Source organism: Pogonomyrmex barbatus, unplaced genomic scaffold, assembly GCF_055798465.1.
Source record: "Pogonomyrmex barbatus isolate J1 unplaced genomic scaffold, ASM5579846v1 scaffold4, whole genome shotgun sequence".
NCBI lineage: Eukaryota > Metazoa > Arthropoda > Insecta > Hymenoptera > Formicidae > Pogonomyrmex > Pogonomyrmex barbatus.
Window position 1 is genome coordinate 4,492,091 of NW_028297138.1, and position 72,089 is coordinate 4,564,179.

At 37.4% G+C, this 72,089-nt stretch overlaps 1 protein-coding gene, 1 long non-coding RNA gene and 2 pseudogenes across 3 annotated transcripts in view; 3 read left to right on the plus strand and 1 right to left on the minus strand.

Moving 5' to 3' along the window:
* Positions 1-1,148: 1,148 nt before the first annotated feature.
* On the minus strand, positions 1,149-4,868 carry LOC148935713 (uncharacterized; annotated as a pseudogene).
* Positions 4,869-5,855: 987 nt separating this feature from the next.
* LOC112552537 (uncharacterized) lies at positions 5,856-36,653 on the plus strand. 2 transcript variants are annotated; one of them, XR_016140126.1, is made up of 5 exons: positions 5,856-14,455; positions 18,546-18,743; positions 32,206-32,263; positions 33,184-33,512; positions 33,727-36,653. It is a non-coding gene; the product is annotated as an uncharacterized LOC112552537 (long non-coding RNA). The 2 variants fall into 2 exon arrangements; XR_003096665.2 differs by lacking the exon at positions 32,206-32,263 and having other exon boundaries at positions 5,871-14,455; positions 33,187-33,512.
* On the plus strand, positions 33,841-36,653 carry LOC148935714 (uncharacterized; annotated as a pseudogene).
* Positions 36,654-70,204: 33,551 nt separating this feature from the next.
* Positions 70,205-72,089, plus strand: part of LOC148935715 (uncharacterized) — a 2,088-nt gene continuing 203 nt past the window's right edge. Inside the window, exons 1-5 of the mRNA XM_089081151.1 lie at positions 70,205-70,554; positions 70,744-71,145; positions 71,500-71,789; positions 71,853-72,005; positions 72,066-72,089. The exon at positions 72,066-72,089 is cut by the window's right edge and continues 203 nt beyond it. Of these exons, the coding sequence (XP_088937277.1) occupies positions 70,205-70,554; positions 70,744-71,145; positions 71,500-71,789; positions 71,853-72,005; positions 72,066-72,089 (1,219 nt within the window). The remainder of the gene's footprint in view (positions 70,555-70,743; positions 71,146-71,499; positions 71,790-71,852; positions 72,006-72,065) is intronic.

Consider the following 72,089-nt stretch of genomic DNA (forward strand, 5'->3'; position numbering starts at 1 on the left):
GGAGTTGTCTCGGATCCGCGTCCTCCGATGGGGAAGGAGATCGAACAATTATTATTTGGCCAGCGGGCCCGTTGCTGCGGTCGCGCGCGGCCTTAATTATTTTCGGGCGAGCGGAGTTGACGGCTATTTCCTCCTTGTTTGAAACACTTACCGACTGATAGGAGACCAAGGAACAGAGGAGCGGGGGCGAGGAAGAACGGCTAGGAGAGGAACGACGCAGATTCGGCGGAATGTGCTAGTCATATTACCCCTTTCGCATCTGCAAGGGATGGAAATGTTAAATAGATCTTACAGTTCAAAAAATTGCCATTGCCGATCGGGAGACGAACGGAGCTATGACGGGGAAAACGCCACCCCACGGAATAGAACATAGGGACACAGAACGTCCCGGCGAAGCTCTGGAATGGTATGGAAACCTGCAAGAATGTCGATCAGGAAGAGAGAAATATGAGAATCTCGACGTTTAAGGAGCAGAGAAGCTGGGGGATGTTGCCGCATTTGCCGTCGAGCCATTCAAGTTTCCCACGACGATCTTCCCGAGGTGCGGCCGATTAGGGCTGCGCGATTAACTGATTTTCGGCCAATAACAAAACGGCCCAAAAAAAGGGTAGCGATCATCTGCATGTATCCCACAAGGACGCAGAAAAATCGCTTCTTGTGGTGCGCTTAGCGAAAGAGGATGTGGATCCGAGAACCGTCAATCTGCTGCGAAGAAGCCGACTGTGTTGGTGAGCTGAGTACGTTCGTCTTGTAAAGCCGTCACTTTCATCGTATCGCGAGCGACGAATAAATTGTGCGAGCATTGCGGTATACCGATATCGCGAATTACGTGAGTGAGACTTAGAGTGTAACGACATAGGTGCCAATGCCTACGACGGTCGTGGCAATTATCCGTCTCAGAAGGAAGACCGGATAGAGTCTCGTCCTCCCTCATCCAGCGGCCACGATAAGTCACCTTTGTTAAAAGTCCTTTTGCCGTTTCGAATATTATTGTGTGGTGTATCTTTCCTTGTCGCTTTCGCGAGCATTAATTTGCTATGCGAAGCAATGCGTCGCCGCGGTTGAAAGCCAATTAGTGATTGTTCATTATAATCACACGTATAGCGTGGTGCTTAGTCTTAACGTATTACCGGAATATTTTGCTCTTGTAATGTTATGATTGTTTGCTGTCTTGTCGCGCTTTTGCTTCTGACCGCGGACCTAAATTACTATGTATTTGCAGTCGCGTGTCGCTGTTGCGCGGTTTGGATTGCTGAGCGTTTATTGCCGCTTTACTTCCGCTGCATAGAATTACTTGCATGTTTAGTATTTTATACCGTCAACCCCGCTAAAAATAAAACCATTCCAGAGTTCGGTATAATAAATTTCTGGCGAGAAAATCGTAGTCAGGTTGCCGCAAACGTTGCTGGAAATTTCTCAATACTGCCGATCATCTTTGTATACTTCGCGCGACCTTCGGGTCAGCCGTGTATCGCGTGATTGACGGGATAAAATTTGTGTTGCGAACTCGCCGAAACCTGTATTGGAAATAACGCGAATAAAATTGTTATTCGATAATCAACCTGGTGTTAATTATTTATTGGTTTCTTTCTTCCTAAATAAGCGCTTTGACCGTCGAATCACATCCTCACCTAATTATCACTGAGCAACCGTGCGTTCTATCGCCGCGTAACGCTCTGATTCGTGTACGATTACAATATTGTGACATGTATCGCGTGTTTGGCATCCAACGGCTTTGAGTATTAAGGAGTTATACCTGCAAGCCTTAAAAAAAACGCTTTTTGGGAATTTTTTCGTAAATATAAACTGTAAAATAAGTATAAACTATAAAATATCTGTTTATTTTTGCTTTTTCTTTATTTAATAGTATACACTTTAAGCTATATTTGTGCATAAAAAGATACTAAAAATATTATTCGCGCTGATTTTATCAATCATCCGGAAACCTGTTTGGTATGTAGTGTTTTGCGGTAACCAACTTGACGTCGACATTTTCCATCTAAAATAAAAAATTTAAACATTCTGTTATAGTGTATTGTATAATTCAGTCCTTGATCGTTTGATTTTTTAAACAAATTAACCAGAAAAAAATGGCTGCTCTTGGAAAATGAAGTATCAAATTTTTGCTGAAATAGCCGTAGTTTTTTAATTATAAAAAAAAGTATACATTGGAGAAAAAAAAGCCACGATCAAGAACTAAATTTTATTATAGATTATAATTGTGTCAAATTTGAACTAAATCGATTGAACGGTTCTCGAGATATCTTGGCCGATTTGAAAAACCTAATTTCGAAAAAGACGCTTAAAGTTTAAATTATGTTTATATGTAAAGTTTTAAGTTTCATGTTATGCTTTAAAGTTTCAAGTTACATATAAATAAAAGTTTACATGTAAATAAAATGAAAATCTTTTAACTTACATGGAGTCGTCGATTCAGAGTCATATGATATCTCTTCTTTATCAATAGCAGCTTCTAAAATATGAATTTGTTGTTGTCTTTGAAGTATTCTGGGCCCCCAAGTGCTCATCCGCGCGCGTTTCTCCGAGATAGCGATGCAGACATCGTCTTCCCGTGTAACATATTGATATGCATTTGGACCGCATGTATAATAACTCCCATTGCATGAAGCATCTTTAATAGTACAATATTACCCTCATTAAACATCGCAGAAGAGAAGCAGCTATTTGCACCATAACACTACCATTTGGAATTACTTTTGAATTGATTTTCCAAATTAATTGATTCAAGCTCTCATTATTATTTTGCGTAAATCCGCCTGCTTGCGTAAATCCTTTTTCTAATAACTCAGGTTTGCTGAAATCTTCATATATCGGTTTTATAGTTGTAGCTTTAAAACATCATCGGTTAATGGCTTGTAATTGTGTTTGAAGGAGTCAAGCGTGCCGTCCGCGTTAGCGCGTTGCTATGCACACCACGACGTAAATCTGATCGGGCATTTGTCGTGATATTGCTGTTCGTCACTTGATCGGTAGTGATACGTTGCCCATATATCTCTCTGCATATTCTCGACAGAGTCACAATTTTGTCGAATTGCCAAGCCATAATAAACTATTAATTTATCTATTATTTTGCCTGTCAATTTCCTCTTGCCACCAAGTTCTTTGTTTTTCTTTATACACTCTCGAAGTCGACTTTCCATGCGCTTCTGCATATAACCAATGCATTCTTTCTTATTAATAGATTTATTTTCGTAAGGATTTGATTTTACAATTGCAGAATAAGTTTTTGAATCGCCGTGTTTTTGATCTCCGATGTAATTTATGTACCTTACGCCATATTTTTGTTCTGATCGTTGAAACATTTCTACGATGGCATCTACTTCCATTTTGCCAGGTGACGCTACATGATTTGTTGTACATTCAGATTCGTAAGTTTTACTCCACTCTTCATACTCCACATATTTCTTTTTATATTCCAAACACATCGCACATTTTGCAATATGAACTCTTCACAACAATATTTAATACTTTGTCACTATAGAATCCAATAATAGAAGAAACGCCATATAATGAACTGAAGCCTCGTTTTTTCCATGTTCCGTCTCCAGAAACAGATAAGTTTGTCATATGTTCCACATCTCTTTTCTGACATATCTTTTCTATTTCTTCTTTTGCGGCATTTCAAAAGTTTTTCACAAAGTTCTTTTATGCATTAGTATATGTTTCTTACAATTATGTCGAATGTATTTTGACAAAGAAACGCTGGCATGTCCATGAAACCACAGAACTTCTGAGCACTTCTCAAATCTAAGCTCAATACTCTCATTACAAAAATGAAACGTCTGTTGATTTCATATGTATTATCGATGAGCACGAAGGAATGTATTAAGGCATACAAGAATCACATGTTAAAACAATTTTGAATCCAAGCCCTCGCGAATTGACAGTTTCAAACTTAATGTTGTCTTGACACACTTTACACTTGACAAATGTTGAAATCGTCGTAAAAACAGTTACAAAATTCACAAATCTATATTCAATTGAACGATCGTCGGTGACAGTTACATCATTTAATTTTTTTCGCGGATGCACTGAAAGTAGTAGAATTACTCTCAATTAACTTCGGATTCACAGCTTTTCTTTTATTTAGTCTTAATTTTCGAAAATTGTGTAACTGTCTCAAATTTCTAAAACCTTTGCTATGACTATTCATGATTGTACGAAACGTAATTACAATACGAAAATAAATGCTCCGATAGTGCTTCGATATTTACTTGGACATGTAAGTTAGACTATATGAGAAAGCAAACATCTTCTGTATGCTGAGCATGCACAGACACTGTATTTTGATTCTTTATAACCAAAAGTAAATTTAAAATTCACTTGCATAAAACGTTTGAATAAAAAATCGTAAAAAGGGACTGCTTTTGTGCCTGAAACATCTACCGCGCAATACCTGCTTCATACAGTATAGTCTTTAAACTCATCTTTAAACGTATAACTTCGTCAATTTTAATCGGATCAACATAAAATTTGAATTCGTTATTCTTGAGACTCTATAATTTAAGAATATGCAAAAATCCAAAAATCGATTTTTTTGAAAGTTTGCAAGTAGATAAAACCCCTTAACTAGCGGACCGAAAAGAGTGCCGCTGTATCGTGCCGATTTTTCGGCGAGCCGAGAAATGCAGACGCGTGCTTGGTCGCCGATCGTGAGACCGACATTCAGGGTAGCGGTCACATGACATAGGAAAATACCTCATTAATGTTTAAAAAATCGCCTGAGCGCTAATCAGTTTGAATGCTAACTATGCGTATTTTATTATGGATAAAAGTATCCAAGCACTTAACTGACTCATATATATATAGGGTGTCTCAAAACTGATGCATTTCCTTTTAAGAGCAAATTCTTTGGAGCATTTTAAGACAAAAATTCTAATACGAAATGTCGAAAGTATAATAGTTTTTAAATTATTGGCGATTAGAGTTCATTAATCACAGAGTTGATATTTCGCGCGCTCAGACATGGTGATATGACAAGTGGTAAAGATTTCACCACGAGGGTCCTCTTACAACAGAGAATATCACAGAAATATATACAATGACATTCTTATTAAGAAATTATTTCTGTTTCGAAACTTATTTGTATATTACACAATTAATATCGCAACATGACATCGTGAAATATTTGGTCAATAACGACATATTGTAACGACATGTGATAACTGTCAAAAAAAATTCACAACTATATTTATTTACCTCATATGTCAAAATTAAATTAAAAACTGTGTAAACTTTTTGTGATAATATTATTAATATGTCAAATATTTGACTTTAATGTTATATCAAATTATCGACTTATATTTTTATTAATAATTATTTTAATAAATATACATAAGTTTATAAGCAATAAACTGTAATAATTTTTTATATCTGAACTAGTTGCACCATTTTAACATTACTACTATATAAAATAAATAAATAAATATTGTAATGAATTTTTTTTGACAGCTATCACATGGTATGTATTATACAATATGTCGTTATTGAACAAATATTTCACGATATTATGTTGCGATTAATTGTGTAATATACAAATAAATTCCGAAACAGAAATAATTTCTTAATAAGAATGTCATTGTACATTTCTGTAATATCTCGATGTTGTAAGAGGACTCTCGTGATGGAATCTTTACCACTTGTCATATCACCATGTCTGAGTGCGCGAAATATCAGCGTGATTAGTGAATTTTAATCGCCAATAATTTAAAAACTATAGCCTCGATATTTTCGTATTAGAATTTTCGTCTTAGAACGTTCCAAAGAATCTGTTCTTAAAAGGAAATGCGTCAGTTTTGGAATACCTGTATATATATATATATATATATATATATATATATATGGATATATATATATATATATATATATATATATATATATATCCATATGTAACGACATCCGACTCATCCCCATTATTTAAACAATATTCTTAGCCCCCGACCGATCAACCGTCGGGGTACCGATACGGCGATCCTCCTGCGATCCCACCGTCGGGTAAAGTCACGTCGAATATCAGACGTAGCCAAACTAAAATCGCACGGCTTCACGTACACAGCGCGTGAACAAACAATAGATGCGCCAGTTAGGCCACTGCCGCCGGCCCCGCTACTGACCGCGCTACCGAGTATCTTCGCGGAATCACCAAGTGCATTCGATGAATTATCTCGAACCTTCGGTGAGATCATCCCCGGAATCGCCCCCGACCCAAGCTCGGCCGACCTGTACCCAACTACTCCCGACTGACGGCCGACTCGGGTAAGCGACTCCAATGGATGATCAGGACCTATCACCGGCGAGACAGTAAAGCATCCAGTACTGCTTTCGACATTTCCATTCCAATCCAACACAAGCGATCTAGGATGCTTCCTATCGCGTCTAGGAGCTTCTGACCGGTCGCTCTTCTCATCCAAAGCGCACAAGTTCTTTCACAGATTGAGGAGCTTCTCAACCTGGATTCTAAAAGCAAGCTCTTGTGCACACCATTATCCGCTGACGGTCAAGAAGCTTCCTGCATCTCAAACCACAGCACAAATCGAGCATCCTAATCTCAGCCTGACGAAAATAGAAAAATAGACGTACAAACAGCTGATCAACCATAACACGCGCTCCGAGACCCCGTCGCGCCCGCGCCGCGTTTATCACCGTGAACGCGCCGCATTCGCGGAACAAATCGCGAAGCGAAATCTATTGTAACGATTCCCGGAATCCGCTACGCTTTTCGCAAAACATAAGACTAGATACCGAGAAAGATACATTGTCAATATTGTACATACAAAAAAAACCCAGTCAATAAAACTATACATACATCAGAATAGCTTTAAATATAAATACTTGTATATAACGAAATAGTTTTTCGATATTTTATTTCTCTCCGAATAATCCTGATCACACTCGATCGATCCCGCGAAACACGCTGATCCAGGAGCCGCGAGGAGCCGAGAACGTTTTATATATACACGTATATAGAGGGTGTCCCAAAACTCCCGCATTTGAAGTACATTACGTAATTCTCTATGCTAAAGAAAACAACTTTTTCTTTTAGCAAAATTGCGTACAATGAGTAGTTTTTACAGTAGATCAGATTAAAAGTGACGAATGAGCGCATGTATGTACGTAGCGATCAGGGCCAGCGCGCGTTCCTCAGGTCGGTGCGGCCTAGTACTTGATCTTTGACGATTTCACGTACTATATTGTTTGAAATATAATAAAAGTTAACAAAATAAATATTATTTTCATTCTTTACGTAACAATTTAATAAAAAAATTATTTTATTTATTTACTTAAAACGGTCTCGCTTTCCCGCGCGGAGAACGGTCAGTCGGTTACCAGGAGGGGAAGCGAGGACGTTGGAGACAGAAAGTTGGTTATCAAGTTGTTAAGCGATAATGTTAAGAAATAATAATGATTTAACAATGATTCCAATAACAGTAGTGCGATGGAATCTTCGCACCGAATCTTCGCGTCAATGGTTGTGGCCGTGGACGGGCGAGACGGCGATCGGCGCGCGGATAGTGTTTGGATACAAATGAAGTATCGCTCTGGCGGTCGGCGCGATACTGGTCGCGGCGCGAAGTTCGGTGACGCGGGGCGCGCGCAGCGGCGGCGGTGTCGCACGTGTTCGTCGCGGACCTTTAAATCAGCAGTGATTTAAAACGTGCACGCGTGTTGCGGGCGTTGTCGCGAGGGTGAGGATATTTGCGAGGTCGTTGGATCGTTTAGATCGGAGAACGGGTGGACCTGCCGAGAGGGCTTTATGGTTCTCTGGTAAATCGCTACATCTTTCTTTCTTTCTTTCCTTCTCACTCTTCGTTTAACCTCTCTTTAATTGATTTCTTTACTCATTCTTTTTCTTATTCCTTTGTAGTGAATCGATCAAAAGTATCGGGTTCTAAGCCAACTAAGCGCGCCATTAAACACATTCGCCATCGCCGGAGCCGAAGACTGGCCAAGAATACTCACAGACAGATAAATCAAATTTTAAATAGGCAATCTAACCGAATTTCAACAGAACAAACCGAATTACTTTTATTACTCAACCTGATAATCATCATTGCTCTTCCAAAATCTCCCTCTGATCTTTTCGCACAATTCTTCCTCGAACTTACTTTCCGACCTGCTGGAAAGGTTAATTTTAGAGCCGAGCAACTCCCTCGTACTTCGCTCTCCATCACACTCTCCTATCAATTTCAAAGTCCTGTCTCTAGGTCCTTGGCTTCACGAAGACCACCCCTTTCCTCCCGAATTGAAAGAAAAATTCTGCCAATCACGCGATTTAGAAATCTCTCTCCCGGAGGAAAACTAGGCCTTCTTCTCTCCTTAATTCAGCGATGCTAATTTCCATCTATATTTGTACTTATTATTAATCTTAGGATGAAACATTATTATCATTAGGTTAAAGAATTAAAGAATTGATTAAAGAATTATTATTGTATGACTGAGTAGGATCACCGTTTAAAAATTTCAATTCTAACATTCACACGCCCCTTGTCATAATTCTATTCGATGCCCTCCGAACCATTATAAACACCGCGATATCACATACACACGCCATTACACACATACCATCTCTCTTTAGATCTTCTGATTCTTATGTATATTTTTAGATTCATTAAAAAATTAATATAAACTCTAAATTTGCTCTTTTCTTTTAAACCCTCGTTGACTTTCCCCATCTCATCGATAGCATGAAGTCTGTTAAAAGAATTAAATTTCTTGACCTAAAAACGACCGACGAATACACATCTGGGCCACGGTGTCATAGTGTTTCCTTATCGCTAACTCAGTGCCGAGACAGTGCGTTTTGCCAGTACTCGAGGATTCACGTTTAATACTTGACCTTCAAGAGAGCAGCTGTTCCGTCCTTCCTAGCCCACGTACTAATTTCTTAATTTCTTAATTTCCTTGGGCTGGACGTAACAAATGCAAATATAAATATAATTGAATATGTGAATATACAAATTGAATTGTAATTCTATCCCTATATAACTGATAAAGGCCAATAGCGTTTTCAATTTGTTGATTCGACTCGATTCGATCCTAGTTCTGTTTCTTTTTATTTCATGCTATTTCTCTCTCACTATTTCTTTTATATTCGATTCGACTCGTCAGCAAATTGAAAACGTAACAACGTAACAAATTTAATTAAAACGTATTTATCATATGTAATATTATTATTGCATGACTATATTTAAAATCCTCAATTACTTTTACTCATTTTTAACTCATTGCTCATGTTTTAACTCATGCTGTCGAAATAATAAGTAAATATCAGTGATAAATATCAGTAAATATCTGTGATTTCGAGCCTAAACACACAAACAGTTTTCTCTCTCTACATTTTATGCACACAGAAACGCTATGTCTATCCGTGTGACTATCTCATCGACAGAGACAGAGTGTGCGTAAGTGGAGGAGGAAAAGCGTTTGTGTTCTCGGCTCGGCCTTTCGCGTACGACTCGCTGGCAATAATAAATTAGCAATAATAAAAACAATCAACAGTCAAGTGATGTGAATTCAAGTCAGAGCACACTAACACACTTCCCTCCTTCACTTACGCACATAGACGCTCCGTCTATTCGTGGCTACGCGCGCCAAGCGCGATCCGCGCATTTTGTTTCTGATCGTGTAGAGAAGCGAAAATAGAGTATAAGCAGAGAGAAACCTGTATAAACATGTAAGTAGAAATATATTTACTTTTCTTTTTGAACAATAAGTTTTTATATAATTTGATTGATGAATTATTAATTAATATTTCTCTGATCGTATCATACAAGGGTAGTCTGAAAAGTTTTGAGCCTAACATAGAAACAAGTATTTTTTCGATCAAATATAATTTTATTTTTCAACATAATCTTCTTTTAAGTCGATACACTTTTCCCATCGATACTCTAACCTCTTTAACCCCTCCAAATAGTAGTTGGCGTCTTGCTCCGCAAAATAGACGTTTATGTATGCGATGATCTCCTCGTTCGATGAAAATCTCTGTCCTCCAAGCGAAACTTTAAGCTTAGGAAACAGGAAAAAGTCTGGGGGCCAGATCTGGTGAATACGGTGGGTGGTCAACCAATTCGAAGTGCAGTTGGTGAATTTTGGCCATGGCGACCGTCGAAGTGTGAGCAGGTGCGTTGTATTGATGGAATAGCACTTTCTTCTTCTTCAAATGCGGCCGTTTTTTTGCAATTTCTGCCTTCAGCTTAAGTAATGATGCGTAATACGCTCCCGTTATTGTTTTACCTTTTTCAAGATAGTCGATACACACAATTCCGTGACTATCCCAAAAAACAGTCGCCATTACCTTCCCACCTGATGGAACCGTCTTTATCTTTTTCGGAGCAGGTTCACCCTTTGTAGTCCACTGTTTTGACTGTTCTTTTGTCTCTGGAGTGGTGGATCCAAGTTTCATCTACAGTTATGAATCGACGCAAAAAATCTGACTCGTTTCGCTTGAATCGCTCCAACAGGGCCTTGGAAATGTTCATTCGAATTCGTTTTTGGTCCAAAGTGAGCAAGCGCGGCACCCAATGCGCGGATAGCTTGCGCATATCCAATTCTTCAGTCAATATATGACAAACACGTTCTTTCGATATGCCCGTAGCCTCTGCTATCTCTCTAACCTTGATTCGACGGTCGTCCAGTACCATTTGGTGAACATTTTCGATGTTATCAGCGGTGGTCGCAGTTTTTGGCCGTCCCGAACGCTCATCATCAGCCAAGCTGGTACGACCACGTTTAAATTCAGCTGCCCATCTTTTTACGGTGGCAAATGATGGGGCAGAGTCCCCAAATAAGAAGGGAGAGTGTGCGTCACGGCGGGGCTCGACTACGAACCAGTCGTGAAAACTCGTAATTATTTTGCGAAAAAATACACCTCAGCCAGGAATCGAACCTGGATCTCCTGCTTACCGGGCAGGCATCTTATTCCTTCGACTACCAAGGCATGTGATGATATTTATCGCAAATAACGGATTTAGAATAACACGTCAACAATACAATGATACACACACACACACACACACACACACACACACACACACACACACACACACACACACACACACACACACACACACACACACATATATATATATATATATATATATATATATATACACATATGTTACAATATACAAAATATACATGTATTCTTTCGAATCCCCGGAATACGACCGGTACTCCAGAGAGATGATAGTCCTATTCTCTTGATGGATGCAGCTCGGACTGCAACGGCGACACCCTCCAACGCCATTAGCAAATATACAAATAATCTTCCTGGAGCACGACAGGAGAGATTGCATTAAGCATGGCTCGAGCCACCGAAACAGCGTCCAACTCGATTTTAATTTGCGCAGGCGTATTGCCTTTTAAATGTAAGAATTTAATCACGGTACGATATTCAATTTTTTCCATTTTTATAAAAACACTGACATCGACTGACACAAATTGTCAGACAACAACTGAGCGTCCAAAATGGCTGAAATTTTCACAAAAATCTTTCAAAGCATATACTATTGTAGTACTAGAATGGTTTTGACGAGTAACATCATATTAAGGCTCAAAACTTTTCAGACTATTCTCGTATTAATATATGATATATTCAGAAAATAAAATTGTCAATGTTTATTTATTTATAAAAATATCTACTTTAACCGCATCATTTTAATACACGAGCAAGATCGTAAACTTTGCGATTGATTGCCAATCTTTTTTCATTAAAACTTTTTTCCGATTTTATATATCTTACGAGTAATATGGCTATGTGATTATAATAATATTCTACATTTATTGTAACATAAATTAAAATTACACACATATATTAATTAAATTTATAATATAGGTCAGAATGCAAAAAAGAAGATTTGGAAGGAGAAAGAAGAAAAAAGAGAATAGAAGAGAAAGAAGAGAGTGAATAGTAGAAGAAAGAGATGGAGAAATCAAAACAGAAAAAGATGGAAAGGATGAAGAAAGGATAAAGAGGAAGAAAGAGAAGAGAAAAGGAAAAAAGACTAGAAAAGAAAGGTGTTAGAAATGTTCAGTGGACTCCACAATTCTTTTCTTTTACAGAGCGAATGCGCGAGCTCCGATGCATTGTAAAAGTCACTTTAAATAATAAACTTAAAATGATCTCGCTTTCCCGCGCGGAGAGCAGTCAGTCGTTACCAGAAGGAGGAAGCGAAGACGTTGGAGACAGAAATTTGGTTATCAAGTTGTTAGGCGATAATTATAAGAAATGACAATGATTTATTCAAATAAAGGAATAACAGTGGGGGGTGCGATGGAATGCACCGATCTTCGCGAATGGTCGTGGCCGTGGACGGGCGAGACGGCGATCGGCGTGCGTATATTGTTTTGATACAAATGAGGTATCGCTCGGGCGGTCGGCGTGATACTGGTCGCTGTGCGGTGGCGCGCGCGGCGGCAGCGGTGTCGCACGTGTTCGTCGCGGATCTTTAAATCAGCGGTGATTTAAAACGTGCACGCGTGTTGCGGGCGTTGTCGCGAGGGTGAGATATTTGCGAGGTCGTTGGATCGTTTAGATCGGAGAACGGGTGGGCCTGTTCCCTGCCGAGAGGGCTCGGCTGACGGGGGGTGTACCCTTCGTCTGTCTCAGTGAGTGCCGAGTGAACTCGGCCAGCCGGGGAGGGCCCCAGTTGTGTGCGGAGAAAGAGGCGTCGGTGCCGAATGTACTCGGCCGACCAGGGCGTACCCCGGTGCTCGGAGAGGAAACGGCGGAGTCGGATCGAGCGAACTCGACACGCTGGGGACACCCCAGCAGCTCTCGACTTGCCATGAGAGATTCGGAGATACGGCTTTCGGCCAGGCCAAGCGAACTTGGCGCGTTGGGGAGGGCCCCAACAAAACTCATGCTTTCTACCGATTTCGGATGCTCGCTTCCTTGAGACGTGCTCTCGGAAAACGAGCGAGGAACAGGAGTCAACGAGGAGTGCTTTCCTGTGGAGAGCGATGCCTTTTTATACCCGAGATCGATCTCGGTATTTTCGGTCGGATCGGTCGGATTGGTCGATCTCGGGGTTAGCATCCTTCTCCCCAGGAGCGGAAAAAAGGATCGGGTATAATTGGTTTTTTGGGGATTATAAGGAATAGGAGCGGGGGATGTTTAAGAGTAGGGAAGGAATTCGGTGGGAAGGTAACGGCGCGGGGGTGGTCACGCGCTTGTAAACGCGGTCGTGGCACGGTGCGGGATGCTCGCTCGCTTGCGTGGCGCGGCGTCGGTGCGGCGCGGGACGCATTTACGCTCGGTGGTACGGTGCGTGGTGCGGCGCGGGGTGCGCTAGCGCTTGGTGGCGCGACGCGTGGCGCGGTGCGAGGAAATATCACGAAAACAGACATATTTTCGTGGTATTCTGCGACGCTTCGGAGTTCGCATATTGTAATGATTAAAAAAGGAGTCATAAATGCCTCTTGCGACCACCGTACTCTGCCTATTGTTCGGCGGTCCCTGATGGTCGGTGACGGATGGTCGGTCGGGGGAAAATCGGAGGAGGAACGAAGCGGAGGGATGCGCTCCGTTACAAACTTACGTTACTAAGATAATTTCTTAAGAGCTCAAGCTCCGCCAGTCTGCCGAATACGTGAACCTCAGGCTGTTGAGGCTTCACTTTTCAAACTAATAAACTATAAAATCCGACCGAACTGTAACCGAACTAAAATAACAATTGGCAGCCATATGCAAACTATGCCTAAACGTAAAGAAACACTTAGTGCACTAGCGACGACGGAAAGCCCCATAAACTGCCAAAGTAGACATTTGTTTTTTTTTCCACGCTACGCATCCGAATAGCCATCTTCGTGACGACAGTTTGTTTATACCTTCCGACCACTTGTTTAGTTAGAAATGTTAAGATACTATACAGACACTTGCACTACCTTATTATCATTCCTGAAATCCTCTCCTTTAGACTCATTTTTTTCAAAATTCAGATCTATGATAGGCTAAGTCCCCACATCCCTAATGAATCGCTAATCTCTATTCGTCAGAGACCAGTGAGACTTTTTTAATTTCAGGACCGAAGGCCCACCCCCGCGATAACTATTTATTACGATCTTCCCCAAAGGAAGTGCACATTCTTGTACATTCGCGCACATTTTCGTCCGCATTCTCGTGCGCACTCTTGCTTTGATTCTTGCTTTCATTAAATAAGCGTGGAAAGATTTAATTTCTTTACTCTTAATATTAAATTAGAACGGGCCGGTTAAATTAGAACAAATTCAAAACTTCTTCCAAAATATTACTTTTAATTTATGTCAAATCTTTATTATAACCGGGAGTGTTCAATTTTTTATTCCGCGTTGTGCCTGACTCCTCATCATCGGCCGTAGAAACCCAGGAGCACCCTGCCGAGCACTGACCGCTGCCTACATCTCGACCCTGACACCTTTTTTGGAGTGGTCACCTGCAATGATATTCTTCGCAGTAGTAAGTCGCATGGATTATTATCTATTATTTACCCATCACAATTTAAATATCAACCCTTTCCCATTTCCGCCATATCTCTTCACTTACCTTTCTGAACCTACCGTGCTTAAAGTTTAAACATTTTTACACTTACATAAATGTTTTATTAAATTATTCCATTATTTTCATTTGTTACGTCGTGACGACTGCACGATTCTTCTCTTTCGGGTATCTGTTATTAGAATTTAATTAAGTAGATAAATGAATGACACATGTTGTGTTACGGTCGCGACGGCTACGCCGCTAATCCCTTCCGAGAGTCGATTACTAAGAATTTGGCTAGACGGATAATCCCTATTATCCTAATCGCTGAAGTATACCGACGTTACATCTTGATGACTGCGCGACTCTCCTCTTTCGGATATCAGTTATTAGAATTTAGTTAAACAGATAAATGAATGACACATGTTGTGTTACGGTCGCGACGGTTACGCCGCTAATCCCTTCCGAGAGTCGATTACTAAGAATTTGGCTAGACGGATAATCCCTATTATCCTAATCACGGAAAAACAATACGTGTTTTCCTCAACGAAATCATATATATATAATGCCCTTAAAGGCACGGAACGCACTCACTCTGCAACGTCCCATTTCGTTACACGGTCGGAACATTTCGTTTTACTAGTTTGTCGATAATTCAAGTTATCAATAATTTAGTCAGTGTCAGTTGAACAACCAACAAGAATAAGCGATCAAGTTTTCTGACGACACTATTACCGCTTCATCTCGCAGATCTCAACTCTACAGAATAAAAGTAAGTTTAATTATACATAAAAAATTCTCTTAGTAATAATTTTCGGGTCTCTTCTCCTTATACTTCCTCATTCATCCTTTCTATCCTCTGCCGTTCTCCTTACACGTCTACTCCCTTTTTCTTTTTCTTTTCTCTTTCTTTCCTTGCTTCAGCCGTCGAACCTCTCGGGCTCCCTATGCGTTGCGGAGCACTCAGCAGGTTCATGGCTGCCGAATAGTTTGGCAAAAACCTGCTTCTTCCCTGTTGGCTTCAGCCGTCGAACCTCTCGGGCTCCCTATGCGTTGCGGAGCACTCAGCAGGTTCATGGCTGCCGAATAGTTTGGCAAAAACCTGCTTCTTCCCTGTTGGCTTCAGCCGTCGAACCTCTCGGGCTCCCTATGCGTTGCGGAGCACTCAGCAGGTTCATGGCTGTCGATTAGCTCGGGAAATCTATTCTTTTGGCTTTTCTCTCCTCTCTTACGATTTTCTTTTTCCCTTTTTTCATTTCTCTCCTCTCGGATCTCTCGGTTTCCTGAAATATTTCAGAGATAGCCTTAAGGTTCGCGACTAATGACATTTCCTTCATATTCCAAATCCATTCCTTTTTAGTGAAAGCTGGATCATCCACACTCTCCGACGCTCAAAGACGGAGGCGAGCCCTGAAGAGGCTCCGTTACCGTCGGAACAAGCGAGCTCGCCAGACGGGAAGCTATCCTTTGCCTGGGACATCCGAGGTTTTACATCAAGAAACCACGAGTTGTTCCAGCAGGAGACCCAATTATTATTCACCCATTTCTCCTCCATCCTATTCCCCGATCAGACCTGAAGACCAAACTGAATCTGAACCACCCCCAGATTTCAGTGTACTCTTCCCAGAGCGCCACCTCCAGGCATACTCAGATTCCCTGAAATCCTTGGGCGATTTCTGCGAACTACGGACTCCTTCCCCTCCTCTCATAGATCCCACTAGCGAAAACCCGACCTCCTCTCAAAACACACACAGTCAACAACATACATTTTAAAATAAACTAATAGATTAATAGAATTATACACAGATAAACCAAACAATACACCCGTCGATTTCTAGACCACACGAATTTCTGTACGTAACATCCTTCCTGTTTTATATTTTTATATATCGTCAATAAATATATTCCAACAAAAAAAAACATATGATACGATGGTAACTAATGTGCGATCTTGTATACGATCTCGATACGTAATTAACTTTGTATCGTCTTAAAATTGTTAATTATATGTAAAATTTAAACTATTTATCGATTGGTTATTCACTCCCTCTTTCATTCCTCGTCATCCCAAGATTCGCGCATGGTCCTATCCCTGGCAAAAGAGATTAAATTCTCTTGCCTAAATTACGGACCGACGGACGCACGTCACGCAGTCGAAGTCATAGCGTCTTTTTCAAGACGTTGATTCGCACTCGTGGCTCTGCACGGTGTGTCCGACTCGTAGGGACGCCTCAGCGCGGCCATCTGCGAGAGGGTATTTGGAGCGTCCTTCCAAGCCCCATCCATTAAGAAAAAATATACATAAAAATATATTTACCTCGGGTTGGACGTAACACATTTATTTATCTTAAAATCGGGCATGACCCTAAATATTTTAACGTAGAGTTTTATCCCAAATTGCTATGCCCGATTGTTATGACCTCCGCACTTATAACATCCGCGAATTATACTTACATACATTTTTTCTTCCACACACATGCAATCATTCGATGGAATTAGGATTGTTTACCATTATGTACCGTTTTGATCATTCTGCGTATCATTTCCTCTTTTATTCTTAAATATTTTTGTATTGTAATCTCGTATTGTTTGTTATTTTTACATTAATTGATTAAATGTTTAGTTTAACATTAAATTGATTTATTCACTCTTAATTTAATCCTTTCGTCACGCTCGTTCTCGCCCACAATTGGGGATTGCATATGATCCTATTTCTGGCAAAAGAGATTAAATTCTCTTGCCTAAATTAACGGACCGACGGACATACGTCACACAATTGGAGCCACAGCATCTTCTTCAAGACGTTGATCCGTACCAGCTGATCTGTACGGTGCGTCCGACTCGCAGGCACGCTCCAGAGCGGCCATCTGCGAGAAGATGCGGTGCATCCTCCCTTTAATCCTTAAATAATTATTTCGGGGTCTGAACGTAACAAAAGGCAAAGAGATAAAAAAAAATAAAACGTAAATTGAACGCTTTTAAATTTTTTATAATACATGTTATTTTCATCACAAATGTGAATAAAATCTTTATAAGCATTAAATTTGCAATATTTGTAGAAAATATATAACTCGAGAGATGTCTCAATGAACAGAATATCTAAAATCGACGCATGAGATAATTTCAAGATATCTTTCAGAGTTCTTTATGAGATATCTTAAAGATGTTTCTTAAAGAATTCTTAAAGATATTTTAAAGTTGTCTTATGCATCGATTATTAGACATTCTACTCATTGGGGCTGTAACGGAACGTCCCTGCGCGCTCGGATTTTTGTCGCTAGGCACGGACGCGGGGACGTGCGCTCGGATTTTCGCTCGTCGGATGCCGGGTTCGTATCGGTATGCGCGTTGCCAGGCAACCGGGCCCGTGTACGTTGCTAGGCAACCGCTGACGCTCGCCGTGACACGTGGGGCGGACGTCGCGGGAAAGTTCGAGAACGCTCCGACTTTCGATATTTGATGGAGTGACAATACTGAGAACTCTCGGTATTGTCGGGAGGAGGAAAATCTGAGAACACTCTGATTTTCCTCAGACGGGAGATGCAAGAATATCGAGAACGCTCGGTATTCGTTGCGAGAGCGAGAAAGCTGAGAACACTCCGAATTCTCGAGAAAGGATAGAACAGGAATACGGAGAACGCTCGGTATTCGCTGAGAGAATCTTCTCTCGCTGTTCTGGTCGGAACGTTCTTGTCGGTGTTGGTCAGGTCGGAGGAGCGGATAGGACTGGTGTCTTGTCTAAAAATTCGTCGGGTATTTATACCCCTATCCGCGCCACGTGTCACCGTTTAGTTTGTTAATATAACAATAGCTGTCACGTTGTCGCTACGTGACAGCTCGTCGGCGCGCGTGTGTCGGTCGGTCGCGGTCGGGAGTGCTCGGACGGCCTCGGATGGCGCGGGCCGCATTAGCGCGCGCTAGTAACAGAGCATCCGAAAGATGCTTTGTTACAGGGCTATGGCTATCATTGTCTCAATTTATTGTAATATATTAAGATTAGATATTAGTAGTATTAGATATTGTAGTATATTAAGATTACACATATATATTAATTAAATATATCATACAGATGTCAATGCAAAGATAAATCTGAGGGAGGAAGAAAAAGAAAGGAAGAGAAAAACGAAACAGAAAATGAAGAAGAGATGGAGAAAAAAGAAGAGGAACAAGAAGAAAAAGAAGATGAGGATGAGAATAAAGAAAATGAAAAGAATAAGAAGAAAAGAAAGAAGAGAGGAGGATGTCAATTGAAAGAAAGAAATAAAACGTAAGTTCATAATTATAATTTTTATAATTTTTAAAATTCATGTTGTTTTTACTCAAAATAATAATTCATAAATCATATACAATTAGTAATTAATCAAAATTAATCACTTATTATTACCGAACATTAAAAGTAAGCTTTAATAAGTTTTTTAATATTTTAAATTTTAGGAATTTTTGTCCTTAAATTTGTTTCTCCTATTTGTCTGTATGAATTTATAATTGATTTGTGATAAATAAAATAAAACAATTTATTTTAATCATTCCCTTAAATAGATTTTATTTTAACAATTTTTCCATTTTACTTATGTTACGTCGTGACGACTGCACGATTCTTCTCTTTCGGGTATCAGTTATTAGAATTTAATTAAGCGGATAAACGGATGACACATGTTCTTACGATCGCGACGGCTACGCAACTGATCTCTTCCGGGAGTCGGTTACTAAAAATTTGGCTAAGCGGATAATCCCTATTATCCTAATCGGAAAAACAACACGTGTACAGATGTTTTCCTCAACGAAATATATATATATATAGTGCCCTTAAAGGCACGGAACACACACTCTCTGCTACGTCCTTTTTTTCACACGGTCGGAACATTTTCAGTTTATCAGTTTGTCAATAATTCAGTCGGTGTCAGTCGAAAATAATCAACAAGTACAAGTGATCAAGTTTCCTGACGACACCATTACTGCCTTCATCTCGCAGGTCTCAAGTCTCCAGAGTAAAAGTAAGTTTAATTACACGTAAAAAATTCTCTAATAATAATTTTCTCTTCTCCTTATACTTTCTCATTCCTCCCTTACATCCTTTCTATCCTCTGCCATTCTCCTTACACTTCTACTCCCTTTTTCTTTTTCTTTTCTCTTTCTTTCTTTGCTTGGGCCGTCGAACCTCTCGGGCTCCCTATGCGTTGCGGAGCACTCAGCAGGTTCATGGCCGCCGAATAGTTCGGCAAAATCTGCTTCTTCTCTGTTGGCTTCAGCTGTCGAACCTCTCGGGCTCCCTATGCGTTGCGGAGCACTCAGCAGGTTCCTGGCTGCCGAGTAATTCGGGAAATCTATTCTTTTCCTTTTTCTCTCCTCTCTTACAATTTTCTCTTTCCCTTTTTAATTTCTCTCCTCTATCGGATCTCTCGGTTTCCTGAAATATTTTTCCTGATATATTTCAGAGATAGCCTTAAGATTCGCGACTAATGACATTTCCTTCATATTCCAAATCCATTTCTTTTAGTGAAAGCTGCATCATCCACTCTCTCCGACGCTCAAAGGCGGAGGCGAGCCCTGAAGAGGCTCCGTTACCGTCGGAACAAGCGAGCTCGTCAATCGGGAACTATCTTTCGCCTAGAACATCCGAGGTTTTGACACATCAAGAAACCACGAGTTGTTCCAGCAGGAGACCCCATTATTTACACATATCTCCTCCATCCTATTCCCCGATCAAACCAGCTGAATCTGGATCACCCCCAGATTTCAGTGTACCCTTCCCAGAGCGCCATGACCTCCAGATATATCCAGATTTCCGCACCCAAAAATCCTTGGACGAGTTCTGCGAACTACGGACTCTTTCCCCTCCTCTCCTAGACCTCACTAGCGACCTCTTCTCAGAAACAACCACACACAGACAACAACATACAAATTTAAAATAGATTAATAACAGATTAAAAATACTAAACTAATAGATTAATAGAATTTATACATAGAAAACCAAATAATACATCCGTCAATTTTTAGAACACACGAATTTCTGTACGTAACACCCTTCTTGTTTTATATTTTTGTAAATATATCGTCAGTAAATATATTTCAACGCAAAAAATAATGATACGATCTTATAGCTACCTAACCCTGTAATCGTTTTAAAATTATTAATTACATTGTAAAATTTAAATTATTTATCGTTTAATTATTTGCTCCCTCTTTCATTTCTCGTTATCCTAAGATTCGCGCATGGTCCTGTCCCTGGCAAAAGAGATTAAATTCTCTTGCCTAAATTACGGACCGACGGACGCACGTCACGCAGTCGAAGTCATAGCGTCTTTTTCAAGACGTTGACTCGCACTCGTGGCTCTGCACAGTGTGTCCGTAGGGACGCCTCAGCGCGGCCACCTGCGAGAGGGTATTTGGAGCGTCCTTCCAAGCCCCATCCATTTAAAAAAAAAATATATATAAAAATATATTTACCTCGGGTTGGACGTAACACTTAAAAGAAAATAAATTATTAAATAAAACTTTTGACATATTTAATATTAAATATCAGAAAGTTATATACAATGGCTTATCATCGGATTTTCATTACCAAGGGCTCTTAAAATTTGTTCAAACAAGCTATAGACGTAATTAATGTTTATAAAATTAATATTGTTAACGAAAAGTGAATTGAAATTATGGTACGAAGAAAACATACCATAGAAAATTTTCTTCCCTCGGAAGCTGAAGAAACTGAAATGAAATAAGATGGTGGGTAGCTTCCTGGATTTCTGAGAGAGCTTTTTAGAGATTTCTCTACATTATTTTAATTGGCCGACTAACCCTCCGTCGACCTTTCAAAGCCTCTTGACTGCGCATTTCTTTTATGGATTTCGCTCTTTTCGGCCACGACATCCGCTTTCGTTTCACGTTCTATTCTTTTTCAAGATTTCCGTTCGTCTTGTTCATCTCGAGATCCCTTCTTCTTTCGAGAATCTTCTTGGAAACACAAACGAGAAACCTGAATGATATGAGATTGAAACAACGGAGAACTTGATTGTAAATTTATCAAGATTCTCTTCAACATAAATATATCACTTTTTAGAAAATCTCGATTCAACGTGATTTCTCTTTTTTTCAGTAACTTCTAATTACCTTTTTAGAAAAAGATAAAAAAAAGGGGATCAAGAGACTCGGGCGCGCCAAGTTTTTATATGTCGTTTTTTTTTCTTACACATCAGATTTTCTTTTATATTTTATATTTTATTTTTATATAAACACAAGTATAATAATTCAATAAAATTTTTTGGCAACTACAAATTGACATTATTTTGGATTGATAACATTTTTTTTCACCTTTGCAAAATTTCTTTTCTACTTTATAGAATTAAAAGTTTGGGTCATTTTTTTATATCATGTTTTTTAGAAATAATTATATAATTTTATAATATATTAGATGTACAAAAAAGTTCTGAGCTTTAGATTTCATACAACCGAAATAACAATTTAAATTTTATATATCTTCCCGCCCTTTTGCGGTTTTAAAGCGTTGACATTTAACTTTCTAAAATGCCATACGGTTTGGCGTTTGATGCACATAACCTCAAAAATCAGTAGTGTTCACGATGGCAATAACAAAAGAGCATATTCGATTTTCCATCCATTTCGCGTTTCATCTGAAGAAAAATGCTGTTGAAGCCACTGCAATGATTTGTGCTGCATATGGAGAGAACGCTGTAAGTCATACTACATGTAAAAGATGGTATTAAAAATTTCGCCAAGGAGATTTCAGTCTTGAAGATGAACTGCGTGCTGGACGCCCTCAAAAGAAACGGACGAATTGCAAGCATTGCTGGATATAAACTCTGCGCAAACTGAAAAGGAGCTTGCAGAACAGCTTGGCGTTACGCAGCAAATCATTTCCGTATGTTTACATAAGATGGGAAAGGTTCAGAACGAAGGCAGATGGGTTCCGCATGAATTGTCCGAAGACAACAAAAATCGTCGGCGTGACACTGCACTTTGCTTTCAAAGTTCCGGAAAAAAAATTTTCTGTACAAAATCATTATAGGCGATGAAAAGTGGATTCTTTATAATCCTAAACGTAAAAAATCATGGATTGACCCTGGTCAACCTTCGACATCGACGCCAAAGCCCAATATCCACGCCAAGAAGATTTTGCTCTGTATCTGGTGGGATTGGAAAGGTGTGTTGTATTACGTATTATTGTTACAACCGGATGAAACAATCGCGGCAGACTGCTACCAACAACAATTGACCAATTTGAGCGATGCATTAGAAGAAAAGAGCCATTTTGGCCATTTACTGGCCAAAGACGTCGTAAAATGATCTTGCTTCATGACAATGCTCGACCACATGTTGCGAAAGCGACTCAGGATCAGCGACTCAGGCGACAGGACCATATCTTTGCGTTAGGCTGGGAATTTCTCTCGCACGCGGCGTATAGCCTAGACATGGCGCCTTCCGATTACTACCTATTCCGGTCGCTGCAGCATCATTTGGCTGATACACATTTCGTGAGATTTGAAGAGATACGAAAATGCATTGATGACTTTATCGCTTCGAAGCCGGTGAGCTTCTATCATCAAGGAATTCGCAAGCTACCCGAAAGATGGCAAAAGGTCGTTGATGCAAACGGAGAATATTTTGTTGATTAATATTTTTTTGTTTGTTTTTGAATAAAGATTGAATTTTATAAAAAAAAGCTCAGAACTTTTTTGTACATCTAATATAAGAAAGAGATGATCAGTACCCTCACCTCTATAACATATGTCAAGATCAAGGTCATCGGAGCTATGTCCCCTAATGTAAAGATTTATGGAAATATATATATTATTTATAAATTATTTATAAAATACTTAACACAAAATAAATGATATTACAACAAATTTACTTTTATAAAAAGTAAAAAAGTCGCAAAGTGTACGCGCAGCGTGTGAAAGATTATTATATAAAAGTGTTATTTTTTAATGGAAAAAAGTTTTTCAGTTATTGACGGAAATTATATCTTTTTAAAAAAATAAAACTCAAGATTCATATTCATTCTTTGCAGCCGAGAACTTTTTGTTTTTACAGTTATGTACAAGATATATCATCATATTATAATTAGGTAGCAAAAAATGTAAGTATATGTTATTTATAAAATTAAATATTATTTATTAAAATATTTAACACAACAAAATACTTTTTAATACAAACAAATACTTTTTATAAAAAAGTAAAAAAAGTCGCCACGTGTACGCGCAGCGTGTATGTGAAAACTCAAGTACATATCTTTGCACCAAAGATCCAAATATTATATTACAAAATTACGTCATCTTATTGATGTTCAAATAATATATAATATTCACCTGTAATAATATATATTATTTGTATAAAAGATTTGATATCAAAAAGTGGCGCCAAGTTACATTATCTGGAAAGTTCAATCTTTTTTAAAAAAATAAAAATAAAATTCGACACATATCTTTGCATCCAAGAATTTTTCTATTTTAATTCAAATATTATTATAACTTAACTGGCGGTCTCGTATAGTTTTTGAGATATATTTATATAAATGTTAGTAAATTTTTACATTAGGGGACATAGCTCCGAATCTTGACGCGGACATATATTATCAAGAATACTCTTCTGAATAACAATCAAAAAGTTTAACCAATAGTTAATGTTTATTAAAAAGTTACATACGAAAAAGTTTAAAAAATACGTTAATTTTTATCAGTGTATCAATATATAGATTTGAATTGAACTTCGTGCAGAAAGTTGTAAACCCATATGGAACCTCGCTTTGTATTGAAGTATATGCTTGAAAACAATTTGTTCCACCCTCTCCCTACTATAATTTGCGTCAGTAATTGAAAACTTTTTTTTCATGAAAAAGTAATACTTTTATGTAATAATCTTTCACGTATACTTGGCGACTTTTTTATTTTTTTATAAAAAGTAAGTTTGTTGTGATATTATTATCTTTCCTTTTATTTACAGTTTTTTATCCATTTCGATTAGTTACACATATACTTTATATATTTAAAATATTAAAATTTAAGAAAGATCAAATGATAAACTTTTCCATAATAATTTTAATAATTTGAAGAATTAGAGTGGATGCTCTTAAATTGAATACTTTTTTTTAATATTAATATAATATGTAATATCCTTAATTTTTGAAATTAAAATAATAACAATTTTACCAAATTTTAAAAAAATAAGTAATTTTTATTAATTATAAAATTTTTTTAATGTCTACAAGTTATTTAAATTTAGTTCACTTATGAATCTATCAATCAATTAATCAAATGGAGTTAAATATTTATAATTCAGGAAAAAGTGGTTAAAATTTTTAATTAAAATGGCGTAAAAAGAACTATAGAAATTTATTACTTTAAAATTTATATGTTTTTAGTTGTTTATAATTTTATAATTACTTTAAAATTACTTTATCAACTTAAATATAAATTTAAAATATAATATTGAAGATGTAACGGAGCATCCGAAAGATGCTCCGTTATTAGCGCACGCTAAAACGGCCCGCACCATCCGAGGCCACCCGAACACTCCCGACCGCGACCAACCGACACACGCGCGCCGGCGAGCTATCACGCATCGACGACGTGATCAGCTATTTTTCTTAACAAACGCTAATCAACTAAACGGTGACACGTGGCGCGGACACGGGTATAAATACCCGACAAATTTTGGAAAAAAAAACCAGTCCTATCCGCTCCTCCGACCTGTCCGTCACAAAAAATCGTTCCGACCAGAACAGCGAGAGACGATTCTCTCAACGAATACCGAGCGTTCTCCGTATTCTATCCTTTCTATCCTGTTCTATCCTTTCTCGAGAAATCGGAATGTTCTCAGCTTTCTCGCTCCGCAACGAATACCGAGTGTTCTCGATATTCTTGTTCCTCCTTTCTGGGGAAAAATCGGAGTGTTCTCAGATTTTCCTCCTCACGACAATACCGAGCGTTCTCAGTATTGTCGCTCCATCTCATCTCGAAAGTCGGAGCGTTCTCGGACTTTCTCGCGACATCCGCCCCACGTGTCACGGCCAGCGTCAACGGTTGCCTAGCAACGCACACGCGCGGACCCGGTTGCCTGGCAACGCGCTACCGATACGATTCCCGGCGTCCGGCATACCCGCAATCGAATCGCGTTACGGGCATCGTAAAGTGACCGGCGGAGAAAACGACAACGAACGACCGCGCAGCGAGAGGCGTCACGAATTACTGTAAATTAATTAAAGCCCGGCGGCCGCAACGCATCTCCCGAACCCGGCATCCGAGCGATAACCGAGCGATAACCGAGCGCACGTTTCCGCGTCCGTGCCCAGGAATAAAATCCGAGCGCGTAGGGACGTACCGTTACAAAGATATTAAAAAAATTATGTAAGCTTTAAATAAAATATGAACAAATACATAAATGTATTAATAATATTATTAATAGATTAATTTTATATATTTCTAGAAATTTTATATATCTTAGTTGAATTATCAACAATAATTTATCTCTAATTAGATTTTAGTTAAGCTAAATTAATCTAATTCCTAAATATTTGTAAGTTAAGAATTTAAATCAAAGTTAAATAGTAATTTTTTATATTAAGTGTAATTAATAATAAGTATTAAATAATTTAATTGCTCTATAAAAATATGTACTGAGTTTCAATAAAATCGGCAAATTACTCATATAACTCCAAATTGTTTAGTTAATTGTTAATTTGGTTTTGGACAAAATCTTGTTCATATTTATAAAATATTTCAATTTTTATGTGATAACAAATAATTTTCTATTTGAATAATAAAATCTTTTTTATATTTTTATATTCATAAACTTTAATGTCACTTTTATAGGTCCATAGATCACGAATAAAAATAAAAATTTTCAAAATGACGGACGAAAAATTTAAAATTATATACAAAATTGCGTTATTTATAATTCTTTACATATAAACTGTTAAAATAAGATTTGAAAATATTTTTGGAATTTCAGTCACACTTGTGCCAAAATGTTCACCTTAAATAAACATATATAAATATCGAATATGAAAGTCCATATGATTAAAAATAAAAATTTTCAAAATGGTGACAGAAAAATTTTAAAATTAAAGTTGCATTATTTACAATCCTCTAGATCTATAGATCAAGAAAATGAAAAATGAGTTTGAAAATATTTTTGGAATTTCAAGGTCATCCCCTATGCCAAAAGCTGCTTAGATCAAACGAAAATGCAAAACTAATGATGAGATTATTTGAATGTTACAAATAAAGGCAAAATTTATTATTTAATATGATTAAATTATAATTACACACACACACACACACACACACACACACACACACACACACACACACACACACACACACATCTTATTCATATTCTTTTTAGAGGTATGAGCAGCGTCAAGTGTTTTTACATACAAATTTTTTTTATTTAAATAAAATTTTATCATTTATTTTATATTGTTACTTTATAATTCTTTGTGATAAAAACGTAAATTGAGTAAAGCAATTTTGTGATATAAAAATATTTTAAAGCTAAATAATTACTACCACTTGGGTTAGAAAAAGAAGTTTTTAATGGATAGAAAGATATACATATAATTTAGTTTTTATTATTTTTAAATTAAAAAAACTACTACTTGAGTTTTATTTTTTTAAAACAGTGGTTTATCAAATCTTTTATACGATTAAAATATATAATTTGACTAAAATGGACTTATAGCTCCATGTTTGTAAGATTATAACGGCGCCAATTATTGATATCAAATCTTTTATATAAATTTTACACAATCATGTGAGTTGGCAATATCCATTATACTTGACACCCTTTTTTATCTTTTTTTAAAAAAAAGGTAATTTTATAGTGATATCAGACATTTTGAAATATTCCACTATACTTGACACCCTTTTTTACTTTTTTTTAAAAAAAAGGTAATTTTATAGTAATATCAGACATTTTGAAGTATTATATAATATTATCGGCGACAATCGATAAAATAGACAGCAACTTATTTTTTCAATTATTATTTTTTTTTCTTATAATCTCCTATCTTAATATGTTATCCTAATAACTTTTACGATTATAATTTGGACTAAAATGGACTTGTAGCTCCATGTTTGTAGGACTATAACTTGGCGCCAATTATTGATATCAAATCTTTAATATAAATTTTACACAATTTTACACAAATTTTACACAATCATTTGAGTTGGCAATATTCACTATACTTGACACCCTTTTTTTACCTTTTTTAAAAAAAAGGTAATTTTATAGTGATATCAGACATTTTGAAGTATTATATTATATTATCGGCGGCAATCGATAAAATAGATAGCAATTTTTTTATTCAATTATTTTTTTTTTCTTATAATCTCCTATCTTATTATGTTATCCTAATAACTTTTACGATTTTCGAAGGTATCGAGAGATACGTGAGGATAACATGATGAGGTAGGAGGTTACAAGAAGTGATACAACTTAAATTTGGCGCCATGCAGACAATAAAATATTATTATATTACCGGCAGCAATCGATAAAATAGATAGCAATTTTTTTTCAATTTTTTTTTTCTTATAATTTCCTATCTTATTATGTTATCCTAATAACTTTTACGATTTTCGAAGGTATCGAGAGACACGTATCCCAACTCTCTTCCGCTGGGTCGATTTTTATATTTGTTAGAACATTTGTTTATATTTATTCTTATAAGAATATTTTTATAATATATGTAAAATTTATATATCTCGGTTTTATATATATATCTGAAAAAGAAAAAAAGAGCAATAAGATAAAAAAAATAACATATATTTCTAAAAAATTGCACGTGCAAATGTTAACAAAATCTCGATATACATCTTAATGTGAGAAGCCTCTTTTCTGCGTTATTAATTGGTTCTCTCTAGCTGCACTAACTTCGTGAACAAATGTTATTACAAAGTGACAATTTGTATCAAATGTCGCGGAGTTAGCAAATGATAATTTATATAGAAGAGCTGAAGAATCTCATTAAAAAAAAAATTAATCAAAAACCAATAAAAATCAATTAACATCATGGAAAAAAGGCAACAATGATTTCGATTCAATTTAACATGGCTTTTTTTATATAGGATTATTATTACTTTGAATTGGAATGGTATGTTGAAGTTTTTCTTTTTTATATCTTTTTCTCTTTTATATATCCAATGGTCTTTATGAATTCAAAGAAACAGTTGAAGTTGAAGATGTAGTTGATGTAGTTGAAGATGTAGTTGAAGCTACTACTGTTCTCTCCTTTTCTATTCTAAAATAAAATACAAAAAATTATATCAATCATATCAATGATATCAATTATATCAAATATATCGCAGGCACGCATTGCATACTTCAGCCGATTTTTGGTTTGGTTTCGCTTGGTAGTATTTCCCTTACTAATCCGCAGACAGTCTGAATGTCAATCAACATTTGAACTGCGCTCGGGACGATGAGATAAGAGGAACAGCGCTAGGCAGAGTCAAGCTGAAAATTAGCCAAAATGTATAATATAATACATACCGAATTACATTAATTATCATAAAAATTAATAATTATATACTTTCTGGTAATGTAATTATGAAATATTTCTTTTAGTTTTAGTAAAAGCTGAAATTAGAAAACTGACCTCTGCGATGACTATTTTTATATTTTTAAAAGCTGTTACGTCCAGCTCGAGATAATTATTTTTAAAGAGAAAATGAATGGATTAGGAAGGACTCCAAATACCCTCTCGCAGGTGAGCGCGCTGAGGCGCTCCTACGTCGAACGCACCGTGCAGATCCACGAGTGCGAGTCAATGTCTTGAGAAAGACGCTATGATTTCGACTGCGTGACGTGCGTCCATCGGTTCGTAATTTAGGCAAGAGAATTTAATCTCTTTTGCCAGGGACAGGACCATGTGCGAATCTTGGGATAGCGGGGAACGAAAGAGGGAGGAAATAACTAAACGTCAAATAATTTAAATTCTACATATAATTGATAATTTTAAATGAATACAAATTTAACAAAACTACAAGATCTACGTCATTATTTCTTGTTTTCAAATACATTTGCTTAAGGTATATTTACATTTGATAAAAAAAAATGTTATATATGATTGAATATTCTAGAAAATTTACGAATACATTATTCGGTTTTTGTATAATTCAATTATATTTGTATGTTTATCCACATTTTATAATTCTTTCTTATTCTACGTTGGATTATTTTATATATTTAAATTTATATTTTGGTATCCGTGTATGTGTGTGATTGTTTCGAGGAGGAGGTTGGATTTCTGGTGGTGAGGTCTAGAGGGGGAGGGGAAGGAGTTCGGAGTTCGCAGAACTCATCCAAGGATTCCTTAGTGAGGAAATTTGAATGTTGGATTTGGAAATCCGGGTCATGACGCTCCGGGAAAAGTGCGCTGAAATCTGGAGGTGACCCAGCCTCAGATGGTCTAATCGGGGAATAGGACGGAGGGGAAATACTCGGTGAATAAAGTGTTGTGCCAGAGCAACTCGTAGTTTCGTCAGTCCGTGTAGAAACCTCGGATATTGCCGAGGGGTAATTGGCTGATCGAGCTCGCTTATTGCGACGATAACGGAGCCTTTTCAGGGCTCGCCTCCGTCTCTGAGTCGGAAAGAGAGGATGATGTAGATTTCATTGGAAGAAATGGATTAATGAGAGTAATTGTTGGAGTGTGAGAGAAATATCATTGGCCGTAAACCTTAAGGCTATCTCTGAAATATGTTGGGAAGCCGAGAGGTTCGACGAAGGAGAAAAATGAAGAAGGGAAAGAGAAAATTGTAAAAGAGTAGATTTCCCGAATTATTCGGTGGCCATGAACCTGCTGAGTGCTCCACAACGCATAGGGAGCCAGAGAGATTCGACAGCCACAGCAAAGAGAAAAAGAGAAAGAAAAAGGGGAGTAGAATGTAAGGAGAAACGGCAGAGGATAGAAAGGACGTAAGGGAGAAATGAGAAAATATAAAGAGAAGAGACCCAAGAGTTATTATTAGAAAACTATGTGTAGTTAAACTTACTGTTATTCTAGCTGGAATGCCGGAGACTTGGGACCTGCGAGGTGATGAAGGTGGAAGCGATATCACCAAGAAACTTGGTCACTTGTACTTGGTGAAAAAAAAATATTTCGACTGACACCGACTGATTGAATTACTGACAAATTGACTGAAAACTATTCTGGCCGAGTAAAAAAAAAGAAATAGCAGTAGTGCCTTTAAGGGCGCTATATATATATATATATATATATATATATATATATATATATATATATATATATATGTGTATGTGTGTGTGTGATTTCGTTGAGGAAAACATCTGTACACATATTGTTCTTCCGCGATTAGGATAATAGGGATTATCTGCTTAGCCGAATTCTAGTAACCGATCCCCGGAAGAGATCAGTTGCGTAACCGTTGCGATCTAACAGCGTAACAAAACATGTGTCACCCGTTTACTCGCTTAATTAAATTCTAATAATTGATACCCGAAAGAGAAGAATCGCAGTTGTCACGACGTAACAAAGCGTTTTATGGGAAGATATATTTCTTCCTCCTCCAAGGTCCAATGCTCGATCTGAGAGATAAGCTAATAGTGATTTGACCATTTCATCAATATCATCTTCATAATTACTATCTTTCAATTACTGTCTGTATAAATCTAAAACGTAAAGATGAATAATTAATTAATATAAAAAGAAAACGTAGCAGTTTATAACAATTGAATATTTATGTTGAGCTAGCATTAAGAATCCAAGCGGAAACTTTTTTAATCTTGGCTTTCGAGGATAAATCCTCATTAATTTAGCATTTTCGCCAAAAACTCCAATAAGAAGAGCCACAGAGTCTAATTGCAATCATTTTTTGCTCTTTCCATTGCATAAAGCTAGTTTGAGTACAATAAAAATTACTCCCAAAATGTACCTAACAAAAAGAATTTATTATAAAATGTTATAAATCTGCTATTTATATTATTTATGTTATAAAAAGATTATGATAAAAAAGAAAAATACACTAAAATACACCTTATTTTCTGTTTCTGAGGATATGCCGCTAGTGTTATATTTGCCTACTAAGTTATTATTTATTATTATTTATTAAGTTATTATTTATTTTACTAAGTTATTATTTATTTTTTCTACAAAAATTTTATATTTTTGTTATAATAGTTACTGTAAAAGCAATACCTATGTATTATATATGATTAAAGTAGAAACAATTTGAAATTATCTTACTTAAAATAACAAATTATTTATCACATGTTGTGATATTAATCTATTAATTGAAAGAAAGAAAAAGGTATAAATCTATCAAAGAAGGAAAAGAGTTGCTTGTTTTATAAACTTTGTAATAGTAAATAAAAAATAGTAAATAAAAAAATAGATAGAATTTCCTATTTTCAAAATGCTATTATATTTGTAATTGCTTTTAATTAAGTGTACACATAACTCATAGATAACAATTAATAACTGTGTTATATTGAAAAATAAATATTACAAAAATATTATTAAAAAATAAGGACAAAGTTAATTTTTTTAAAATTATTATAGTAAGTGTAAAAAGATAAGTTTATTGATTACATGCATAAACATATTAAGTTATTTTACAAATACGATTTTTTTATAAAATTTGAAGAAAATATTTTATGCAAACGTTATAATAAAAACAAATTTCAAAAATAATTAAGTCTTGTCATATTGATTATGGAAACTGAACCTTAATTTTTGTTTGTCACGAAAATAGCGGCAGCGGTTTTATTAGGATTCGAAATCTTACGGAACCAATGGTAAACAGTCAATAACAGGAAAGTGTTAACTATCATTGATTTATTCTAGATTAAAATAAAAACTTTTATAAGATATACATACGAAATCACATGAGATGATTAGTATAATACCGATAGTATATACCATGTGAGTAAGATGTCGTTTTATGACGGACTGGAGGAACTTGTTTCTGTGATACAGAGTATCGTAATTAATTTGATAATGATATTAAGTACTTACAAAGCCAAAAACGAGATCTGTCTTATACTTTCATAAAATGAAAGAAGGAAACATGAAATGAAGGAAACATTAATTTCTCGTCTCTACTTTCATGAAAGTATGAGACGAGAAATTAATGTTTCTTTTAACTTCAACTGCTTCTTTTGCATGTACAGTATATGGATTCCGTGCAGACGGTGACACCAGACAAAAAACAATGAAAGACTAGAAGACGGAGTTTTTTTTAAAAAAGAAGCACATTAACAATCTGACTTACCGACCCAATACATGTAATTATCGATAAATTATATTAGGCTGATAAGTCAGATTGCCATTGATCTAAAGAATTAATATTATTTTTCTTACGCTTATTGTTAGTATTATGTGCTGCGTATATGAGCATATAATAATGTGTTTATTCTCCGAGAAAGCTGTGTCTTTCACATTCTTCCATTGTTTTTCGTCCGATATTACTGTCTGCACTGTACATACAAAACAAACAGTAAAAGTTAAAGCATTAAGCTCTATAAGACAGATCTCGTTATTGGCTTCATAAGTATTTAATATCATTATTGGATTAATCTCGGTGCATTCTGCGAGCAAGATACTGTTTTATAGCAAACTGGACGAAAGCACAGAAGCACATGCAGTCGATAAAATATCTTACTCGCATTAATATTACATGAATCCTACCATACGACTTCGTATGCATTTGATTTCAAAAAAGTTATTATTTCAGGAATATCAGAGGAATTTTTGTGAAAATTATAATTTTGGAAAATCAATTTGAAGTTCTGGAAGACAACGCACAAATTTCTCCACATTTACATGCATCTGAGCCATCTTCTTGTCAACAGTCTTCAAGCATCATTATCAATGAAGAATAAAATTTTTAGGAAGAAAGATAAAATCAGAAATATACTCTATGTCCGTGTACCAAAGTAACCGTGGAAGATGTAATACTTATGTGTTTAACTTTAGGATTAAGACATAATTTAATATAGCAAGCGCAAGTTGATATACTGAAAATGATAAATGCCATGTATAGAGAAGAAAGAATTCCAAGTAATAAATATATGTATTTTAATTATATAGATCAATTATATAGATTTAGAATCTCAATTTAGAAAACATTTTTTAAAAATACAGCATACTATATTGATTCTCTTATGACTTATAGATTTAATCGTTCAAAAATTAATGATGTTGCTTTAGAAGACATATATGATGGAGCAGAATATAAAAAATATTTTGACAATGATAATGTTCTTTCACATAGGTATAATTTTTCGTATTCATTTAACGACGACGATATTCCTATGGGTACATCTTGTGGTAAAATGATATGGCCCATTTACAATTAATGAATTGTCACCAAAAGAAAGAAGTAAACATGTGTTACTTTCCGGATTATATGTTGGGAAGAAGAAAGAAGCGTGTGCGTCACAGCGGGGCTCGACCACAAACTAGTCGTGAAAACTGGTAATTATTTTGCGAAAAAATACCACCTCAGCCAGGAATCGAACCTAGAGCCTGCTTACCGGGCAGGCATCTTATCCTTTCGACTACCGAGGCATGTGATGATATTTATCGCAAATAACATGTTTAGAATAACACATCAACAATACAATGATATATGTATATTACAATATACATATATACATATATTCTCTCGAATCCCCACTCCAGAGAAATGATGATCCTAGTCTCTCGATAAATGCAGGTCGGACTGCAGCGGCGACACCCTCCAACGTCATTAGCAAATATACAAATAATCCTCCTGGTGCGCGGCAGGAGAGATTGCATCAAGCATGGCTCGAATAAGAAGGGAGGGTGTACGTCACGGCGGGGCCCGACCATGAACCAATCGTGAAAACTCGTAATTATTTTGCGAAAAAATATCTTCCAGCCAGGACCCAAATCAAAATATCTTCTTATAATCTTTTGTAGAACAAGCTAACAAATTGTCTTTTCACGGTTTTCAATGGAATCATAAACGGAAAATATGTGATAAGTAAAACAATTCCTTTATGTGCTGTTGTAGATTCTGTTGCTCGATTTCAGATGTTAAATATATGGCATTAATGCTTATTATGCATGCACATTTTGTTATCAAAAAGCTGAACATACTCTAAAAGGGCAGAGATTTCCCCCATGTATATCAAAAACACCTGAGCGAACAACAGACTCTACCAGAAAAGACAGTCAAAAAACATATGCAAAACGAAATGAACGTAATATAAAAAAAAATATAAAAGGCGTGAAGGACCAACACCATTATTACAACTATGTTTCTTTAACTTGATAGCTGGTTTTGTACCAGATTATATGCACTGCATTCTTTTGGGTGTAATTTGGTTGCATACAGAATTGCTTTTTGATTGCAATCGTAAAAAGTTTTGGAAAGTAGGAGACAATGGTAAAATAGCTATGAAGCACATAATATCTGCCATTGATGAATGCGTTTTACCAATATATGCGCTTTGACTTCTATTATTAGATTTGTTCGTTCTCTTTCACAAATTAATATTTGGAAAGCATCTGAATGGAGATCTTGATTAATTTTTTTGTGTACCATGTTTAAGAGGATTTTTAAGAAAAAAATATTTGAAGCATCTTGCTATGTTATCAAAAGCGACAAATATTCTTCTACAAAAGTTTATTATTAAAAAAGATGTTGTACAGGCGCATAAGTTATTTTTAACTTACTACATTTTCTTATTTAACAAATACTTTGGTGTAACATCAATGGTGTTAAATGTGCATCTTCTAATTCACATTGCTCAAAGTGTTCTTAACTGGACCCACTTTGAACCTATAATGCTTTTGTATATGAAGGACAAAATCGTCACTTGTTGCAGTTGTTGCATAGTCCAGGTCAAGTTATAAAGCAAATAGCTCGCAAGTTTTTGATATATATAGTCATTTACTTATTTTGTGCAATGAATTAATATCAACAAAATTAATAATTACGAGGGTAATCTAAAAAGTTTTGAGCCTTAACATGAAGACGTTACTCGCCAAAACCATTCTAGTACTACAATAGTATACGCTTTGAAAGACTTTTGTGAAAATTTCAGCCATTTTGGACGCTCAGTTGTTGTTTGACAGTCGTTTGTGTCAGTCGATGTCAGTGTTTTTATAAAAATGGAAAAAATTGAATATGCTGTGATTAAATTCTTACATTTGAAAGGCAATATGCCTGCGCAAATTAAAATCGAGTTGGACGCTGTTTACGGGGACTCTGCCTCATCATTTGCCACTGTAAAAAAATGGGCAACTGAATTTAAACGTGGTCGTACCAGCTTGGCTGATGATGAGCGTTCGGGACGGTCAAAAACTGTGACCACCGCTGATAACCGCTGATCGAAAATGTTCACCAAATGGTACTGGACGACCATCGAATCAAGGTTAGAGAGATAGCAGAGGCTATGGACATATAGAACGCGTTTGTCATATATTGACTGAAGAATTGGATATGCGCAAGCTATCCGCGCATTGGGTGCCGCGCTTGCTCACTTTGGATCAAAAACGAATTCGAATGAACATTTCCAAGGCCCTGTTGGAGCGGTTCAAGCGAAACGAGTCAGATTTTTTGCGTCGACTTATAACTATAGATGAAACTTGGATCCACCACTACACTCCAGAGACAAAAGAACAGTCAAAACAGTGGACTGAAGGGTGAACCTGCTCCGAAAAAGGTGAAGACGGTTCCATTAGCTGGGAAGATAATGGCAACTGTTTTTTGAGATGATCACGGAATTGTGTGTATCGACTATCTTGAAAAAGATAAAACAATAATGGGAGCATATTATGCATCATTACTTGATAAGCTAAAGGCAGAAATTGCAAAAAAACGGCCGCATTTGAAGAAGAAGGAAGTGCTGTTCCATCAAGACAACTGCTCACACTTCGGCGGTCACTATGACCAAAATTCACGAACTACACTTCGAATTAGTTGACTACCCACCGTATTCAGATCTGACCCCCAGCAACTTTTTCCTGTTTCCTAAGCTTAAAGTTTCGCTTGGAGGACAAAGATTTTCATCGAACGAGGAGGTCATCGCATACGTAAACGCCTATTTTGCAGAGCAAGACGCCAACTACTATTTGGAGGGGTTAAAGAGATTAGAGTATCGATGAGAAAAGTGTATCGACTTAAAAGGAGATTATGTTGAAAAATAAAACTATATTTGACTGAAAAAATATTTGTTTCTATGTTAGGCTCAAAACTTTTCAGACTACCCTCGTACATTTTTTTGAAGATGTTCTACAAAAAAAATTGTAGCATTTTATTAGATCAATACAATTTGGATTTAAAACATTATACGTCGTTTAAATGAATGTTATATAATGATATAAGATATTGTACTGCAGATTATGCAGTTAATAAGAAACATAATGATTAATTTATCTTAATTCGTGATGAAACGATTACCATCAAAAAAGATTATAAAAAAGATTATAAATGTTTCTCATACAACAGTATTAATTCTAGTACAAGAGATTATGGTGCAGGAGGAACCTTTATTATCTGATGAAAACTTTAAATATACTCAAATTCAACAATTCATAGGATACGGGAAATATTTTTGTATTCAACTCTTTGAAATAAATGCTCAGTATGTATTTATTAGATCTCATAAGCGACAAATATTTATGCAAAATGCCGTTTGATTGTTATGGTGATTAACACAATTGTACTTGATAAGTGAATTAATATAATATCATTATACATATTATTATATGTAACGATAAGTGAACTAAAAAAACGTAATGTTTTTTAGCTCAATGTTCTCACATCGATTAGAGTTAAATAAACTTGTGATCGATCGCAAGTCAGATCGTACAAGAGATGATATAAAATATTATCAAGGCTATTAACAAAAAAGCCTAAAAACAGACGATAAAATAATGCGCGATAATACCGTTCCGATGGCATAACCGGATGTGTCTGTTGTTAATATAAATTGTTTTGTAAAATCGGAATAACTCAGAACTGGCGCGGTCGTCAGCCTCTCTTTTAATGTTTCAAATGCGTTTTGTTGTTCTGCCGCCCAATTAAATTTTTCGTCTTTTCTAGTTAATTTCGTTAGTGGTTTTACGATTTTCGAAAAATTTTCGATAAATCTCCTAATACCCAGCTAATCCTGAAAGACTGTATATCCCTCACTTTCTTGGATATTGGAAAGTTTGTTACAGCCGTTATTTTTTATGGATCCGGGATTATACCGTTTTCCGAAATAATGTGACCTAAATATGTCATCTCTTTTCTTAGAAATTCGCATTTGTTTGGCTGTAATTTCAGATTATAATTTCTCAATTTTTGGAAACACTTCGCTTATTACGCTCCTTTAAGTTTGGTCCGTAAACGACGATGTCGTCTAAATATACAAGGCATTTTATGCTCTGTATTCCCGCTAACACCGAATTCATTAATCGCTGAAACGTGGTGGGTGCATTTTTTAACCCGAAAGGCATTCGATTAAATTCGTAATGCCTGTACGGCGTGGAGAAAGCCGTTTTGTTTTTATCTTTGTCGTGCATTACTATTTGATGGTAACCTGACGCGAGGTCTAGTGTCGAGAAGTATTTCGCATTCCCGAGCTGGTCGAGGATGTCCGTAATATTCGGTAACGGAAACAAGTCTCTTATCGTTAAATTATTTAGTTTTCGAAAATCTACGACAATATGTAGTTTTAGGTATTCCGGACGCACCGGCCTTCTTTGGAACTACCAATATTGGTGCGTTCCACTGACTTGTGCTTGGTCGAAAAATTTTTTCCTCGAGCTTTTTTGTTATCTGCTTGTCCACCTTCGCTTTATGCTTCTCAGGCAGGCGATACTGTCGGACATTGACCGGTGCGCTATCCGTGCGCATAGTGATTTCATGTTGCACCGCGGTCGTGTGCGAGAGTGAGTCACCTTCCAAATGAAATATATCACCATAATCATTACATATTTGCTCCAACGTTTCTTTCACTTCAATGTTGAGGTGATTTGTGTAATTGTTCTCGCACTCGTTTTCTCCTTTCGCCTATAGTCTCGGTGTCTTTTTTCATCGTATTGAGCATTTCAGTGCTCCGTGTTTCTATCTCTTCAGTGTTTCTATCTAAGTTTACCATTGGGATATTAATTCAACAGGTTCTTCTATCGTATTTATTATACTTATCGGACAGATGAATTCCTTGGAGTCCACCAGACAGCATCCGATAAATACTCTTGGTTTCGGTTGCTCTTGTCTTTATTATCCCTACTTGATTTCTATTGGTAAATGCTTTGATTATTGTTTCGCTACGTGATTTCAACAGTACCTTTTGGTATGGTTACAATTTTAGATTTGTTTTGCTGATAGTTAATATCTTTTTTCCCTGATCGCATCTTCCCTTTTGTTTGGCTAGGAAATCAATTCCGAGTATTCCTTCGTAATCCATAGGGAAATCATCTCTCACCACGTATACTGAGTGGTGAATTTCTTTTTTTCCTAATTTTATTGTTAATTTCACTTTTCCTAGCGTGTGGATCTTATGTTCCGTCACGCCGGTTAACGCAATGCGTTTTTCACGCACCGGAGTTTCGCTTTTGAAATTTCCGATTTTCATCAAGGTGAGGGTAGCACCGGTATCTAGTAGAAAAGTTGCCTTACCCTTTTTTACTTCTTTTATTGGTAGTGTTACCAATTCTAGCCCGTTGTGCGCTTTTCTTCGCGTTACTTGTGCAACTTGATACTTCCTGACCGTGCGCATAACCTTCGGTCTGTCGCTTTTTTCACCGCTACTGCTGCTTAACTGCTACGCTGAGTCAGCGCTCTCTTTTCGCAGTTTATCTCGCTTCGTCTTTATCATTATTTATTCTTATCAGTATTTATTCGCGTTTTATTCGCATTATTATATGCATTACTATTTTTGAATTGGCCTTTTTCGGTTTTACCGTGAAGTATCCAGCATTCTGTACGATTATGTCCTGTTTTTTTGCAATGCGTACAATATTTACTCATTGTGTTTATACGCGGCTGTCTGTCTAGTTGTAGTAGAGGTAATCGACTCGTGTATTTATTCGTTTGGCAATCTCGGCCATAGTGCCCCGTTTTTCCGCATTTGTGACATTGCGGTAGTCTATTCTCGCAGGCGAGTGGGTGGGATATATTCGCTTTCGGACGTGCGAAATTCCTTTAAATTTTTCCTCCGTGCTCGCGCTGGCTATGGCATCTTGCAACGTCGTGTAATGTTGCGCGCGCACTAACAACTTTATATCGTCTTGCAATCTTAGCTGAAAGTTATATAAAGCTTGTTGTTGTAGTTTCTAAGATCGCTCTCTTCGATTCTGTTTTGTCTTGTCGCCCATCGATCATGATTCATATCATTCCAAGGCTAATTTCTGTGCGTAATCCGAACGCTCTTGTCGATTCTCCCGGCTTTTGTTTCAATGTATTGAATTCTAGCTGCAAATGTGTGGTACTCTTTTTGCTGAAATAGCACACTTCCAGCTCTTGCTTTAATTGTGCAAAGTTGCGTATATCTCACATTTGGAAATGGCTCTTCCTTTTAATTTTTTATTCCTTTTAATTTTGTGCATAATATTGCTTCTAATAGCGTACTTTCCTCTCTTGGATTTGTGTTTTTCATGGCATACGTTGCCGCGCTTAGGAATTCCGGCAGTTTGTGCGAAGCTCCGTCGAATTCCGGAATCATGTCGCAAGCTTCTTTTAATCGCATGTACACGGGATCTCGCGAGTTCCGGACGTCGTTCATCGTACGCCCGTATACAGTTTCATTAATTCCCACGTCTGTATCCCGATTATAATTTGTCATCTCTAGCTGGCTCATACGGTTCTGTAACGCTCGCATTTCTTCCAGTATTTCTGTTAGCATCATGTCCCGCGAGTTGCGCGAGGTTTCTAGATCGGTTTTTCAGTGTGACTGATTTAAAGTGGCTCTCATTTGCTTTGCTTCGTCCACTAACTCTATATCGGTTACACGTCGATCTTCTGCGATCGGTCGTAACGGCATGCCTGACGGCTGATTTGCTATTTCTATCTGGCTTGCGTCTCGCAGTATGGAATTCGGTCGGATCGAATACGCTGCTGTGGTAGGATGTCAGCGAAAATTTTCCATGGTTGCTTGCGTTCGTATCGTTATTTACGTCAGATCTTGCGTCTGTCGGCGTAATAAGTCGTCGCGTCTCTCGTTACTCGGCAGTAAACTTATCAATGTCGCTGAGAACACGCGTTCAATTACAATATTAGAATGTAACTCCGTTTGGCTCTCTAAGCTATCGTCGGAATAATAGTTGTTTAAATTACGACGCACGTTATCGCGTGGATCGCTCATGTTTTCCGCCTGTGCGGGGCTCGGAGGGCTCGGACTAACAATAAACGCACGGCGGCCTGTATCGCTATGTAACCACGATGCGTTTTTCGAGGGATGTTCGATTGATGTCTTCGTTCGACATCTATTTTACCGCTTTGCTTAATATCTATCACGCTCGCTTTTAATTTCCTATGACTTACAGTACGGTCGCAATTCGCATGCTGCGGCGTTTGTTCGCTTGTTGCGGTAGGTCAGCGCTTTCTCCGATGTCACTGATACGCTCGCTAGCTGCTCTACCGGGTGTCCCTGCTGGATGGCGCGACTGGTTCTCAACTTTGTGTCCTCTTTTCCTTCCAGATTCCAGAACGTCTCAAGAGAATGATGATGGCTGCTTCCTGATATTCCGGCACTTAGGATCCCACCGCTGCCACCAATCTGTTGTGTCGCTCCGGGCGCAACGAAAGGGGACGGAAGGGGAGAAGTAGCCACACAATTTGGAAATAAACACCTTTTATTATACACTTGATGTTCGTTATTATCGAATCATCCGCGAACTATCACAATTCCTTGACCAGTCCTACACGTCGGCATTCGTACGTCCGCGCCTCTGATTCTAAGTCCGCGCCTGATACTCTCGTCGCTCTTTTATCGGTCCGCTGTTACGCGGCCTCGGCGCGTCCTCGTGTCGTTGTTTGGTGCGTCAGCGTTTCGACACGTGTTGTCGGAGTCAGCGTCCTTGCCGAATTGCATATCAGTTGCAATCGCGCATTATTCTTTATTATTTTTAATTTATATTTTAATTACATATTTTAATTCTCGGGTTAATCAGAATCCTTGGGATTCTCACTAGTCGGCGATGTCGCGAAGTCGGATTACTTTATTTAGGTTGCCTTGCAACAAAAGTCTATATTATCGACATGACTAATTCCGTTTACTGTCATATTAATTTTTATCATTTTACTAAATAAATGAAAACACATGTGTTACGTCCGGCGGACTTCACGATTCTTCTCTCTTTTCAGGGCGAGTTCCGATACAGCATAAAAAAAATCATTCTGTAAACTAAGATAATTTTTACGAGCTCTAACTCCGTCTGCCGAACAGATGAACCGCGCTCAGACCGTTGAGGGCTCGTTTTTCGAACTAACAAATAAAATCCGATTGAATTGCAACTAAGCTAAAATAACACTTGAGCTATATGCCGAACGCAAAGAAATCCTTAGTGCACTGACGACGACGGAAAATCATAAATCGTCAGAGTAGGTATCTGTTTTCCCTCATGGCAGGCTCCATACTCGAATAACCGCCTTCGTGGCGTCGGTTATTTAATCCGCCGATCACCCATTTGGTCACAAATATTTAGATAATACCATATGTTGATAAAGGCTCAGGCCCACTATCTAACTATCTCTAAAAATCCTTCCCGTATCAATCAGACTCTTTTTCCAAAATTCTGAACTATATGATAGGCTAACTCCCCCCACATCTCTAATGACTCGCTAATTCCTATTCGTTAAAGACCCGCGAGATATTCTTAATTTCCGAACCGAAGCCCCACCTCGCGACAGCTTTTTACCAAGATCCTCCCCGGAGGAAACGCATTTTCGCACTTCGTACTTGCTCTTTGACCGACAGTTTTCACGCGCTCTGATCCATTAGTTTTTTTTCACGAACAATCTTAAATCTTTTTCGGACATTCGTGTACCTGCGCGTTTGTTCGCATTCACTTTTATTCTCGGTTTAGCTTTGTCGGTTCTCGCCGAAGTAATCGCAGATTCAGTATTAATATCATCTTATTCAAGTACTAATATCGAGACGGGTGAATTAAAATAAACTTGTAATTTCTTTAAATTGTTATTTATTTCTAAACGAGAGTATTTTTTTTGTGCGTCCCTTTCTTCTGGAGCATCCCGCAGAGAACCACTGACCGCTAGTCCCGACCCTCGCTTGTCTCTAGCCGATCAACCTGCAACGACATTTCTTTATAATCATCGCAGTAGTAAGTCGCATGGATTAATATGATCTACCCATTACCACTTAAATATCGATTGTTCCCCCTTGCTCCCCTCCCCCTTACTTATCTCTCTGAGCCTACCGTGCTTAAGATTTAACACTTTTACACTTATATAATTGTTTGTTTATAATATTTTATTATTTTTTTTGTTCATTTATTTATATTGTAAAAACTGAGTATGGCCCCAAATATTTTAACGTAGAGCCTTACTCCGAACTGCCATGCCCACGACCCCCGCACTTTTGTAACATCCGCGTGCTACACTTACATGCAATTTATTTTCCACTCTAATGCGTCCAAAAAGGGGTCCCAAATAAGAAGGGAGGGGCGTCACGATGGGGCCCGACCACGAACCAGTCGTGAAAACTCGTAATTATTTTGCGAAAAAAATACCACCTCAGCCAGAAATCGAACCTGAATCTCCTGCTTACCGGGCAGGCATCTTATCTCTTCGACTACCGAGGCATGTGATAATATTTATCGCAAATAACGTATTTAGAATAACACGTCAACAATACAATGATACATATATATATATATATATATATATATATATATATATATATACATATATTACAATATACATATATACATGTATTCTTTCGAATCCCCACGACTGGTACTCCAGATCGATGTTGGTCTCTCACTACGTGATTCTTTATGCTAAAAGAAACAACTTTTTCCTTTAGCAAAATGCGTGCGATGAGTAGTTTTTACAGTGGAACAGATAAAAGTGATGAATGAGTGCGCGTATGTGCGTAGCGATCAGGACTGGCGCGCGTTCTTCAGGCTGGCGCGGTCTGATACTTAATCTTTGACGACTTCATGTACTATATTGTTTAAAATATAATAAAAATTAACAAAATAAGTATTGTTTTCATTCTTTAACGCTTTAATAAAAAAATTGTCTGATTTTGTAGCATTATCTCGAAATAAAGATAAATGTAAATAATATGGTGTATGAAGCATTCTATTATTTTAATTACTGCATAATTGCATATAACAATAAAAAAATATACTGAATTTAACGAATTATTTAGACTCTATTATAAAAAAATCAATTTTTTAACTTTTCGTGATTACGTATTCACGTAATTAATAAATATTCGTTAAATTCAGTATTTTTTTTATTGTCATATACAATTGCGCATACGACAATAAAAAAATAATTAAAATATAATAAAATAATAGAATGCTCAGTTTATACACCATATAATTTACATTTATTTTTATTTCCAGATAATGCTACGAAATCAGACAATTTTTTTATTGAATCGTTACGTAAAGGATGAATACGAATACTTATTTTGTTAACTTGTATTATATTTTAACAATAGTACATGTATTATGTTTTAACAATAGTACATGAAGTCATTAAAGATTAAGTCCCAGGTCGGCCTGAGGAACGCCCGCCGGCCTTGACCGCTACGCACATACGTGCACTCATTCGTCATTTTTAATTTGATTTACTGTAAAAATTACTCGTCGCATGCAATTTTGCTAAAAGAAAAAGTTATTTCTTTTAGCATAAAATAAAAAATCACGTAGTGTATTCCAAATGTGTTTTGGAACATCCTGTGTGTGTGTGTGTGTGTGTGTGTGTGCGCGTGCGCGTGCGCGTGCGTGCGTGCGTGCGTGCGTGTGCGTGTGCGTATGTGTGTGTGGTGTGTATCTCTCCAATTGTTTACAAATTACGTTTACAAATTCATTTGTAACAATCGGTAGTATCGTCCGAATAGATATTTTTGGCATTCATTTTGCCATCAAACAGATGCTTCTGATTATAATTTTTATCAGTACTGTCCAAACAGACGCTTTTGATTTTTATTTGTCTCTCTGATTGTTTACATATAATTTATTTGTAATAACCAGTACTGTCAGAACTGACGCTTCTGGCATTCATTTTGCAAGTACTGTTAGAATCGTCCATTATAATTTTTATCAGTACCGTCCAAATAGACGCTTCTGACGACACACTTTTCACCATTGCACTAATTATAAAAATATAATTGTGGGTAAAATGGTTATAAAAAGAGCGCTTTTTTTAGAGCACGTAACTTTGTCACGCTCTGTCTCGATTCTGATTGTTTGACCATACCGCGGCGGGTTTTCATGCGCGACGCACGCACACAGAAGACGAGACACGTACATGTGCGCTCGGCGCTCGACAATGTTGGGTTGGCCAAAGAAAATAAAAATATCATCCTCTCTCGCACCGAAGCGCCGTGAGTAGAGAAAAGGAACATCGTTGTACTCTCTCGCGCTCGCGATGCTTATAAGAAGGAAATAGAAATATTATCGTACTCTTTCGCGCAGTATGCGCCGTGCGATCATCCAGCGTCTTTTGATTATCATTTACTGTTGCTAACGTAGTATAGTGAATGAATTGAAAAAAATAAACAGACATTAACAATGAAGAGAAACGAAAATCGTTATATATAATCGTGTATAATTTTATGTATAAAAATTATACTTGTGTAATAAATAAGAATATGTATAAAATTATTTTCTCAGTATAAATGTATAATATATGTTCCGAAAATCTCTAAGAAATTCATCATTCATAGTTTTGAGTAATTAATTACAAATTCGACATTTATTAAACGATAAATGAAATCAAATTATATTATTTCTTTTTTCTCTCTCCTTTTTATTTGATATAAGCAAAAATATGCGTAATTTGTTGAATTTGTAATTAATTATCCGAAATATAAAAAATTTTCCATTTCTAAGAGTCGGAATATATACCCTAAGATTATAATAAGAAAATAATTTCGTATTTATTCTTACTCATTTTATTATTATACTCTGCAGTTATTATAATCTTATTATATAATAGTTATTATAATCTTTTATTATATAACATATAAAATAATATAACATATAACATATTATATAACATATAAAATTATATAACAGATTATTAAAATAAGTAAAGCTTATGATTATATATAATAATTTTCGAATTTCTTCATACATCGATTCCATATCTGCTTACTCTTTTTAATTCATAATATATTTATCAATCATAACAAGCGGTGACTAGGTAACGTCGGAGACGCTCGATGACCGCACGGTGCATGGAGCACGAGAGAGTATGATAATATTTCTATTTTTTTCTCGTATGCGAGCGCGAGAGAGTATAATGATATTCCTGTTCGGTGCGAGAGAGTAGGATGATATTTCTATTTTCTTCGGCCAACCCAATGTTGCCGAGCGCCGAGCGCACATGTACGTGTTTTGTCTTGTGTGTGTATGCGTATGTGTGTACGCCTCGCATCGGCCTATATTGCAGCAGCCGATTTCGAGAAATAAATTTATCCGAAATAAATTTGATGTAATAAACAATAGTAAACAAGAGAATGAATTATGTAATAAATTGTGTATGTAATAATGCAATAAAGTATAGTTCTTTTCGCAAATGTCTGTATACGCACATTTTGTTAACTATTTCAATCGTGCATACATCAGAAATATTAGAATCGAAGCAATGGAATTCTGCATTAAAGTGGCAAGATTTGCGAAGAGCCTGGATTCGATTCCCAGCTACTCTCCATTAGGAAATGCTATATACTCCTGCTTCCTTTTTTTTATCTTTCTTACAACATGAAATATATGATTGATAAATTTAATTATAAAAAGAATAAAAAATTTTTAATAACATTTTATTTGTAAAATCGTTATGGTGCTGTATATTTGTGAATTATTTGAATTGTGAATTTTTCTCATGGTACGGATGTATCTTTAAAAATATGAACAATTTATATATAATTGGACGTTACAAACATGTAATATATATATATGGCTCGGACTTGGAGCGTTTGTCTCGTTTATATATCCGGAGTGTTCTCCTGGCGTACAGAATAAAATTGCGTGCTCGCAATTTATTGTCGCGTTGGCAGACAGTTTTATTAAGCAGATCCTTCAAATGGAAGAGCATACATCTTTGAGGATCGCTGTGGAAAGAACCATGGCGGTAAAAATTATTAAAGAAAATAGTTTTCCCGAATTTCAGGAGAAGGACTGAAAAGGGAAAATTAGTTTTGAGGTCGGACACGAACGGAACTTTTTGAATAAAGAAGAAATTTATGCACGTGATTATAAGCAAAATCGCGGGAAATTTAATAATTTTAATAGTAAATAAAAAGAAACTTCCGGTCCTAAGAGAGAAGCCAACGAATGCTGGCAATGTGGAGCTAAGGGACATTTCCGATCGGAGTGCCCTTCATTAGTTAACTCAAGGAAGGGAAACTCGGGCTCGCCGAGCTTTGCAGCGGTGTAACGCAGGGATTGTCGCGGAAATGTAATACTGTAAGAGAAAGAAATTTTTCTTTCAGGAATTTAAGTGAGACATCAGGAAATTTTTGTTTTCAAGGAAGGTTAGACAATCAAAATTGTGTTTTCAAAATTGACATGGGCTCAGATGTTTCGATTCTAAATAAAAAGTTGGTTAGGCCAGGAAGGCAACAATTTTGGTAGGGCATAGAAAATTGAAATATCCAACTGAGCAAGAAGTTCTTCTTGATTTTAAAACAAATGTTAAAATCGAGTTAGGGAAATTTTCCTTAGAATTTCCGATATATGTGGCGAAAATTGAGGATGAATGCATCTTGGGAACAGATTTTTTTGTTAAAGTCGGACATAGGATTCAATTCGCTTTTTAGTAATGACGATTCCGGAAAAGAGGAGAACCTATCTTGTTCTCGTATTAGTCTTCCAGAAAGGAAGATTCCTGAATTTTTATTAGATTTCTTCAATAGAAATTTGGTAGGGTTAAATGATTTACAAAAGGAAAGTTTTTCTCGAGGAGTTTCAGGATATCTTCTCGGAAAATATTGTAGCGGGAAATTACTCGGTAATAGAGCACTCAATTTCTGTAGGAAAATCAAGTCCTATTAAGTAGACTCCTAGATGTATTTCCTTACAAATGCGAGATGAGATGGAGAAAATTCTTGAAGAGATGAAACAGCAAGGGGTGATTGAAGAATCCTATAATCCTTGGGTTTCACCTACGGTTATGGTGAAGAAGAAGGACGGGATGTTGAGATTTTGTGTGGATTACAAAAAGCTCAATGCAGTCACTGAGAATGATTGTTACCCAGAAGATTGTTACTTATTGTCAAGAATTGATGATTTTCTTGATCGATTGTCAGGAAATTCTTGGTTTCCGGATTTCATTGGATTTAAAAAGTGGGTACTGGCAGGTGAAGCTTCGTCCAAAAAATAAGGAAAAGATGGCATTCTCAACAGATAACAATTTGTGGCAATTTACTGTGATTTGGATTATGTAATGCTCCGGCGACTTTTGAGAGATTAATGGAAAGGGTTCTTCATCTGATATTAAATAAAATCTGTTTGGTTTATTTAGATGATGTTGTGATTTTCAGTAAAACCTTTGAAGAGATGTTGGCTAATCTACGAGAAGTTTTTCTTCGTCTCAGGGCAGCAAATTTAAAAATAAATCCAAAGAAATGTTCCCTGTTTGAAAGGAAAGTTAAATATTTAGGACATGAGGTTTCGAAAGAAGGAATCTCTATTGACTCTAGCTTCCGTACAGGAATGGCCTGTTCCGCAGAATAAGAAGCAAGTCCGTAGTTTTTTGGGGTTTTGCTCCTATTATAGCAAATTTGTTAGAGGATTTTCGCAAATTGTAAAACTATTTTCCTTGACGGAGAAACAGTGTAGGTTTGTTTGGGATGAGCATTGTCAGGAGGCATTTGAAAAGCTTAAACGATATTTAATTTCTTCCCCTGTCTTATCTTTTCCAATCGAGACAGGAAAATTCATTTTGGATACTGACGCCTCGAAATAGCATTGGTGCTGTTTTATTCCAGATTCAAGAAGTAAAGGAGAGAGTAATTGCTTTTAGGAGGATGTTAAGTAAAACCGAAAGAAATTATTGTGTTACTCGTAGAGCGTTGTTAGTAATAGTTGACTCTTTGAAAAGTTTTCATCCATTTATATGGATGAGAATTCTTAATAAGAACTGATGTGTTTCTCTCCGTTGGTTGATGTCTTTTAGGGAACTGAAAGGTCAGTTAGCCCGCTGGTTGGAATGTTTTCAGCAATATAATTTCGAAATTTCTCATCGAACAGAGAAATCGCATGGGAACGCTGATGAATTATCAAGATGCCCCTGTACGGAAAGTGACTGCAATTATTGCGCCAGAGTGAAAGAAAAAAGGAGGAAAACAAAAGGGAATATTTAGGAAGGATAGTTTTAGACGGAAGAGAATTGAAGGATTGGCGGGCAGTTAGAAGATCCTTCGATTGTTGAAATTCTTCGGAGTAAGGAAAGTAGACGCCTTCTTCGACATGAGATTATTTCCAGGAATGCTTCTTCGAAAATTTATTGGTCTCAATGGGATTCTTTGGTTATTAAGGATGAAGTAAGAGATAAGAGTCTCCTGATTTGAAAACTGTTATTCTTCAAATTATTGTTCCTCATAAAATGATGCAACAGGTTTTGGAGGAGACTCATGATTCTCCTACAGGGGGATTGGAGTAATTAGTTTGGAGTAAATAAAACTCTTGAAAAGATTCGGAAGCGTTTTTTGGGGGGGCGACGTGCAAAGATGTAGAACATTGGATCAGGACCTGTAAAGTTTATGTAGCTAAAAAAGGTCCTGCTGGAAAATGTGTCTGCTTTTCAGATTTATAATGTAGGTGTTCCCTTTGAGAGGATGCAGATAGATGTGTTCCTTACAAGCTCCTTTTTTATCTTCCAGGAATAAATTTATTAGTAGTTACTGATAATTGTTTTTCAAAATTTGATTGTTTCTCAAAATGGGTGGAAGCTTTTCTACTGAGAAATATCAAAGCTAGTACGGTAGCAGAAGTCTTTGTGAGTCAGATAGTATCTAGGCATGGAGTGCCATTGGAAATACATACGGATTAGGGAAGAAATTTCGAATCGCAAATGTTCCAGTTATGTCGAATTTTAGGGAAATCGCACTATTCTTCTTCATCCAGAATCTAACAGTCAGATGGAACGACAATATCAGACTTTGTTAAATTATTTATCTAAATTTGTTTTAGAAGACCAGAGAGATTGGGATCGTTAAGTCTTTTTAGGATTATTAGCTTACAGATCTTCAAAGCATGAGGTCACAGATTTTACTCCTGCAGAGTTGAATTTGGGTAGAGAATTGAGATTGCCGTTAGATCTTCTTCGTGGTTGTCCTCTTGAAAACGGTAATGTTCCCCAAGAAGGAGAATATTCATTTAAATTGAGGAAGAAAATGATTCATATCCATAATGTTGCGAATCATGTTGCGTATGAATTTAAGGTCGCAAAGGACAAAAATGAATTACGATCGAAAGGATAGGCGACTAAATTTTGTGCCTGGTCAGAATGTTTGGTTTTTATATGGTTATAATCCTCAAAGAATGCGAGGTAAGGCTCCCAAGTTGCAAAGTAATTGGGAAGGACCTTATGAGTGGTTAGGAAAATGAATGATATAGTTTATTGCATTCGAAAAACAAAAAGACATAAAAATAAAGTAGTACATTTAGATAGATTAGCTCTATTTGAGGAAAGGAAAAAAAATTTGTAAGGAAAAACATCGAAGCTGAGCCTGTAAATGTGTAAAAAGAGAGATGTAGATATTTTTTTTTGGAGGATAATTAATTTGAAAAGAAGAATATTTATATTGTTACGTCCAACCCGAGGTAAATATATTTTTATATATATATTTTTTTTTTTAATGGATGGGGCTTGGAAGGACGCTCCAAATACCCTCTCGCAGGTGGCCGCGCTGAGGCGTCCCTACGAGTCGGACACACTGTGCAGAGCCACAAGTACGAGTCAACGTCTTGAAAAAGACGCTATGACTTCGACTGCGTGACGTGCGTCCGTCGGTCCGTAATTTAGGCAAGAGAATTTAATCTCTTTTGCCAGGGACAGGACCATGCGCGAATCTTGGGATAACGAGGAATGAAAGAGGGAGCGAATAACTAAACGATAAATAATTTAAATTTTACATATAATTAATAATTTTAAAACGATACAAGGTTAATTACGTATCAAGATCGTACATTAGCTACAAGATCGTATCATTATATTGTATCATTATATTTTATTTTTACGTTGGAATATATTCATTGACGATATTTTTACAAAAATATAAAATAAGAAGGGTGTTACGTACAGAAATTCGGGTGTTCCTAAAATTGACGGATGTATCGTTAGGTTTAGTATTTTTAATTTGTTATTAATCTATTTTAAATTGTATGTTGTTGACTGTGTATGTGTGTGGTTGTTCTGAGAGGAGGTCGGGTTTTCGCTAGTGAGGTCTAGGGGAGGAGGGGAAGGAGTCCGTAGTTCACAGAACTCGTCCAAGGATTTCTGGGTACGGAAATCTGAGTATGTCTGGAGGTCATGGCGCTCTGGGAAGAGTACACTGAAATCTGGGGGTGATCCAGATTCAGCTGGTTTGATCGGGGAATAGGATGGAGAAGAAAGGTATAAATAATGGGGTCTCCTGCTGGAACAACTCGTGGTTTCTTGATGTATTAAAACCTCGGATGTCCCAGGCAAAGGATAGCTTCCCGTCTGGCGACCTCGCTTGTTCCGACGGTAACGGAGCCTCTTCAGGGCTCGCCTCCGTCTTTGAGGGTCGGAGAGTGTGGATGATGCAGCTTTCACTAAAAGGAATGGATTTGGAATATGAAGGAAATGTCATTAGTCGCAAACCTTAAGGCTATCTCTGAAATATTTCAGGAAACCGAGAGATCCGAGAGGAGAGAAATGAAAAAAGGAAAAAGAAAATTGTAAGAGAGGAGAGAAAAGGCAAAAGAATAGATTTCCCGAATTACTCGACAGTCATGAACCTGCTGAGTGCTCCGCAACGCATAGAGAGCCCGAGAGGTTCGACGGCTGAAGCCAACAGGGAAGAAGCAGATTTTTGCCAAACTATTCGGCAGCCATGAACCTGCTGAGTGCTCCGCAACGCATAGGGAGCCCGACAGCTGAAGCAAAGAAAGAAAGAGAAAAGAAAAAGAAAAAGGGAGTAGACGTGTAAGGAGAACGGCAGAGGATAGAAAGGATGTAAGGGAGGAATGAGAAAGTATAAGGAGAAGAGACCCGAAAATTATTATTAGGGAATTTTTTATGTGTAATTAAACTTACTTTTATTCTGTAGAGTTGAGATCTGCGAGATGAGGGCGGTAATAGTGTCGTCGGGAAACTTGATCACTTGTTCTTGTTGATTGTTTTCAACTGACACCGACTGAATTATTGACAACCTGAATTATCGACAAACTGATAAACTGAAATGTTCCGACCGTGTAAAAGAATGGGACGTAGCAGAGAGAGTGAGTTCCGTGCCTTTAAGGGCACTATATATATATGATTTCGTTGAGGAAAACATCTGTACACGTATTGTTTTTCCGTAATTAGGATAATAGGGATTATCCGCTTAGCCAAATTCTTAGTAATCGACTCTCGGAAGAGATTAGTTGCGTAGCCGTCGCGATCGTAACACAACATGTGTCATTCGTTTATCTGCTTAACTAAATTCTAATAACTGATATCCGAAAGAGAAGAGTCGCGCAGTCATCAAGATGTAACAATATATATTATCGCGGCGGGTTCACTCGCGTTACACTCGCGCCAGGAAAGGAAGAACAGTTTAAGAAAGAAACACACTTTATTATACACTGAAGCACGGGAATATTAATAAGAGTTATCACAAATTCTTTAAATAGATACTGTTTTATGTTTATGTTTCTTATTTAAGGTTTATTAGCATCGCTTTAAGAGGAAGAGGTCTTCTACTATCTGCCGAACATCCGGCTAAGGAAATCCTTTTTTTTTTTAAGAAGTCCGCCTCGCCCTCGGTTTTTTTGAACCGTGGTTTTTCCGAGGGACTTAGAGCAAATGCCGAGGCGAGGACTTAGGATATCCATAAGGACGAAAGTGTTCACAGAAGCTCCCCCCTTGTTCGAAGATTCAAGAGAGAAGTGCGCAAGACACAAGCAAAATAAAGGAGCATCACGAAAGAAGAAAGAAGAGGGAAGATGACTTCGCGGCATGGAACTTCCAGGAAGGATGAAATTTGGGACTGGTTCGGCGTTCGGTAATCCGCAGCAGCAGCTCGAGGTAGAGCAGGAAGCCGACAGATTCCCTGAGAGCTTCACCATGGAAGAAGAAGCCGACTTTTCTGCGAGGAAGTTCCTTGGAATTGTCGGGACGACAATTTCGAAGAGGAAGGGGAGTAGTGTTATGACCGAGCGGTGTTCCGCTCGACGCTACCCTCATAACGATTTCCAATCTGAAGATCGTTCCTTGCCGACGCGGTCGTCAAGCGGTTGTTAAGCGGTTGTTTGGTGAGTGAGTCGACGGCGCGGTATGAAAGTTTGAGCCGTATCGCGGCGAATTCTGATTTTATTGTGATAGCTCTTATTAATATTCCCGTGCTTCAGTGTATAATAAAGTGTGTTTCTTTCTTAAACTGTTCTTCCTTTCCTGGCGCGAGTGTAACGCGAGTGAACCCGCCGCGACAATATATATAAATATTCTACATATATATATGTGTGTGTATGTGTGTGTGTGTATATAATTACATATTATTATTGGGCGTTACAAATATGTAATATATATATAAATAATGTACATATATATATTACATATTTGTAACGTCCAATTATATATAAATTATTCATATTTTTTAAAGATATACCCGTACCATGATAAAAATTCACAAATATACAGCGCCATAACGATTTTGCAAATAAAATGTTATTAAAAATTTTTTATTCTAATTAACTTTATCAGTCGTATATTTCATGTTGTAAGAAAGATAAAAAAAAGGAAGTAGGAGTAGCATCTCCTAACGGAGAGTGGATCAAACCCGGGCTCTTCGCATAGCAAGTCTAATACATTGCCACTCTACCAATGCAGAATTCCGTTAATGATTGTTTTGATTCTAATATTTCTGATGTATGCACGATTAAAATAGTTAGTAATTATTTAGAATACCCCAATCATCTCTGGTTTTGAAATTTGGGCTCAATTTCGCTCAAAATAAAAAAATCTGGCATAAAAACGCGGCGATCGGCCTCGCGAATCGAGATATTAAGTGTTAAAGTTGACCACTTTTTTGGTTAGGAAATCTGTCATAGCGACTCGATATAGCGCTAAAAAAGTGTTAAAAATAAAAGTGTTAAAAGTGTTATTATATTCGAGATGCAAGATGCAATCTTTTGCCTTACTAAATTGATGAGTCTATCATATACTAAAATGATAGATCCTAGAAAGATTAGCAAAGATCCCAACATATTGGGTGTGAAGTTTTCGCTGATTTTTTCATTTTGTTATAAATTTAATTTTGTGTTGTTTTCGTAATTAGTTCTGTGATAGTGGGGGGGGGGAGCTTCGCCCCCCCGGGAGCTTCATCCCCCGAACCTGCCCTATCATGCGTACAAAGTCACAATGCATGCACAGTTTGCTGCATTAGCTGTCGCTATGACAGACTTCCAAAAGTCGTCAACTTTAACGCTTAATCACGGTTCGTGAGACCACCGCGTTTTTTTGCCAGATTCTTTTATTTTGAGCGAAACCGCATCAATTGAGCTCAAATTTATCAAAAGCGCAGGTGATGGAGGTATTTTAAATAATTACCAAATAGTTAACAAAACGTGTAAACGTGCGTATACAGACATTTGTGAAAGACTATATTTTAAGAAGACTATATTTTATTACATTATTACATACACAATTTATTATATAACTCATCTTCTTATTTATACTGTCGCATATTAAATTTATTTCTGATAAATTTATTTCTCAAAATCGGCCGCTGTAATATAGGACCGATGCGAGGCGTGTACACACACACACACACACACACACACACACACACACACACACACACACACACACACACACACACACACGCACGCACGCACGCACGCACGCACGCACGCACGCACGCACGCACGCACGCACGCACGCACGCACACACACACACACACACACACACACACACACACACATAAAACGAGACACGCACATGTGCGCTCAGTGCTCGGCTTGGCAGAAGAGAATAGAAATATTATCCTACTCTCTTGTATCGATGCGCTATGAGTAAAGAAATATCCTTGTACTCTTTCGCGCTCTCGACGCGTATGAGAAGAAAATAGAAATATTATTGTACTCTTTCGCGCTCCATGTGCCGTGCGGTCGTCGAGCGTCTCCGACGTTATTTGGTCTCCGCTCCTTATTGTTAATATATACAGTATGAATTAAAAAGAGTAAGCAGAAATGGAATCGATGTATGAAGAAATTCAAAAATTGTTATATATAATCATATGCTTTACTTGTTATAATAATCTGTTATATAATTTTATAATAAGATTATAATAACTGCAGAATACAATAATAAAATGAGTAAGAATAAATACGAAATTATTTTCTTATTACAATTTTATTGTATATATACCGACTCTTAGTAATGGAAAATTTACTATATTTCGGATAATTAATTACAAATTCAACAAGTTACGGATATTTTTGCTTATCAAATAAAAAGAAGAGAGAAAGAAGAAATAATATGATTTGATTATTTCATTTATCGTTCATAAATGAATGTCTTATCGTTTGTAAAGAAATGTCTTGTCGAATTTGTAATTAATTACTCAAAATTATGAATTTCTTAGAGATTTTTGGAACATATATTCTACATTTATACTGAAAAAATAATTTCATATTCACATTCTTATTTATAACACAATTATAATTTTCATATGTAAAATTATATACGATTATATATAATATATATAATTATATGATTTTCGTTTCTCTTCATGCATTGTTAATGTTTATTCTTTTTAATTCATTCATTATAGGAGGGTCGTTCAATAAGTCAGTTAAAAAAGCAATAAAATCACTTATTTTCCGAAAAATTCTTTTTCACTTTTTGACATAGTCTCCTTGGAGCTCTATACACTTAGTCCAGCGATGTTCCAATTTTTTTGATCCCTTCGGAAAAATAGGAAGTTTCGAGGCCTTCAAAATACGCATCCACAGCAGCGATGACCTCCATCGAATGAAAATTTCTTTCTTCCGAGCCAGATTTTGAGGTTTGGGAATAGAAAGAAGTCACAAGGGGTCAAATCAGGAAAATAGGGTGGATGGGGCAGCAATTCGAATCTTAATTCATGCAATTTTTCCATTGCGACTGTGGAGATGTGAGCCGGAATTGTCATGGTGAAAGATGACTTTTTTGCGCACCAATCTTGGCCGTTTCGTTTGTAGCTCTTCGTACAAACGATTCAGAAGTGTAGAATAATATGCTCCTGTGACTGTTTAACCCTTCTGTAAGTAGTCAATGAAGATGATTCCTTGGGAATCTCAAAAAAACGGCTATTATCTTCCTGGCCGACAAAACAGTCTTCGCCTTCTTCGGCGCACATTCATCAGACGCTATCCACTACTTCGATTGCTGTTTTGACTCGGGTGTATAATGATGGATCCAAGTCTCATCTACGGTCACGAATCGATGCCAAAAGTCTTGTGGATTGCGCTTAAGCATCGACAAACACTGCTGCGAAATGTCTTTTCGCATGCGTTTTTGATCGATGGTCAGCAATCGCGGCACCCATCGTGCACTTTTTCATTTCTAATTCTTTGTGCAGGATATTATGCATCCTATCTACTGAGATGCCTACAATCTCAGCTATGTCATACACCTTCATTCGGCAATCTTCCATGACGATGGATTTTTTCAATCATTTCATAGTGACTTCAACTGGATGTTCGGGGCGCGCTTCATCTTTAGTTGATGTCCGGCCTCTTTTGAATTCATTAACCCAAAAATCAAAGGTCTTTAATGCTGGTGCAGAATCCCCGTAAACTTCGTTCCAATTCGGCTTTAATCTGCGCAACCGTCCACTTCTTTAAATAAAAATATTTAATCACTGCACGGAATTCGTCTTTCTCCATTTTTACGACAACTGCTGCCATGCTCATTTCCAACGTCTGCCACATGTAAACTAAGCATCGCTCTTGGCTGAAACGTAATATGAGGCAGTTTAAATATTACTTCCTGGCCATATACTACGCAGTTCATTGCGGCGCTATCTCACAAAAATTTACCTGACTTATCGAACGATCCTCGTTTACGTTAGCAATAGTGAACGATAATCAAGAGACAGGAGATGCTGGATCATCGCACGGCGCATACTGCACGAAAGATATGATAATATTTCTTTCTTCTGACACGCGAACGCGAGATAGTTTTATAATAGTACTTTTATTCTCTTCTCCCATAGTAGTTGAGACGTCGAGCGCATATATACGTCTCGTCTTTTGTATGTGCCTCATTTATGTAGTTTTTAAATTAAAATTACTTATTAATAAATTATTAATTAATAAATTAGAATAGGCCCTTCCATTGCCTACTCGTAAAACGCATCCAATATCTTTGCCTGTCTCTCCGTATTTAGTTTAGAACTTTTATATTTGCAATCAATATCATCTGAACAAACGTTTTTGATAGTCAGTACCTTCCGAATAGACGTATCTGTTATTAATTTTACCAGTGCCATCTGAACGGATGCTTCTGATTTTTTTTTAATTATCGAAACCGTTCAAATAGAAGGTTTCGATAATTTTTCCTTTTATTCTTTATTTCCTTTTATTCTTTCTGGATTTCCTTTTATTCTTTATTTCCTTTTATTCTTTCTGGATTTCCTTTTATTCTTTATTTTATCGAAACGGACACTTCTCATTTTTATTATCAGCACGGTTTGAAAAGAATGAAAATGAAAAACTTTGATTAGTCCATTCTTTGATGCCTTACACGTTATGCAAGCGAAGAATACGATATCTTATTTCGACGAATATAAAAGTTTTGCAGCTTTGTATGTACAAAATGATATTAGGTGTACAAAAAAGTTCAGAGTTTTTTTTGTAAAATTCAATCTTTATTCAAAAACAAACAAAAAATATTAATCAGCGTTTTATATAATATTCCCCGTTTGCATCAACGACCTTTTGCCATCTTTCGGGTAGCTTGCGAATTCCTTGACGATAGAAGCTCACCGGCTTCGAAGTGATAAAGTCATCAATGCATTTTCGTATCTCTTCAAATCTCACGAAATGTGTATCAGCCAAATGATGCTGCAGCGACCGGAATAGATAGCAATCGGAAGGCGCCATGTCTAGGCTATACGCCGCGTGCGGGAGAAGTTCCCAGCCTAACGCAAAGATATGATCCTGTCGCCTGAGTCGCTGATCCTGAGTCGCTTTCGCAACATGTAGTCGAGCATTGTCATGAAGCAAGATCACTTTACGATGTCCTTGGCCAGTAAATGGCCTCTTTTCTTCTAATGCATTGCTCAAATTGGTCAATTGTTGTTGTTAGCGGTCTGCCGTGATTGTTTCACCCGGTTGTAACAACTCGTAATACAACACACCTTTCCAATCCCACCAGATACAGAGCAAAACCTTCTTGGCATGGATATTGGACTTTGGCGTCGATGTCGAAGGTTGATCAGGGTCAACCCATGATTTTCTACGTTTAGGGTTATCATAAAGAATCCACTTTTTTCATCGCCTGTAATGATTTTGTGCAGAAAATATTTTTTCCGGAACTTTGAAAGCAAAGTGAGTGCAGTGTCACGCCGACGATTTTTGTTGTCTTCGGACAATTCATGCGGAACCCATCTGCCTTCCTTCTGAACCTTTCCCATCGTATGTAAACATATGGAAATGGTTTGCTGCGTAACGCCAAGCTGTTCTGCAAGCTCCTTTTCAGTTTGCACAGAGTTTATATCCAGCAGTGCTTGCAATTCGTCCGTTTCTTTTGAGGGCGTCCAGCACGCGATTCATCTTCAAGATTGAAATCTCCTTGGCGAAATTTTTGATACCATCCTTTACATATAGTATGACTTACAGCGTTCTCTATATACAGCACAAATCATTGCAGTGGCTTCAACAGCATTTTTCTTCAGATGAAACGCGAAGTGGATGGAAAATCGAATATGCTCTTTTGTTATTGCCATCGTGAACACTACTGATTTTTGAAGTTATGTGCATCAAACGTCAAACTGTATGGCATTTTAGAAGGCCAAATGTCAACGCTTTAAAACCGCAAAAGGGCGGGAAGATATATAAAATTTAAATTGTTATTTCGGTTGTATGAAATCTAAAGTTCAGAACTTTTTTGTACACCTAATATAATTTCGCACTTCGGATTACTTTAGAGAACAATACTGAGCTTGTAAAATTACAATCCAAAGTCTAACAAAAAAGATCTATGCGTCAACAGTATGTATATAATCATTTTTTATTTCGACATCGTCGGTCCTTCTTTGTGTGTACTCATCCTTGTCTTTCATCAAAATCAGATTGCAACGCTGTGATTTTATGGTAGACGGCGTTGCAATCTGATTCTTACCAAGAATTGTACATGTGCATGAATACGTGTGCGTGCGTGCGTGCGTGCGTGCGTGCGTGCGTGCGTGCGTGCGTGCGTGCGTGCGTGCGTGCGTGCGTGCGTGCGTGCGTGCGTGCGTGCGTGCGTGCGTGCGTGCGTGCGTGCGTGCGTGCGTGCGTGCGTGCGTGCGTGCGTGCGTGCGTGCGTGCGTGCGTGCGTGCGTGCGTGCGTGCGTGCGTGCGTGCGTGCGTGCGTGCGTGCGTGCGTGCGTGCGTGCGTGCGTGCGTGCGTGCGTGCGTGCGTGCGTGCGTGCGTGCGTGCGTGCGTGCGTGCGTGCGTGCGTGCGTGCGTGCGTGCGTGCGTGCGTGCGTGCGTGCGTGCGTGCGTGCGTGCGTGCGTGCGTGCGTGCGTGCGTGCGTGCGTGCGTGCGTGCGTGCGTGCGTGCGTGCGTGCGTGCGTGTGTCATGCGTGTATACACATATTTATTTAACACTGTGTTACAGTAGCAAAGAAAAGTATGAAAAGAAAAATAAAAAGATGGAACAAATTGAAGAAAATCACATCAGAGATATGCTATTAGTTGTGACACATATAATATGTGAGATAATAGACACATCATCATCATCTGAAAGGGGAAGTCCTATTTGCGCACAGAATAAATCGGACACAGCAGGTTGAATCGGACACAAGTCCAAATAAACGAACACAATAAGGAACGGACATAAGGTGGTTGAAATCGGACACAGTGAAAAGCGGATACAATAGCAATCGAACACAGTAGGAAATGTACGCACAGATAATTAAATAGATAAATAGATAAAAGAAGCTGGCAAAAAAATGCGGCGATCTGTCTCCCAAACCTCGCGAGATATTCAGCGTTAAAGTTGACAATTTTTTTGGTTAGGAAATCTGTCATAGCGACGTAATGCAGCAAACTGAGTATGCGTTGTCTACTCTACGTACGTGCAATAGGAGGGTTTGGGAGTGAAGCCCCCCCGAATAGGGGGGTCGAGGAGAAGAATTCCCTCGTCAGGGGTTCAGGACAGTAATGTTAGATTCAAGACGAGGGTCACGAGAGAGTCAGGGAGTGGGGATGCCGCACATAAGGAGAAAGCATGTCCGTGACAGTTCGGAAGTTCGGCCGCCGTCGGGTAATAGACGAGGCTAGCAAATCTAGTCCTGACTCTTTCATTCCTTATTCTCACAACTAGCCTGCTCGTTCGGCGATTTCTGACTATCGAAACGATCGCGCTTTACGATATAGGCTACGTTCGCTTTAGCGCTTACAGTTGTAAGCATTATATTAATAACATTGATATACAATGTTCGTTATATTTAAAACAAATGGAAATTATATTTGTTATTAGAAAGAGTTATATCTGTAATTAGAAAATAATAAAGAATAGATATAAGAAGATAGAAGATAGAAAAATTAGAAAAATAAAAAATTTTATTATATTTTTGTATTTTTTTGTATTTTTTATATTTTTTAATTTTATTTTTTATTATATTTTTTACACATTTATCTTTGTAACAAGTGTAATATGTGCACATTAAAACAAGATAAAGTCTTGTGCAGATGCGATATTCCTTATAGAAATTGTATATTATTTATTTAAACTTGTTGCTATTATTATTATTTACTATTATTATTAGTATTTATTTAACTTAATGCTTTAATGCATTTGATGAAACACAAGCAATTATCCTTTTTATTGTTGCATATTAGACGAAGATGTACCAGTAATATCGTCTGCAGCATGTAGATGAAAACTTTTCTTTTGCTTTACCGAAGAAGTAACATATAATTTATCTGCTGACATAAAAGATAAATGCTTTTTATCGAGCTTCATGTTTAAAGCAGTTTCGTTTCTTGTTTTTAATGCTGACTTCAATAAAACAATAATTCACAAATGGCATTTACAGTAGTCGACGATAATCTGTTTCGTTTTTTTGTTTTAACATCTGTTAAGAGGGAAAATATTCTTTCCGGAGCTGCATTTGAATTTGAGTGCTCTAATAGAATTGAAGAGGGTTCTTAAATTGGAATATTTGATTTCATTACTTAAATATTGTCTTTGTAAAATCTCCTTCCACATATTATCAAAATTTAATTATAACAAATCTTGTTTCTCTGTTACTGAAAAATCTGAATTTAACGCAACCCATTCTTCCTTTAAACCATTTTCATCAAAACCATCCATTCTTGCAGCGACAAAAGAAAGATCATGAAATAATGTTTCCCTATCAGTACTCAATAAAGCTATATGTGGTAAAAAATTTATAATTTTGATAAAAATAAATTATGATAATCTTTTGGAAATTTCTTCGGCTGCAATTATGTAAAATCGCAAACGATTCTCTCGAACAGTTGATCCATGTTTGCGTGTCCATCCTCTATCAGTTGATGAAGATATTCTTCGCATTCCGATTTAAAAAAAATATCATTTAAAAATTTACAATTTTCTGCCTTACAAAATGTTATATTTGGAAAATGTTTTAAAATTTCTTTTATAAAATGTATATAAATTTCTTTTAAAAAAATCATTTTATTTTAGTTGTAACAGATGTATCCTTGCTTCCTCAGCTTGGAAAAATGCATTAAATACATTAAATGAATGTAAAGGATATCTTAAAAGTAGCAAATATACTTTCGTATCTACATTTTGCATGACATGCAACAGATTTTCTGCAGATGTATTTTTCTCATTCACGATTATTTCATTCAAAAAATGTTGTATCGTGTTTCAAGATTGAAGAAGGGCTTTCAATACACGCCATGCAGTGAGAAGCAATTCATGTATTACGCAGTGAGAAGGCCATTGTGTATTATGTAACTTTAAAATTTTGTGAGTCCTTTCTTCAAAACATTCACTTAATTCAGTGAAAATAGATCATCGCTTGGGACTATAAGTTTATAGCTTGTAATTTTTTCAAGAATTTCTCACAAACTTGAGATATTTTAGCACATACGAAGCTAATGAAGTAGAATAATATGGACATAATAATATCAATACATCTTCTGTTAATACAAATTATTGCACATCTCTTCCAACTTTTTCTTGAAAGATAAATGTTTTTCGACCAAAACGAACGCATTGTCGCATGACAAGGCAACAATATTTGAAAAAAGTGTTTGTAGTTTCATATTTAAATGCATTAAATAATTTTTCCACATTGATATCAATTAATTTTACTAATTGCGAATAAAGGTTTAATGTTTCAATATGAACATGAAATGTCGTCGTGAAACATCGAACATGAAATGTCATTCATTAGAAATATCTGATAATTCATCTACAAAAGTAGAAAATTTTGTATTTTGAATATTTTGTATCACACGATCCGTCTCAACTAGACATAAAAAGTTTGTAATTATATTCGTACATTTTTTTCAACTTTTTTATTGTCATGCTTTTCAAAATGTTAGGATCTGTCCCGTTTTTAAAAAAATCAAGTATTATTTTTGTAATTTCGTGTGAAATATTTTTGTCAGCGATTAAAGCAGAAAATCCAAATTTCCGCGGATTTTCTCTTCTTCAAAGGACGAAAACGGTTCGCTAATTTCTATGTTACAGTCTTCATTTGATTTGCTTGTTATTTCATCAAATTTTTTGCAATTAATCTTATGCATTTTAGATTCTGTGTGACGGTAGATTTATGATAACTGCCATAGTTTTATCGCAGATCGTACATGATGCAAATGAATTTGCATCACATTGCACTTCGCATAGCTATGGCTTAAATTGCTCGAGTTCTAACCATGCTGCTTAAATACATTCGGGTTCCATGGTTTTTATTCAGAAGTTACATTATCAGATGATGATACATCTTTGTCAATATTTCTTTTATATTGCGCAGATTCTGCATGTCTTATAATATTCAATATATTGGATTACACGAAAAATTTTTAGCGCATACGATACAATGAAAAAGACTATCATCAAAAGGTACTTCTCGTATCCAAGATTTAAATATCGCTTATCATTAAGCCAAGCTTCTGAGAAACTTCGCTTTATTTTTGTCTCAATATTGAACGATTCCATATCAAGGTGGAAATATAGCAAAACAAAAAATATAAAAATTTATTTTTTAAATATAAACATTTAAATTTAAAAATATAAAAATTTTTTTGATTAAATAGAGGTAAATTTACCAATAAACAGAGGTAGCCAAAGGTTGCACTGATTAATTGCACTATTAACTACACTGATTGACTATTCTGAAGCTAAACTTTTTACAACTTTTATTGACAATCCGTACTCATTACGTAGCATAAACGACTCTTTTTCTATTCTGTTCGTTCTAGTCAACATAATTTAGAATGTTGTTATAACACGAGTCCTCATTGTTAAATAATCCGTCATGGGGTGACTTGTGGGGATGACACGTTACGTATGCGTTTTCACTGAGGGAGGGAGGGAGAGAGTGAGAAAGATCAGTACCGTACTCCGAGAAAAATCGGTACCGTTCTCCGAGAAAAAGTCGAAAAGGTAATTAATACCTGACAATTTATCCTATTGAAAGAAAGAAACACACCTTATTAAAGAAACTTATCTCAGAAATTATCTCTGAGTTTCTTTAATATCTTCTCTTTTCTCATTCTCCCCCTCCCCTCCTTCAGCGAAAATGCATACATGTATACATAACGTGGTTACAAAGTCACACCATGACGAATTATTTAACAATGAAAACTTGTATTCTAACATCATTCTAAAGCTAATATTTCATGTGTCGTACGACAAACTTATCGGACGTTGCAATTGATTATCGACGATACATAAATGAAAAGTTTCCGTCGAAGAATTACTAATATTCTTGTTGGAAGAAAGTTGAGCAAGAACGAACATTTTTTGATTGTTGTTATAACTTATCAGCCGGTGAGGCAAAAAAGTATTATAAAATAGATAAAGAAAACTATGCGGTAAGTATATTTTCTGCTTATTTTTATTTTCATTGAATTTAATGATAAAAAAATTACTTAATTACATAAAATACTATATGCCCAAATAGATTATTTAATTCATATAATTATATACATATTTTCTCAAAATTACATGAAAAAATATATGTATATACGAAACAAACATATTTACAAAAGTAATTTAGTTTCGCAAAAAATATTAAATGTTTAAGATTCCGTCCGAATACCCCGTAAAGATCTATATTATTATCTATTCTGTATGTTAAAATACATTAAATTGTATATCAATAATAAATGTAATTAACTTTTTTCAGTTAAAGTTTTCAGTTAAAGTTTTCATTAAAATGTACGATATGCAAAAAGATAATCGAGAAAGACAAATTAGAAAAACATGCATGTTTTTCTAATTACCCAAATATTTGTGTAGATGAAAATGGAGATTTATGTCCACAACTTGGTAAGCAACCTGTTTTTATTTAATACTTATAATATAAACTTACTACTAATATAGTTTTGATACACACCATATGATGTCTTTTTATTAAATCCAATATTAAATATTTTATATAATCTTGAATAATGCTATAGTTATTTAGAATATTTATATACAAAAATATGTTTTTCATTTAAATATTTAATGAATATAATGAATATATTTTTATTTTACAGAAAATGGAACCATTGTGTATGAGCCAAACTGTATCACAACTGTATCACATTATACTACACCTCCATTTGGTGAGAACGGCCGTGTCTCTTTGTGCAAACAGGCAAATTGCTAACTAATATCAAGAATATAATATAGCATTATAGAATATTTATATTACAGACGATATCGAACAGTTCATTATAGCTAATGTAAAAAAGAGAAAAGATTATGAGATTACAAATTACCACTTGCATCAAGATTTTGAGATATAATTGTAAAACACTGGCAGGAAATATCAAAGGAATTAAATGGTAAATTTAATATTTCAGTTTAATCTTTTATTTAGCTACATATGACATGTATTAATCATTATTAATATTTTACTGGAAGAGTGTATTATTAACTTTTATTATAGGAATTCTAACACTAGAGGTTGCATCTAAAAAGTGGCGATATCTCAAAGATTCCTATATGCATATCCGTAATAATATTGTAAAGAAAAAGAGTGGCTCAGTCGCAAATAAAATTATTAAATAGAAGTGGTATGAATTTATGCAATTCTTACACGATACACAGAATTCACATAGGTTAGTATTCAAACATTGTTTATATAATTGAATACCCAGTAAATATCAATTGTAAGAACATAACATTAATATTATAATTTCACATTTAAACAATATAATGTGTATCGCGTGCGCGCACGGTGTGTGTGTGTGTGTGTGTGTGTGTGTGTGTGTGTGTGTGTGTGTGTGTGTGTGTGTACGCACACGCGTACCAAGTTTCTTGTATTTTCTTATTCCTTATTTTCATTTTTAAATAAAAAGATAAGAAAATGTAAGACATTTTGTTAGCACACACACATGTGCTATATTAACTTTTTTTATTCATACTCTAACGGAGCATATGAAACATTTCGTTATTATTATAGATGCGCGCTACGCGGCCCACACCGTCCGGAGCCGCCCGAACATCCTCACGCGCCGACGGCGTGACAGATCAGTTTTATAAAATAATTTAACAAATCGCATTGTGACACGCAGGCAAAAGACAGGTATATAAACCCGACGATTTCGGTAGAGAATAACTAGTCCCGTCCGATCATCCGATCTGTTCGTTTCCAAAATACCGATCCGATTTGAACGATACGAGAATCTTCTCGTTTTGAATACCGAGCGTTCTCAATATTCACGTTCTCTTCCTATTCGAAAAGTCAAAGTGTTCTCAGACTTTTCTTCTGTGGAATACTGAGCGTTCTCACAAGCGAAGTATCGGAAGTGTTCTCTCTTGATTTAAATGAGTTTCGAGTATGTTAAAATAGACAAAAATAAGAGATACATATTTTTTTTATCTGCGTTCTCGAATGTTAAGAAGTGAAATCACTCCTTGAAAAAAATCGGTTTTTTTTCCTGAGTAAATATCGTCCAAACCGTTAAAGATATCAAATAAATTTTAAACAAAAGTTTTACGTCTGCAAATGTACTTTAAAGTTAAAAATAAAAATTTAAAAATTTTTGAAATAGGGGAGGGAGAAATCAATTTCAAATTTGATTATCGATTTAATAGGGAAGGGATAAATTTAAATTTAACTTTGAGTAGGCCACGTTGCACCCTCCAGGGGCTGTCTCCTCTTCGGGGGAGACAGTACGGGCTTCGCGAACCTGGAGTACCCGAGCTGGTGTGCACGGGAGAGAGAGAATGGATTTTGGTACGTGTGGGACACGGTGGAGGGGCCTTGGATATTCCTGGCAGACTAACCAAGGGGGGAGTAGTAGCCCCCCAACCGGGCTGGGAGGTGGAGGCTGGCGTTGTGACCTCTGGGGTAGTAATAAGGGTAATCGTAAGTCCTGTAGCCTCCTTAGGGAGACTACAGGCAAAGATCCCGTGAACCCCCATGTCATGATGGCGCTCCCCTCCCAGTGGCTGGAGCCTATGCCAGGGTTGAAGGGGGTCTGAAGGCGTGTGTGTGGGGAGTTATGTGGCCAGTATTCTCCCATACCCGGAGCTGCATAGGGCAAATTGCAGCACCGTCTAGTCCGGGACACGGGTGTCCGCCCTTCGAATGGGTACGGGCCCGTGTAGTAGGGGTGACGTAAAACCTTAGCATCATTTATGGCGCGGGCCTATCCCGTAACCTTTCTGGTTAGAGTCATTTTGTACGGATAGGGTGGGCCGCCTGATAAACCGCTTCTCGACTTCTGTACTCTTAACTAGGGACTTCTTTACAGCGGGGAAGTGGCTGCACCGCGGTGTGACTCCCATGATGGGCGAACCGCTTTTCTACTACAGGCAATATGGATAGTGCTATTAATATAAACCAGGATGGATCTACCTCAGTGATGACTGGTGTTACTCAAAAGGACGCGAACACAACAAGGAAGGGAACTCGAGTAAACCTCAAGTAATTAGCTGCGAAGAAGTTACGGTGAAAATCGAGAAGTTGCGACCGGATATATCTTCCTCTTCTCGAAAGGATGCTCTGGTGGACGACATCATTATGTCACCGACGGTCGGTGATAAGAGTGTTCCGGAGGTGAAACTGAGTGCCTCCGATTTGAGGGCAGCTCCCCCCAAACAAAGAGGTAGACCGAGGGATCCCAACTACAAGCCCCCCAGGAGGCCCGCTCCGACTAGCGCAGATCCTTCTTGGGCATTGGGCGAGGAGGGTTGGTTCGTTAGACCAGACGATGACGATGCTATGTCTACAACTAGCAGTAGCTCTAAGACTAAGAGAAAAAGGAAAGCCACGTCGCTACCAGAACCAGAAAGTTGCTCGCCCGACGAAGAATCCGCAGATGATCCAATAGACACGCTTGCCCCTACATATAGATTGAGCTCACAGGCGGTGCAGCTGGTCGATAATGTGGAGCTAATGCGATCCAAATCCCCGCGGATCCAGAGTAATCTCTCGGGTAGGATGAGGAAGAGGCTCGCGAAGATTAAAGAGATAACTTGCATATTATCCGATAAGGCGCAATCGGGCGGTAGTGAGGACAGGACTAGACAATCCGTGGCAAACATGGCTAGAGAAATTAAGCTGTTGAAAGAGGAGATTTCTAGACTAAAGGAAGATAACAAACAGCTAAAAATCGAGAATAAAAAGACGAGAGAATATTATGAGAAATTGATGGCTCCTTCTACTTCTTCCAGGTAAATATCTCCGCCTAGTTCTCCACCTAAGAAGTGCAGCCCTAATTATAGTGAGGTTTGTGTAGCTTCGAAAAAGCCTGAGGGAAGACAATTCCCAGAAATTAATAGCAAGGAATTAGTTTCGCTAATCACGGAAAACGTAGTGAGATCCTTGAACTCGTTATACGGAGTACACTTACCGGTTGGTGATAGTTTGCGTAGTGATGTTGACTCGGGGACCCCGGACCTGTAACAAAGAAAGTGGTGATAGTGGAGAGAAATAAAAGACCCAGATTAAATAAGGAGTGGCCACCTCTGCATAAAACTCCTGGAGAAACGGATCTCTCTATATCCGAGATGATTTCATTCACAGCAACGGATACGGAGGTGAAATGGATACAAGTGAACAAGAAACGGAGAAAAAAGAACAAGAAGAAGGAAAAGAGGGATTCGCTTCTTCTCTCCTCTCTATCCAATCTGGGGAGAGGAAGAAAGGGAACCCCTCGCGAGGAAGGAAAGAGTGTCATAAGGGAAATGAGGAAACAGGAATCAACTGTGGGACAAGGATTAATTAGGAGAAGTGGCATACCGCCTGGGGACAAGAGGAAGCCTCCTAGAACAGCCGCTATCACCATAAAATCCACTCAAGGTAAGTCTTGCGATGAGGCATTCTTTAAAATTCGCGAGATGATTTCCTTATCTGAATTGGGTATTGACCGTACAAGAACTAGGTATACCCAATCGGGTGACTTGTTAATAGAAGTCCACGGAGAGAATAACGTGGAGAAAGCCGATAAACTGGCGGCAACGGCCAGACAAATTGTGAGTCCCAGCTTTGTAATTTCGCTCCCGGTAAAGATGGCTAGCATTAGAATCTCTGGGATTGATAATTCTGTTAAGGAAGAGGAAATTGCCAAGGTGGTATCTCTTCAGGATGGGTGTAAGGCCAGTGAAGTCAAGATTAACAACAAAATTCGAGCAAATAATGGTCTTCTCGTCGTATGGATGCGTTGTCCGTTATCGGCGGCCATAAATTGTCCAGGTTAGGAAGAATCCAGGTTTGCTGGACGGAAGCTAGAATAGACTTAATGGAGGAACGTCCGGTTCAGTGTTTTAGATGTCTCTTGTTCGGGCATTTGAGTAGTTGTAAAAGTCTAGTGGACCGAACAGGTACTTGTTATAGGTGCGGTGAAAAAGGACACTTGTCAAATTCCTGTGACCGTGATCCGAAGTGTATTCTCTGTTTCGAGGCCGGCCTTCAATCGGATCATAGGTTGGGAAACAATAGATGTCACGCGCTGAAATTCCCTGACAAGATGAAACCGGTGCGGAGACTGGAGGACTGTAACAAGACGATAGAAATGGAAACCAATGATTTATAAATCCTTGCAAATAAATTTAAACCATTGTAAGAGGGCACAGGATCTCATGATGCACTATGTGAAAGAGATGGGAATTAGCTTGGTCTTTGTCTCTCAGCCATACAGGAGTGAAGGAGGAACAGATTGGTATGTGAAAAAAGCGCAATCCTTTTGTTCGATGTTACTGGTACCTCCTCTGTCTCAAGAATCAAATCTGGGAATGGCTTTACAGCCCTTAAAGTTAATGACCACCTAATAGTTAGCTGCTACTTCTCTCCTAATCGCCCTCTTGAGGAGTTTGGTGGCTTTCTGGACGACCTCTACGATCTGGTACGTTTCTACCCGATGGAAAGAGTTATCGTAGCTGGAGATTTTAAGCGAGATCAACGAGCTGGCGTGATACGATTACCAACGATCGAGGTACATTGTTGGAGAGATGGCTTGACTCGACGGGTCTGGTTGTGACTAATAATAGCTCGAGACCTACTTGCGAAAGAGACCAGGGGAAGTCGATCGTTGACCTCACCCTGGTTTCAGATAAGGTGGTACGAGACGGCTTTACATGGAGGTTGATGATTGATCTGGTATCCTTCTCGGATCACAGATACATGCGTTGGCAGTTTGGGCGCTTTGAGCCGCGAAAATTTAATACTTTGGTGCGCAAAGGCTGGAATCCGGACAAAGTCGATCCTGACAAGTTCAAGGACGAATATCTTAGATGTGCTGATGTACTGTGTGATCCTACGAGCTTAGCTAACGACTTCTCTCACTCGCTCACTCGGTTGTTGTCTCGTGTCTGCGATTTGTCAATGCCTAGATCTAGACAAGTGCACATAAGAAGGGCCTACTGGTGGAATGAGGAGATAGTCGAATTACGCAGGCTATGTATTCAAACATGACGGAAGCTAACCAGAGCTCGAAGATGAAAAGACCGCAATCCGCAGCAATATGAAGACCTCCGGCTGCAGTATAGTCAACGGTCTCGGAATATGAGGAATGCGATCTCGCGCTTTCAAAAACTGGCCTGGAGTGAGCTACTGGAGGAAATAAACTCCAATCCTTGGGGTAGGCCGTACCTGGCAATAATGAAGAAGATCCGAGGTTCGGAGTACAATGCTCCACTGGATTATTTGTCCTTTGCCAAGATCGGCGAGGTGGTGAGATCGCTCTTTCCTACCCGTATGGTCATCAAATGGAATAAGGATGCACTTGGGGTTCTGGACGAGACTATTCCTGCAGTGCTCGAAGATGAGGTTACAGCTGCAAAGAAGTCCTGCTCTCGCAAGGCGGCTCCAGGATTGGATGGCTTATCGGCGCGTATTTTAAGGCTTTACTACTCGTTGGACTCGACGCGTTTTGTTAAATGTTTTGATAAATGTATGAGGGAAGACGTATTCCCCTCCGAATGAAAGCGAGCGCGCTTGGTTTTACTGCGAAAGCCGGGTAAGTTAGACGACTCACTATCTTTTCGTCCAATTTGCCTATTGAGTGACATAGGGAAGATCTTCGAACGTATATTGTTTAATAGGATAGTTTCCCATCTGGAGGGAGGCCTCCGGAGCCGTCTCAGCCATCAACAATATGGCTTTAGGTCTGGTAAGTTAACGAACGATGCGATAATTAGGAAGCAGCATATAATCCGAAATCATACTAGTGAGGGTGAGTATTGCTTGGCTATCGGCTTGGATATCCGCAATGCATTCAATTCTTTGGCCTGGAGGCAAATTATAAAAGCGTTAAAAGACAAGCAGGTACCGTTGTACATAATACGTGTGCTAATGGATTACCTAACTGATCGTCGCATCTTAGCGATTAAGAAGAGCGGCCGCTACACAGAGCACTCAGTGACATGTGGTGTTCCTCAGGATTCAGTCCTGGGTCCATTGTTGTGGAACATCACATACGACAGTGTATTGAGCGTTGGAATGCCGTATGGTTCTTACACTTTGTGCTTTGCGGATGACACGTTGATCATCGTTAGCAGTAAGAATTTTAATTTGTGCACCTCTAGAGCGAACTTAATCTGTGATTTAGTGATAAGCAAAATTAAAAGTCTAGAGCTCAAAGTTGCTCCTTTTAAGACGGAGGCTGTACTGTTTTGTTCGGTAGCATTAAGAATAAAAGTCTCACCTTTTTAGTGGATGGGGTCTCTATCCAGTCAATCGATAGGATGAAGTACCTTGGTATTGTAATCGACAATAGATGGAAATTTACTCATCACTTTGAGATGGTATCGGGAAAGGCGGAAAGAGTGTTATCGCGACTGAACCTCTTGATGCCCAAGGACCCTGCGTGGTCCTAAATTTGACAAGCGTAAGCTGTACGCCAGCGTAGTGCACTCCATACTATTGTATGGTGCTCCGGTATGGGCCACGGATGAAGCCCTCACTAAAAGGAATCTAAAGTCGATTAATCGTATACAGAGGCGTGTATCGATTAGAGTTATCTCGGCCTATCGTATGGTATCGATGACGGCGTCACTGCTTTTAGCGGGAATTCCTCCCTTCGCCATCTTGGCCAGGAGCAGGAAAAAGGTGAATGATCGTATTTCGGAATTAGAATTTAGACACCAAAGTAAGCTTACCCATCAAGCAAGAAATGTTGTTAAACTTAAAGCTAAGAATGACATAATTACAGAGTGGAAAGAAATGTTGACTAAAATGTTTCCGGACGATGCTGCGTTGTACACCCGAAAACTAGTAGTTCCACACTTAGAGGAGTGGTTATCCAGAACTCATGGGTTTTTGTCATATCGATTGACGCAGGCATTGACGAATCATGACTGTTTTAGTTCGTATTTATATAGGATTAAAAAGTTTTATACAAAGCGTTGCGAATTTTGTCCTGCAGGACGGGACGATGCTGGTCACACGG